The sequence below is a fragment of the Staurois parvus genome, unplaced genomic scaffold, assembly GCF_062004578.1.
Source record: "Staurois parvus isolate SC_StPar_1 unplaced genomic scaffold, SC_StPar_1.0 ptg001012l, whole genome shotgun sequence".
NCBI lineage: Eukaryota > Metazoa > Chordata > Amphibia > Anura > Ranidae > Staurois > Staurois parvus.
In genome coordinates this window covers 41,714-113,802 of record NW_028318808.1, presented here as the reverse complement: position 1 = coordinate 113,802, position 72,089 = coordinate 41,714, and the positions used below count along the sequence as shown (strand labels likewise).

General features: G+C 45.3%; 1 protein-coding gene across 2 annotated transcripts; it reads right to left on the bottom strand.

Moving 5' to 3' along the window:
• Nucleotides 1–16,598: 16,598 nt before the first annotated feature.
• LOC149441207 (RNA/RNP complex-1-interacting phosphatase-like) lies at nt 16,599–60,269 on the bottom strand. Of its 2 annotated transcripts, XM_089657617.1 has the most exons (10): nt 60,109–60,269; nt 58,127–58,202; nt 56,934–57,065; nt 48,292–48,415; nt 46,764–46,824; nt 40,284–40,330; nt 40,105–40,180; nt 26,989–27,090; nt 22,609–22,719; nt 16,599–20,064 (listed from the first exon to the last, which is right to left on the bottom strand). In XM_089657617.1, the coding sequence occupies exons 1-10, from the start codon at nt 60,213–60,215 to the stop codon at nt 19,830–19,832; spliced, it is 1,071 nt and encodes a 356-aa protein (XP_089513743.1). In that variant the 5' UTR covers nt 60,216–60,269; the 3' UTR covers nt 16,599–19,829. The 2 variants fall into 2 exon arrangements, with proteins under 2 accessions (XP_089513743.1, XP_089513744.1); XM_089657618.1 differs by lacking the exon at nt 40,105–40,180 and having other exon boundaries at nt 19,857–20,064.
• Between the last annotated feature and the right edge of the window lie 11,820 nt (nt 60,270–72,089).

The following is a 72,089-nucleotide window of genomic DNA, read 5'->3' as shown; positions in this document are numbered from 1 at the left end:
CCTCCATTTGTGTAGTTGGAATGTTTTCTTCCATACTTCACACTCGTGTTTTACTCGAATATCTCATATATAATTCATGTTATACAGCCATGTGGTCAATGAGCACACTGAATGCTTCTTTGTTGTACACTTATTCTTTTTTGTACAAAGAATGAAAAAAAAATATTGAAAAAGAAGAGACAAGACTGCCAAGTAAATAGATGTGCTGACACACTGAGATATAAGTCCAACGAGGTTCATGCCACCTCCTGGACCTACAGTATCTGTTACATCTGACAGTTTTATGGAGCTCCGTGGGTACAGCTATCCTTACACTTCCAGGGCTCTAACAGGAGAAACACTGTCTTCTCTGACAGCAGCAAGTCTGCCCGTCCCTCCCCTCCACTGTTCATTCACAGAGGGATTTGTATTTTGTGTATTTTGTGAACAGTTGACATAATACAAAGTGCTCTGTGATTGGGCAGGAGGAGGGGAGCAGTGGGCACAGTGGCTGCAAGCGACTCTGCAGCTGCAGTAGCTAAGACCAGAAGAACCAAAAGCAATAGCTATGTTCCCAGCGGTCAGTAAAAATACAAATTGTAAGTGATAGAGATACAGAGGGGAAAATAATCATTTGCAGATTTTGTACGTTTTCCCACTTACAAAGAAATGAAGGGTCTATAATTTTTAACATAGGTGTATTTTAAATAATAGAAACAGAATATGAACCGAAACTTCAGAAAAAACACGATACAAATGGTATAAATTGATTTGCAGTTCAGTAAGTAAAATAAGTGTTTGATCCCCTACCAACCAACAATGATTCTGGCTCCCACAGACTGGCTCTGTACTCATGTGTTACATATTTTAGTACTGTCAATGTAAGAAGGTGCTCCTAATGACAACTCATTATGTGTATAAAAGACACCTGTCCACAGAATCTTTTTCTTCCAATCAAATCTCACCACCATGGGCAAGACCAAAGGGTTAGGGTTACAGGGAGACAGGGAGCTGTCAGAGGACATCAGGAACAAGATTGTAGACCTGCACAAGGCTGGAATGGGCTACAAGACCATGAGCAAAAAGCTTGGTCAGAAGGTGACAACTGTTGGAGGGATAATTTGCAAATGGAAGAAATACAAAATTACCATCAATCGCCCTCAGTGTGGAGCTCCATGCAAAATATCTCCTCATGGGGTAAAGATGACCATTAGAAAAGTGAGGGATCAGCCCAGAACTACATGAGAAGAGCTTGTGAATGATCTCAAGGCAGTTGGGACCACAGTCACCAAAAAAACCATTGGTAACACAATACGCCACCATGGATTGAAATCCTGCAGCACCGCAAGGTCCCCCTCCTCAAGAAGGCACATGTACAGGCCTGTCTGAAGTTTGTCAATGAACATTTAAATTATTCAGAGAAGGATTGGGAGAAGGTGCTGGGGTCGGATGATCGGATGAGACCAAAATGGAGTTCTTTGGCATTAACTCAGCTTGCAGTGTTTGGAGGAAGAAAATTGCTGACTATGATCCTAAGAACATCATCCCTACAGTCAGGCACGGAGGTGGAAACATTATGCTTTGGGGCTGTTTCTCTGCTAAAGGTATAAGCCGACTTTGCCGCATTGAGGGGCCAATGGACGGAGCCATGTATTGTAAGATCTTGGATGAGAACCTTCTTCCTTCAGCCAGAACACTGAAGATGGGTCGTGGATGGGTCTTCCAGCATGACAATGACCCAAAACATACCGCCAAGGCAACAAAGGAGTGTCTCAAAAAGTTGCACATTGAGGTCATGGAGTGGCCTAGCCAGTCTCCAGACCTCAATCCTATAGATGATTTATGGAGGAGATGAAACTTCAAGTTGCCAAGCGACAGCCAAGAAACCTTAAGGATTTAGATAAGATCTGTAAAGAAGAGAGGACCAAAATCCCTCTGTGCTTCCAACAAGGATTCCTCCACCAACTACTAAGTCATGCTTTGCTTGGAAATTAAATACTTATTTTACTCACTGAACTGCAACTCCATTTATAATATTTGTATTGTGTTTTTTCTGGATTTATGGTTGATATTCTATCTCTATCATTTAAAATACACCTATGATAAAAATTATAGACCCTTAATTTCTGTGCAAGTGGGAAAACGTACACAATCTGCTGGGGGTCAAATCATTATTTTCCCCACTTTAAGTCCACAAGGTGGCATACACCTTGTATTTTGTGTGTTTGTGCTGTCCTGGTGCTCCAGGGCCTGTGATCTGCAGTCAGGAATTTAGACACAATTTATGAGACAGTGTCTGTTCTCAGATCTGTGCACTGCTCCATGTGATTGTATCCGTGCAGCCGCTGCATCTGCATCCACTTGTATGGGTTGCCTGCGCACAGCTCTGAGGTGGACGCAGATGCAGCAAAAGGCAGCTCAGCACAGGGGATGGGTCTTAGCACCCGTCTGAATGAGCCATAAAGATTGCCAGTCTGTGAGATACCTGATCTGGTGGCAGATATCCTCCCCTCATGGTGTACAATCAGGTATGATTGAGGAAGTCATAAGATAGAAAACTGGAAGGGAAAGGTGCATTAGAATGGTGCAGAGTCATCATCAGTATAGAGGGAAATCGCTGTTCGGGAATCAAGAACCGAGAAAAACATTGAAATACATTTGCATGTTAACAAGGCGAAGCGTTAAAATATATTAGCGTATAAATAAGGCCACTCGCCTAAATGTGTATTTACTGGAAGCTTTTCATCATGACTTGCTATTCTATTCTCACCATTCAGGACCCCTTCCCTGGCTCCTCTGGTATCACAAATCTTTGGCATTGGTCCTGCTCTTCCTCTGTGGTGGCAGCGAGTCCTCCATCTGCCGGCCACCTTCCTGCATCTGGGAGGATTCCATTGTACGGATACAGCCTCAGCTTAGAGCTCTGGGGTCTTGTCCAAATGGGTAAGGCCACAGGAGGTCCAACCCAAGAAACAGACAATGAAAAGTGAAATATCACCCAGAACAACCAGATTCCAACTGCCATTTCTAGACAGCATCAAGGGCACTCCATTCAAACACAGAGCACCAGACTAACTATGTAACTATGCATATCGCACAGGGCGTGGGGTTAAAGAGTCCATATCCCACAAAACGCAGGGCTAAGGAGGGTATATCACACAGGGCTGCAAAGGTTGCCTTCCCCCAACCCCTCGTCCCAAGGGAAGAGTACCAAAGTGGTGTACGTGAGGGAAATCTACAGCAGGGAAATGGACAATAAAACGTAGGCAGAGGTTCTACCATGAAAAGCATTTCTTCTTCTGTCTGTGAGATTTCCCTTCACTTCCTGTCCTGAAGACAACCATTTCACCAGACAAGAAGTGAAGGGATCTCTCCAATGGAGCCTCCATAGTAGTAAAACCTGACAGGGGTTCTAATCCATCCAAAACTAAAAAACAAGGTGTAGACGCACTTTAAGGGCTCCTTTACACTTGAAGCAAGGATGGCCACTCTGAAAAGTAATTTACAATCAGATCAATTTCCAGAGGCATTTCACAAGTCACCTTTGCCCTGCCTGTTTTTTTTTTTTTTAATTTAAATTTTTATTTATTTTCCATATATATTGCACATTTCATCATTGTTCTCATACAAACAAATTTGCATATCTTTAATAACATTTCTATCAATCTTTATTCCCAATTACCACCCCACACTATCTAATTTCCCCCCACCCAAAAAAACAAAACAAAAAAAAAAAAAACCTCCCTCCCCCAAAATAAACCCACCCACTCTGCATAATTCTATTATCCCTCTTCATACGCGAATATAGGGTACGAATCCTTCTATCTTTCTCACATAGTTACTTCATATATTTCACCATGAATTCTTCCCATGTTCTCCACCTCTTATAGAACAACCCCATCCTGTCTTCCTGGATATAGCACAGTCTCTCCATCTTATAAATTTGATTAGTTCTTTCCACCCAATCCTCTATCTTCGGCACCTCTGGTTTATGCCAAAACTTAGGTATCAACCCCTTCGCCGCATTTAGATAGCACCATATACCCGAATCCTTGTAGTTATTTATTGATAACTCTGTACTATGTAGGAGACATACTGCTGGGTTCAGTCCTATCTTTATCCCCGAGATATTCTCAATTAATTGAACGATCATCTCCCAGAAACCTTGAATTTTTGGGCACTCCCACCATATATGATATAAGGTGCCTATTTTTCCACATCCCCTCCAGCACTCTAGTGAATTTTCCCCACATATCTTATACTCAATGTTCGGTGTGATGTGCCATCTCGTTAAACACTTGTAATTTACCTCCACCTCTCTCATACTTATATTCTCGTGTATTAATCTGTATATTTTTCTTTGCTTATCCTCGTCAATCTCTATTCCCAAATCTCTTTCCCATTTACCTATATACATTGGTTTTGTGTAAGTGTCTAACTCAGTGAGGATTTTATAAATTTTTGCGGTGCCTCGCCTACCATCACCTCGTGTTTCTAACAACCTCTCAAAGCCGTTCCAATCCTGCCCTGCCTGTTTTAACCTCATAAATGCCACACTACTGCGGTTGCAGGCTGGTCGCAGAGTGGTGCCATTCATTTGAACTGGTCGCGTTTGGCGGTAAGTAGTGCCCACCAAATGCAACAAAGTATCATTCCTGCTGCAGCTATAAAGCATTGCGGTCATGGCATGTGTACACTTCTGGCCGCTGCCTTTGCAGTGTTTTTACTGCCCCCCAGCTGCAGGTGTAAACTAGTCCTAAGGTAACAATCGGTGGGGTTGCTGCGGGTTATCTCACCTTCATGAACCTTCTTCATATGTACAGTAGCTTGAGCGATTTCCCATGTGTAGGAAAACACACACCTGTCCTCCTTCATCTCCTGACAGGTAATCCACTCTGATCACTGTCTCGTCCAATCACAACATGGGGAGGAGAAATACAAAGTCCCAACACTCAGCTAAGAAGAAAATGGCTGACATCCTAAAAAATCCACCCCAGGGACATCAGACACCAATCAGGCTGCGTCTTCTTCAGTGAGGTCTCTGTGTAGATCTGGGACCCCTGCACTCAGAATCCTGAAACAGATTTCCAGAGACGCACAATGAAGACGCTGTTGGGGGAGGTCTCATTCGGTCGCAGTGTGACTTTACAGCAGCTGAGGGAGAAGAAAGGTGTAGACACCCCAAAGGTTTGTCTTGAAAGTGTAACCGTCAGATCCCATTCACACTGGCAGGATCAGTCCTGCGTCTACCAGAATGTTCTAAATGCATATACATGTGGGTAATGGGTTTTCAATGGTGCTTACCTGCATTTAGGGGTGGTCAGCTTGGCTGAGTTTAGAAAAAATCTAATTCTGTGCATCCTTGAGATGATTAGACGTTCTTAACGCAGATAAAAACATGAAAAATCTAGAGAGAGGGGTGTCGGTGTGAATGAGGTCCAAGAAACAATATCTCAATCCTGTGGAGAGATCTCAGAACAGCAGTTGGGAAGAGGAACCCTTCGAATCTGGAAGACCTGGAACAGTTGGCGAAAGAAGAACGCTCCAAAATTCCAGTAGATAGGTGGAAGAAACTCACTGATGGCTGCAGGAAACCATTGATTTCACTTATTTTTTCCAAGGACTGTGCTACCAAATATTATATTGCGGGTGCCAATAATTTTGTCCATTTTTGGGGTTTTGAGTGGAATGTGTCAGATTTGGCTTTTTGTTCCTCCACTTTGTGTCACCAATACAAACAAAAGAAATAAACATGAGAATGTCGATACATTTGTAATTGCAGCAATTATCTGGGTGAAGTGGTGCGTTATCTGACAGAAATGAAGGGGGACAAGTATCCTGGCCAGGACTGTATATGTCTTTATATATATATATATATTCTATAAACAGAACCTGCCACAAGGACATACCGGCATCAATGCTTGCTTCCTTTATCACCGGCTTGCAGTGTTGCCCTGTCATCCACCTCCTGACTCTATGCAATTTCTCTACCAGATGATCGATTGTCTACTGGATCTTATAAATATTAAAAAAAAAATAATATATTCTGCTACTTCTCCTAAGTATTGGGGATACCACGTGAGGCTTTTTCAATGTTTGGATTGATTATGTATAAAACAATGTCCTGTAATCCTCGCCTCTGTATGAGTGGTCAGGAAGTAAAGCCTAGTGTAGCGTCACCTATAGCAGTCCCCATTCCCATATGCCAAGCATCAGGCAGAAATGTTGTTGATAAACAGGCCACGGTTCAGGTTCAGGTGGCAGGCCCAGGTGACACTGTATTGGTGTGGTGGCAATCAGAACACTGTTGCTATCTACACTGGTGTTGGTGGGACTTGTGTGGCTAGCAATCAGGAACATTGTTGTTGGCTGTACTGGTTTGGTGGCATTGGTGTGGAGGCAATCGGGAACATTGTTATTGGCTGTACTGGTTTAGAGGCAATCGGGAACACGCATGCTTACACTGGTCTGGTGATGTCACGGACACTGTGGGTGGCTTACACTGGTCTGGTGACGGTCACGGACACTGTGGGTGGCTTACACTGGTCTGGTGACGGTCACAGGCACTGCGGGTGGCTTACACTGGTCTGGTGATGTCACGGACACTGTGGGTGGCTTACACTGGTCTGGTGATGTCACGGACACTGTGGGTGGCTTACACTGGTCTGGTGATGTCACGGACACTGTGGGTGGCTTACACTGGTCTGGTGATGTCACGGACACTGTGGGTGCCTTACACTGGTCTGGTGCTGTCACGGACACTGTGGGTGCCTTACACTGGTCTGGTGATGTCACGGACACTGTGGGTGGCTTACACTGGTCTGGTGACGGTCACAGGCACTGTGGGTGGCTTACACTGGTCTGGTGACGGTCACAGGCACTGTGGGTGGCTTACACTGGTCTGGTGATAGTCACGGACACTGTGGGTGGCTTACACTGGTCTGGTGATGTCACGGACACTGTGGGTGGCTTGCACTGGTCTGGTGATGGTCACGTACACTGTGGGTGGCTTACACTGGTCTGGTGATGTCACGGACACTGTGGGTGGCTTACACTGGTCTGGTGATGTCACGGACACTGTGGGTGGCTTACATTGGTCTGGTGATGTCACGGATACTGTGGGTGGCTTACACTGGTCTGGTGATGTCACGGACACTGCGGGTGGCTTACACTGGTCTGGTGATAGTCACGGGCACTGTGGATGGCTTACACTGGTCTGGTGATGGTCACGGACACTGTGGGTGGCTTGCACTTGTCTGGTGACGGGCACTGCGGGTGGCTTACACTGGTCTGGTGATGGTCACGGACACTGCGGGTGGCTTACACTGGTCTGGTGATGGTCACGGACACTGCGGGTGGCTTACACTGGTCTGGTGATGGTCACGGACACTGCGGGTGGCTTACACTGGTCTGGTGATGGTCACGGACACTGCGGGTGGCTTACACTGGTCTGGTGATGTCACGGGCACTGTGGATGGCTTACACTGGTCTGGTGATGGTCACGGACACTGTGGGTGGCTTGCACTTGTCTGGTGACGGGCACTGCGGGTGGCTTACACTGGTCTGGTGATGGTCACGGACACTGCGGGTGGCTTACACTGGTCTGGTGATGGTCACGGACACTGCGGGTGGCTTACACTGGTCTGGTGATGGTCACGGACACTGCGGGTGGCTTACACTGGTCTGGTGATGGTCACGGACACTGCGGGTGGCTTACACTGGTCTGGTGATGTCACGGACACTGCGGGTGGCTTACACTGGTCTGGTGACGGTCACGGACACTGTGGGCGGCTTGCACTGGTCTGGTGATGTCACGGACACTGCGGGCGGCTTGCACTGGTCTGGTGATGTCACGGACACTGCGGGCGGCTTACACTGGTCTGGTGATGGTCACATACACTGCGGGTGGCTTACACTGGTCTGGTGATGGCCACGGACACTGCGGGTGGCTTACACTGGTCTGGTGATGGTCACGGGCACTGTGGGTGGCTTACACTGGTCTGGTGATAGTCACGGACACTGTGGGTGGCTTGCACTGGTCTGGTGACGGTCACAGGCACTGCGGGTGGCTTACACTGGTCTGGTGACGGTCACGGACACTGCAGGTGCCTTACACTGGTCTGGTGACGGTCACGGACACTGCGGGTGGCTTACACTGGTCTGGTGACGGTCACGGACACTGCGGGTGGCTTACACTGGTCTGGTGACGGTCACAGGCACTGTGGGTGGCTTACACTGGTCTGGTGACGGTCACGGACACGGACACTGTGGGTGGCTTACACTGGTCTGGTGACGGTCACGGACACTGTGGGTGGCTTACACTGGTCTGGTGACGGTCACGGACACTGTGGGTGGCTTACACTGGTCTGGTGACGGTCACGGACACTGTGGGTGGCTTACACTGGTCTGGTGACGGTCACGGACACTGTGGGTGGCTTACACTGGTCTGGTGACGGTCACGGACACTGTGGGTGGCTTACACTGGTCTGGTGACGGTCACAGGCACTGTGGGTGGCTTACACTGGTCTGGTGATGGTCACGGACACTGTGGGTGGCTTACACTGGTCTGGTGATGTCACGGACACTGTGGGTGGCTTACACTGGTCTGGTGATGTCACGGACACTGTGGGTGGCTTACATTGGTCTGGTGATGGTCACGGACACTGTGGGTGGCTTACACTGGTCTGGTGATGGTCACAGGCACTGCGGGTGGCTTACACTGGTCTGGTGATGGTCACAGGCACTGCGGGTGGCTTACACTGGTCTGGTGATTGTCACGGATACTGCGGGTGGCTTACACTGGTCTGGTGATTGTCACGGATACTGCGGGTGGCTTACACTGGTCTGGTGATGTCACGGACACTGTGGGTGGCTTACACTGGTCTGGTGACGGTCACAGGTACTGCGGGTGGCTTACACTGGTCTGGTGATGGTCACGGACACTGCGGGTGGCTTACACTGGTCTGCTGATGGTCACGGACACTGTGGGTGGCTTGCACTGGTCTGGTGACAGTCACAGGCACTGCGGGTGGCTTACACTGGTCTGGTGACGGTCACGGATACTGCGGGTGGCTTACACTGGTCTGGTGACGGTCACGTACACTGCGGGTGGCTTACACTGGTCTGGTGACGGTCACATACACTGCGGGTGGCTTACACTGGTCTGGTGACGGTCACGGACACGGACACTGTGGGTGGCTTACACTGGTCTGGTGACGATCACGGACACTGCAGGTGGCTTACACTGGTCTGGTGACGATCACGTACACTGCAGGTGGCTTACACTGGTCTGGTGACGATCACGGACACTGCGGGTGGCTTACACTGGTCTGGTGATGTCACGGACACTGCGGGTGGCTTACACTGGTCTGGTGATGTCACAGGCACTGCGGGTGGCTTACACTGGTCTGGTGACGGTCACGGACACGGACACTGTGGGTGGCTTACACTGGTCTGGTGACGGTCACGGACACTGTGGGTGGCTTACACTGGTCTGGTGACGGTCACGGACACTGTGGGTGGCTTACACTGGTCTGGTGACGGTCACGGACACTGTGGGTGGCTTACACTGGTCTGGTGACGGTCACGGACACTGTGGGTGGCTTACACTGGTCTGGTGACGGTCACGGACACTGTGGGTGGCTTACACTGGTCTGGTGACGGTCACGGACACTGTGGGTGGCTTACACTGGTCTGGTGACGGTCACGGACACTGTGGGTGGCTTACACTGGTCTGGTGATGGTCACGGACACTGTGGGTGGCTTACACTGGTCTGGTGACGGTCACGGACACTGTGGGTGGCTTACACTGGTCTGGTGACGGTCACGGACACTGTGGGTGGCTTACACTGGTCTGGTGATGTCACGGACACTGTGGGTGGCTTACACTGGTCTGGTGATGTCACGGACACTGTGGGTGGCTTACACTGGTCTGGTGATGTCACGGACACTGTGGGTGGCTTACATTGGTCTGGTGATGGTCACGGACACTGTGGGTGGCTTACACTGGTCTGGTGATGGTCACGGACACTGCGGGTGGCTTACACTGGTCTGGTGATGGTCACAGGCACTGCGGGTGGCTTACACTGGTCTGGTGATTGTCACGGATACTGCGGGTGGCTTACACTGGTCTGGTGATGTCACGGACACTGTGGGTGGCTTACACTGGTCTGGTGACGGTCACAGGTACTGCGGGTGGCTTACACTGGTCTGGTGATGGTCACGGACACTGCGGGTGGCTTACACTGGTCTGCTGATGGTCACGGACACTGTGGGTGGCTTGCACTGGTCTGGTGACAGTCACAGGCACTGCGGGTGGCTTACACTGGTCTGGTGATGGTCACGGATACTGCGGGTGGCTTACACTGGTCTGGTGACGGTCACGTACACTGCGGGTGGCTTACACTGGTCTGGTGACGGTCACATACACTGCGGGTGGCTTACACTGGTCTGGTGACGGTCACGGACACGGACACTGTGGGTGGCTTACACTGGTCTGGTGACGATCACGGACACTGCAGGTGGCTTACACTGGTCTGGTGACGATCACGTACACTGCAGGTGGCTTACACTGGTCTGGTGACGATCACGGACACTGCGGGTGGCTTACACTGGTCTGGTGATGTCACGGACACTGCGGGTGGCTTACACTGGTCTGGTGATGTCACGGACACTGCGGGTGGCTTACACTGGTCTGGTGACGGTCACGTACACTGCAGGTGGCTTACACTGGTCTGGTGACGGTCACGTACACTGCGGGTGGCTTACACTGGTCTGGTGACGGTCACGTACACTGCGGGTGGCTTACACTGGTCTGGTGATGGTCACGGACACGTACACTGTGGGTGGCTTACATTGGTCTGGTGATGGTCACGGGCACTGCGGGTGGCTTACACTGGTCTGGTGACGATCACGGACACTGTGGGTGGCTTACACTGGTCTGGTGATGTCACGGACACTGCGGGTGGCTTACACTGGTCTGGTGACGGTCACAGGCACTGTGGGTGGCTTACATTGGTCTGGTGACGGTCACGGGCACTGCGGGTGGCTTACACTGGTCTGGTGACGGTCACGGACACTGCGGGTGGCTTACACTGGTCTGGTGACGATCACGGACACTGCGGGTGGCTTACACTGGTCTGGTGATGTCACGGGCACTGTGGGTGGCTTACACTGGTCTGGTGACGGTCACGGACACTGTGGGTGGCTTACACTGGTCTGGTGACGGTCACGGACACTGTGGGTGGCTTACACTGGTCTGGTGACGGTCACGGACACTGCGGGTGGCTTACACTGGTCTGGTGATGTCACGGGCACTGTGGGTGGCTTACACTGGTCTGGTGATGTCACGGACACTGCGGGTGGCTTACACTGGTCTGGTGATGTCACGGACACTGTGGGTGGCTTACACTGGTCTGGTGTGGCTGGCTACAAAAAAGAAACGGTAAAGCTGATCTCTGCTTGGAACGCTGTTTTCTCTCACAAATGATTAGCATGAAAGGAAGCAGAGTATAAAATGTATTATTTTGCAGCTTACCACTCATTAGATGTGGTGGTTGCACTAGTATTCTTTTCTATGCTTTTTTTTCACCTGGTAATCCAGCCAATAACACACCTCCTGTATTGGTGAAACACAACACTAGAGAATGATATAGGAGGCACAGCAGACAGCACCATTGTCAGTCTGGGGGGAGGGGAGAGTTAAATGTACTAGCAAATTTAGATACACTAACAAATTAAAGCCAAACTCCAGCTCACACTTTATAAGCAGTTTTGTTCCTTTTGGGATAAATGTTTTACATGAACAAATAAAAGCTGATCATTATAATCATTATGTACATTCCTCACCCCAGACACAACTAAACAACTCGTACACTCCCTCATCATCTCACGCCTGGACTACTGCAACTCCCTCCTCACCGGCCTCCCTCATCATCTCACGCCTGGACTACTGCAACTCCCTCCTCACCGGCCTCCCTCATCATCTCACGCCTGGACTACTGCAACTCCCTCCTCACCGGCCTCCCTCATCATCTCACGCCTGGACTACTGCAACTCCCTCCTCACCGGCCTCCCTCATCATCTCACGCCTGGACTACTGCAACTCCCTCCTCACCGGCCTCCCTCATCATCTCACGCCTGGACTACTGCAACTCCCTCCTCACCGGCCTCCCTCATCATCTCACGCCTGGACTACTGCAACTCCCTCCTCACCGGCCTCCCTCATCATCTCACGCCTGGACTACTGCAACTCCCTCCTCACCGGCCTCCCTCATCATCTCACGCCTGGACTACTGCAACTCCCTCCTCACCGGCCTCCCTCATCATCTCACGCCTGGACTACTGCAACTCCCTCCTCACCGGCCTCCCTCATCATCTCACGCCTGGACTACTGCAACTCCCTCCTCACCGGCCTCCCTCATCATCTCACGCCTGGACTACTGCAACTCCCTCCTCACCGGCCTCCCTCATCATCTCACGCCTGGACTACTGCAACTCCCTCCTCACCGGCCTCCCTCATCATCTCACTCCTGGACTACTGCAACTCCCTTCTCACCGGCCTCCCTCATCATCTCACGCCTGGACTACTGCAACTCCCTCCTCACCGGCCTCCCTCATCATCTCACGCCTGGACTACTGCAACTCCCTTCTCACCGGCCTCCCTCATCATCTCACGCCTGGACTACTGCAACTCCCTTCTCACCGGCCTCCCTCATCATCTCACGCCTGGACTACTGCAGCTCCCTCCTCACTGGCCTACCCAAACAAACGCTATCCCCACTGCAGTCTATCCTGAACTCAGCGGCTAGACTCATCCACCTCACCAACCGCTCCACATCTGCCACCCCCCTCTGCCAATCCCTTCACTGGCCCCCGATTGTTCAGCACATCAAATTCAAATTACTAATTCTGACCTACAAAGCTGCCCCTAACTACCTAACCGACCTGATACCCAAATACCACCCTACCCGTGCCCTTCACTCCTCACAGGACCTCCTACTCTCTAGCTCCCTGGTCTCCTCCTCCCACGCCCGACTGCATGACTTCCCCCATCCTCTGGAACTCCCTACCCCAATCCATCAGACTGTCACCTACCCTCCTCACTTTCAGGTGCACCCTGAAAACCCATCTCTTCAGGGAAGCCTACCCCACCCTCACCTAACAGCCAATCTCCTCCACTCCTCCTACCACTCCATCCCCCACAGCCACTTCCTCCTGTACCTCTACCCCTCCCTCTTAGATTGTAAACTCCAAGGATCAGGGCCCTCGAACCCCTCGTGTATTGTATTGTACTGTATTGTCTCATGTTCTGTCCCCCTTGCTATTGTACAGCGCTGAGCAAACCCTTTGGCGCTATATAAATACTGTATAATAATAATAATTATAAGCACCCCTGCCAGTGTTGGGCTCCGTACACACTAGCATTTTTTTTATGAGTTCAAAAAAAGGCTAGAAAAAAAAATTTGGATGAAAAACGCTGATTATAGCATTTTGTGCCAGCTTGTAGTAGCATTTAGGAGAGTTAGTGTTTTTACAGTACATGTAGAAAAAAAAAAAGCTAGAAAAAAGCATTTAGGAGCATTTAGCGGTATTTTTCTTGTCAGAAAAACTACAAAAATCATTTTTTGTTTTGCTGCTAAATGCTGAAGCTTGAAAAAGGTTACTAGCCTAAAATTGTGTGCATGGACACCTATGATAGCACCATTTGGGCTCGTTCACACTTGACTAATGTCTAACTCTTGCCAAACGCCCCTATATTGTTTTACAGACTTTTGGGAAGCCTTTTTAATGCTCCCCAAACGCCCTATGCGCATTTTTGAGGCGTTTTCCAAGCATTAAATCACACCACAAACGCCTATAATGAAGTTTAATGGTATTAACGCCCCAGCCAGGCGTTTGAGGAGCCACACCATAGACTTGAATGGGAGGCTTCAACTCCTCCTGACTCAACATGAGGCGTCAATTTTGCCACGACGCTAACACTTCCGTGTGAACAGCACTATGTGCTGCCATGTGTAGAATTTTCATAGGCGTTTGAGGAGCGTTAAAAACGCTTCCCAAATGTCTAACGCCTGCTAACAATGCTAGTGTGAACTTACCCTTCAGCTTCTAGGAGCTTAAAAAAACAAGTGTGCATGGAGCCTTAAATGGTTTGTCTCATTCATGTAAACTGATACATTCTACTAGAGAGCATAGAAAACAACAGACTTGCTGGCTGGTTCACAGATGAAAAAAGAAGAAAGCAAACCTAAGAAAAGGAAACCAATGCAGCCAACACATCTAAAAATTGGTAAGCTGTAACATTAATAAATGTTTGTAAATATAAAAGATCCAGTGAGCAACCAAACACACGCAAAAAATGTTAAATAAAAACAAATACTCCAAATAAAGTCGCTTACACCCTGCACATCAATGTGTCTAAACTGAACAAAACAAATAAGTGCAGAGCCTCACAATTAACAAAAAAAGTAGTCAATAACATAAACACATAACAAAATCTGGTGTACAATAATGAATGTATAAAGTCCCATAAATAATACTTCCTCTGTAATCCTTTGCTCGGACTCCATGTAGCGACGTGACGTTAGCAACGTGACACATCCCCCTGAGGAAGCCAAGTGACCTGTGGCGTAACATGTAGGGGAGGGGCCAGCTGACATCACAACGCTACATGGAGTCAGAGCATAGGATTACAAAGGACGTTAATATTGCTGTTATGCAGTACATATCTGGTGTGATTTAGCACCAAAAGCATGTGAGTGGTAGTTTTTATACCTTTTAACAAAGTGTTTAAACAATAAAGCACCATTTCTGCTTATTCTGTTTTTTATGGATCGCTGGGTAGAGGAGAAGGTGGGCAAGATTTTAAGTCCGGTGTGGGAAGGGTTGCCAACAGGGGAACTTGCATCTTACTTTGTCTCATTTAGAGGACACAAGCATGGTGTGGCCAATACATTGTATAAAGTGAGGTCACAAAGCTCCAGGGTGAGAGCACACCTTGGGTGTTGGTGGAGGAACACTGCTATATGTCCTATGAAGATATACTATTGAAAGATAATTATTTTATATGGGACTTTATACATTGTGCACCAGATTTTATGTGTATATATTATTGACTACTTTCTTTTGTTAATTGTAAGGCTCTGCACTTCTTTGTTTTGATTAATAAATGTTTGCTTTTGGGTTTAATACTTCTTTAAAGTCTATGTATAGTCTAACCTTTATTTTTTGTTTAGAATAGAGCAGTAAAACCCTTTCTTGCTAGGTCCCATTGGGGAGATTTCCTTTCACTTCCTGTCCTAGAGACAACAGGAAGAGAGAAAAAAAATCTCAGTATTCCACATAGTTGTCTCCAGAACAGGTGTCCCCATTGGAAGATTTACACTCACCTCTTGTTTTGGTGACAATTGTAAAACTTTGAATTTCCTATCAGTTGATAACAAAGGTTATCAGGACAAATAGTCTTTTTGAGGTATAGGACCACCGAACCTTGCAATGATTTGTTGTAACATTGTGAGATTGATTTACTAAAACTGGAGAGGATAAAATCTGGTGCAGCTCTGCATGGTAGCCAATCAGCTTCTCAGCTCACCTTTGCTTTGACAAAAATCCTGGAAGCCGATTGGTCTCTGTGCAGAGCTTCGCCAGATTTTGCACCCTCCAGTTTTAGTACTACAACCCCTGTATGTAGTGTGGGGTTCTGCAGGCTCTCCAACAACCATGGTGTCCTGCTGGAACGTCTGAAGAGACTACTTAAAAAATTGAGATGAGAGTGCTACTCTCGTTGTGTACAGTACATAAAAAATGTTATTCTAAAAGTCAACACATTTCAGGGGCTCAGCACTCTCCTTCATCAGGGTGGTGACATTGGGGGGGGGGGGGGGGGGGGGGACTCAGCCTTGGTTCTCATCCTGTAGACCCTTTGAGCTTCAGTCTTCAGTAGCGCTCGGTGACCCCCTTCAGCTGTCTCGTCTCTCTCCCAAATCATCTATGGCCAACTTTATAATATCCTTTGTACTGCAGAGAACTTTACCCGATCGGTGGGAAAGGGATGGCACAGACCCTGCTTTCAATAACAAACACATTCCCATCAGATTCAACACTTTGGACCCCCATTTCTGAAATTCTATAACCGCTTGGGTAATGCAATCTTCAGAAATGAGAGACAACACAAGCATTTATAGGCCTGCAGACATTCGGGTACAATGTTTCTGGTGAGTGCGGAATCTGATGGGTAGAGGTCTGTAACTGATGTGCAGTAGTTGGAATACTATTACTTTACATTGGTATTCCAGGAGTGCATGGATGTGCAGTGGCTGGACAACAAAATATACGAGGGTGGCGCTGATATTTGTGGACTGATGGTTGGCCCCACACAGACTGGTTATATTTTCATGGGGGGGGGGGGGGTGTAAGTGCTGATGTGCAAATGGTCTGTATGGCTCTGACTGTATTCCGTGACATTCTGACACTGGTTTATTCCATTAGATCTTTTTTTTATTGTATTTCCAACAAATGAAAAAAATTACAAACTTATAAAGAGAACTTACATTTGAATGCATCAGTTGGATCTTTTGTATGGGATTGTTGTTGAGTAGAACACAAAGGAACAACACTGCTGACCCTGTAAAATCCTTTATTTAACATGCTATCAACACATTCCTTCAGTGAAGCACCGCAAAATATTAGTTCCAAATATAGTAATATAAATTGGGAAACCTGTCACCATAATAAAGATTTGGTAGTAAGTGAATGGCTGTCAAAGCAATCAACAAACGGCGGTGCAAAACACCTGCATTATGCAGCAAAGCCTCACCTGCCCAGGTGTCTCTTCTCATTCCATTGTGGTTGGTGGGGAAGGACAACCACAACACTTATCATGGCTGCGAGTCAGAATGAGAATTTGGCCAATTAAGAGACACACCACAATAAGCGACATAAAAGGGAATGAGGCCCAGAGTGTGTCTTCTGTGTAATAAATATAAATGCAGGCACATGAGCAGCCACGGCAAAATTTCAGTAACTTCAGTTCCACAGGTATAAGATCCATCTATACACACCTATGACTCTTAATGGATTTGCATATTGCACTTAAAAAAAATGTACATTTACTTAAAATACATACAAAAAAAGTATAGCAGTACCTGAGCAATCGTCTCTCGTATTTAGGATTATTTTCATATCAATAAGTTAAAAAGTTAAAGCAGAACTTCATGAAAAGTTTTATTTTGGTCATTTCTGATGCATACAAATGTTACCTCTCCTGAGGTGTATACCACGGATGGATCAATGCAAATTCCTTCACCTGCTTTTGTTCAGTTCAGGTAATGAAGCTCCCACTGTACCTCCAGCCTGCTGCATCTCTCATACAAAGAAGTACTAGTATTGTTCATCAACCCTCCTCTCCTCTTGGCCATTCACTGCGCACCTTGTAGTCTGTGAACCATTCATAGTATACAATCCTTGAAATTCATGAAGACTGAAGCAGACAAATTTTGTGAAAATGTTTCATTCGTTCTAAATGTGGTGCAGAATGTACCAAATCCATGCCAATAACTTGTACTTGAATTCAGCACATGCTATGCCACTTTTAGAAAACAAGCAATACTCTCCCAAAATGTGTGTGTGTGCCAGTGTCTCTCTGCACACCAAAAACGAGTTGGTCTTAATGAGCTCCAAGATACGAACTGCCAGTATTTTATTTGTATTTGGTGCATTTTACAACAAACTGAATTTAGTGCATTGCTGTTAGAACCAAAAGTGTCACAAATGCTTCATGAATTCGGCGCAATACACTAACAAGAGAGATGGATACCAGAAAAGTGGTTCAGCAGCTTAGCAGACATTGCAGTGATCCAGCTGCAGCAAATACCTCTGGAGAGGTAACGAAGAAAATCAGAAACAAAAAAGCTTTTTCTGGAGTTCTGCTTTAATGGAGATAAAAAGAAATAGAAAAAACATGAAAAAGATAAATTGAATGACAGTACAATTGTCAGGTATAACAAAGTGAAAAATAGATTTGGTAGCCCCATCCTCATTAATTCTCTGAATTCAATGGGATTCCAGGACTGGAGTTGCATTGCAGCAGACAAGAGGCCAAGCTTCGGGTTCTGATATCAATGGGCATGGAGTGGTCTCTAACAGCTGACTGGTAATGTTTTGAAGCCTGCTAATGGGCAAGTCCCATTAGAAGAAGATTTCCACTCTTTGCAGAATAGAACTCCTCCTCGTAGTCCTACCCAACCCCCACAGTACAAGCACTGATTGCACAGCTTAGAAGGGAGAACCTCTGCAACATTTCCTTTGCTGAAAGTCCTGTTTAGGGAGATTTCCTCTCACATATATAGTGATCAATGGGACAGGACATGAGGGGAAGTCTCCCCAAGGGAAGCAGACAGCAAGAAAGGTCTGACAGGTTCTATCCCTTCCCCACTCCGTCCAGAATAAAAATGGTGGAGTTTTCCTTCTAGCTGTATTCAGTGTGTCAGTTGGAGATCCTGCCCGTCTCATTGAGGTAGTGAGCGGTTTGATCTTGGCTCAGACAGTAACTGCCGTCGTGTGTAGCCATCAGGGAACATCCCTCTCTATTATCCAAGGGTTTTACATTGGAGGAAGTTGAATGACTTTGCCAATTACAGTCATTTCCTTGTTTGATCTGCAGCAGAAATCTTGTCACTGTTGGCAAGTTAAACAGGACATAAAAATGACAAAAAAACCCCATGTGTGAGGCTGCGGTCTGCTTTTGTACGGCTCCCCCCACATCTCAGAATGATACTACAGAACTCAAATAGAAGGCACAGGTACTAAGTAATGAAAGCGCATTAACGTGGCAGAAAATGATGTGTCAGATGATCTCAGAATCTTTGGCTGGTCTAGATATCTGGAATGAAGAAAGGCCTTATTGACCCCTCATCCACAATCTATGAACTGAAGTAATATTCTGATAAAATATCTTGGATAAATGACATCACCAAGACACAGTATGTCACCAAACCCTCAACTGATAGACCAGCTGTTCAGTGACACCAACTATAAAGGGAGGTTCAGCTTTGGCACAACACTAACAGTTTGTAGAGCTTTGACAGATATAGTAATACTATGCAAGTATAAAAGAACACTCTTCCTGTAATGGCGGCATGCAATGTCAGAGCAAACAACAATGTCTGCTCCAGACAGCTTGTGTATCCAGCCCACCCTGGTCACAGTTCAGCATGGGGTAGCTTGCAGCCTTGTCTACTGGAAAGCCCTGCAAAGCAATGGACTGCAGAGCTGCACCAGGTCATTGAATAAGGCAGTAAAGATAATCATAGTGCAGGAACCTATAACAATCAAATCATTTTTGATGAATTGATTTACTGAATTTGACTTGCTGCTCTGGGTTATTACATTTTGCCCAGCAGATAAAGCCTATAAGGAAAACTGGTTCAGAAAAGGCCAAACAAATAACACCAGTAACAGAAAACATGGAAACACCGAGGGCCACTTATATCTTTGACTCATCTCAATGGGCTGCATCTGCTCATTTATCTCCTCTACACATGAACTGGTATGATGATGTCTCTGTATATAGCAAAGTTGGAGGTCCCTGTTTGTAAACGATCACTCCGCAGCTAATGAATAATTGGTTCTATAATCCTTCCAGAGAATGATCATGTGGTAATATATCTAGTAGGGGCAACAACAGAACAATTGCCTGATTACCGCTTTACTACCCTTAAAGCATCTGACCAACATTTTCTGTCCTTTCCAATAGTTAAATCAATTTAAAAATACAATATATAATAAAATCAATATAGTAAAAGAGGAAAACAGCGTGAGCACCAAGCAATTTCCTAATGAAGTACTAGTTGTTATTGCCACTGTCTTCCTCGGCGGCCTTGCCGCGGCCATCTGCTGTAAGGCCCATTACATCCATGCCCCTGAGGACGCACACCGTGACTATCAGTACCATTCACACTACAGTCACCATATTTTTGTGGTATGTGTGGAGCTGGATCCCACCCAGGAGCACCATTCATGGGTCTATCATCCGGCTGCTGGGCAAAGTATCTCTTGGGATAGTGTCGGTGTCTTCCTGGTCGTCCTCTAGAACACCACAGAAATGCAAAAAGTTAATGACAGATGATATTGAGAATCTATGGAAGACACTTACTGGGGCAAGCTATACAAACAGAGCTGCTGGCCCAGCTACCAAATTCATCTCTTATGATGATGTATCAATTATTCAACTTTCCATACACAATCTAACCAAAAAGATTATTTGCAACAGACAAAACTTCTCCCGAACAGAAATCCTTGAATGTGGGAGGAGCCAGTGATAACATTTCTGGATCTAGGTTTTTAGAATTTTCACCTCTATACAATCAAAACATTTAACTAAAAGATTCTCTCTATATTGACACACACACACATATATATATATTGGGGAGGGAGCACTCCACAAGGTACATAAATTCAAATTTGCTCATGCCTCCACCCTATTATTACAAATTTATACTAGTCATATAAAAACGATCACTGAGATGTGTTAACATAACTGGCAAAAACCCCATTGCTGACTGCAGACAGATATCATTACAAATCCGAATCCTATATATTAATTCATATAACAAAGAGGGAATGACACACATAAATACATGTAATTACAATTCTGACAATCATGTCCCAAAACTGCGTGTATATATGTGTGTGTTATATATTTTTTAATGTTTCAAATAATTGAGTACCTAAAACACCAGTTCAACTATTCATGAAAGAAATTTCAAAGAGAAAGGACCACAAGAAATGGCTGTAGGGCAAATGGAACAGCAAATTCAATGGCCCATTCGGTCTCCTCTTCGCTCTGTGTGGATTTAATGAAGATACGTAGGTTTTTTTATTCTGAGTCATATGGCTGAAAAGCCAAATACTCTTGAGAGCAATCTTATGGATGTATATATACTGAACACAAGTATGGCCAGGCATGACTAGGGTCGCTGGTTCAAATCCCAACCACGGCACCACCTGCCTGGAGTTTGCATGTTCTCCCTGTGCCTGCGTGGGTTTCCTCCGGGTACTCCGGTTTCCTCCCACACTCCAAAGACATGCTGGTAGGTTAATTGGCTCCTGTCTAAATTGGCCCTAGTATGTGTATGTATGAATGTGAGTTAGGGACCTTAGATTGTATGCTCCTCGGGGGCAGGGCCTGATGTGAATGTACAATATATATGTAAATTGATGGCACTATATAAGTACCTGAAATAAATAAATAAATATGATCATTGCATGTATAACAGTCCCTTATACATCAGGGTCAGAGGTTTAAGTCTGGTGAGGAAGGGGACCATGTCATTATTCTTTCATCTTTAAGGCCTTTACTGGCTAGCCACGCAGTGAAGGACTTCAATGCATGCAATGGAGCATGTCCTGCATAATATCATGGTCTTCTTGAAAGATGCAGACTTTGTCCTGTACCACTGCTTGAAGAAAGTGTCTTCTGAAAATTGGCAGTAGGTTTGGGAGTTGATTTTAAGTCCATCTACAACCTAAAAAGGTCCAACCAGCTCATGTTTAATAATATCAGCCCATACCAGCACCCCACCTTGCTGGCCTGAGTGGAAGTGGAGCTCTGTGCTTGTTACTGGTCTAGCCACAGGCCCATCCATCTGTTCCACCAAAAGTCACTCCCCATCTCATCCGTTCATAAAATCTTTGAAAAATCTGTCTTCAGATATTTCTTGGCCCAGTCTTGACATTTCAACTTCTGTGTTTTGTTCAGTGGTGGTTGGGTTTCAGCCTCCCTCACCTTGGCCATATCTCTGAGCACCTCGTACTTCTGGCCTCTCCAGGTAGGTTGCAGTTCTGGAATATGACAGACCTGGAGGATAATGACTTCCTGGGAGCTTCACGTTTGATTCTTCTTAAATCTTTGGCAGTTCATTTGCATTTCTTTTTTCTCAACACATTTCTTGCGGCCCTGCTCGATGCAGAGTAACCCCCTGCCCAGGGAGCAGCCGCTCATCTCCAGCTGAAGACGATCACCAAACAGGCAGCTCCGACGAGCCCTCCTCCTGCCTGTTGAACCCCCCACAGTGGTGGACCACCAGGGCCGGTTGCAAAACTACACTTACTGCACATATTTAAAAAAAAAAAGTATATATATATATATATATACACACGCACACTTTCCTCCTAAAGTGTTAGACTCACTCTAAGGGGTGAAGTTGTGAGGACTGAAGGTATTTAAAGAGTAGAGCTAAAGGCAAAGTTTTTTTTTTTTTTTTAATTTTGGATGGAGTAATGGAGTGTAATGGTAATGTCCCATTGGAGAAATTTTCTTCAGTTCCTGCCCCATAGCCAAAACAAGGAGTGAAAGGAAATACCTCCAAAGTGAAGGAAGCCCTGGTTGTCATAAGAACCAGTGTCCCCACTGCAAGGTTTCACCTCTATTCTTGCTCTGGTGACAGCCCAAAATTTGGGATTTTCTTTCACTTTCAATGATAGCGGTCACCAGGACAAACAGAGAGGGGGAATCTTCTGAAAAGGGACACAGACAGCAATAAAAACCTGACAGGGGGTCTCATCCCTCCATCCAACACTAAAACAAAAACCGGCTTTGCCTTTACTTCAAGTATTAGAAGAACACAATACCTAAAATGTTGCTGTTGATTTTCTTCTGTGTGTGGGGTGTGATGTCCTGGGATATGAGGATGTGGAAAGCCTGGAGGAGGAAGCCTGGGGCCATGACTGGCAAAGGGAAACCTGTAGATATGACAAAGAAATAATCCACATTGAGATATGAAATGGGAGCTCACAGGTGTAAAATGCCACTAATACTGGACAATAAAATAGATGTAAACCCGATCACTAAAACCATACATAAAGGTTTACCAGGTTTGTGACATTCCAAGCGGTTTTAGTAAATCTGCAGCGATTACGACCAGAGAACCGCCATGAGAAGTCCATGTTCAGGTGTTCTGGGTTACAAAGCTCTGCTCCTCTCTCATCTGAGATTGCAATAGAGATCACAAGTGGCCTTTTCATTGCACTGTCGCCATCATCAGGAAATCTGCCCTAAGAATGACTTGGAGTGTTGGTTGGCTCTCTCAGGGTGCATCTATCCCATTGGATCCCTGTATACTGGAGCAAGATTTCCCTACATTGTGGTGCAGAGGACCATCATATCAGATGGAGTATAGAGGACAACCACCTACAGCTATGTGATGGTTTCACATGGACTTGAAAGTCTGAGTTGATCCTTCTCCCCTCAGTTTAGTAGATTTTCTTAAAGGATAAGGCAACCTTTTTTTTTTTTTAGAAAAAATAATAATTGCACATCTTTTTGCAGGTAAGAAAATGTGCATTTATTTATTTATTTACCTGGAGCCTGTAAAATAATGCACTCTTGATCAGCAGATCGTGGGTGCCATGCAGGACTCCTGCAGACTTGTCAGTGTATTCTGCTTGTACATCATATGAGCAGACAGATATACACACAGACAGGAAGAGGCAATCAACTACCAGAGAGCTCAACAGCGCCCTCACAGTTCATGGAGAACTACAAGCTGACAGCTGCAGATTCTGTCTGTACTTCTAGTTTTCCATTCACAGAAATCTGTAAATTAGTGACATGACCAGGTGGGCGGAGCCCTGCATGGCAGTGGTTTTTAAAAAATAGTAAAAGTGAGTGGGGGGAAGAAGATCTTGCTGTCTCTAAAGGCAGCGGCTGCAGAAGTGGGAACATGTTACAAGCTCCACTCTAAAAATGGGTTTAGCATGTAACATGTTCCCAAAGGTGAACTTATTCTTTTAAGCCAATAGATGCTCTTGACGATAAATAAACCACATATTAAAGAAAAGAACTCCCAAAAGAAAAACCTAACATGTTTCACCTAAAAGGCTTCGTCGCGTGTGCCCTACACAGGCTACATATGCAAAACGGTGGCCACCATATTTGGGACCTGTATTTAAAGCTGGCCATTTTGGCCATGCATGCGTCTTTTGCATGACATCATCACGCACGTATAATTACATTACTGTGATATGCATTCAACAATCAAAACCTTTATTTCCAATCTTTCTGCAAAAACATCCCGACACATTCCAACCAGCAGGGGGAGAAAGTCCTATTGCCCAAAATGAGGAAAAATCTCCCTCTTGGAGAATTGTTTGGTATTACCACATGAAGAGAGACACTCAAGTGGTTACGGTTTCATTCATGCCATTCTCCACCATTCTGCTTTACTTCCATATTTTTAGTTATATATTTCTTTACAATATATGAAGCCTATGATATAAACACAATTTTCAGATGCAATTCCAAGGAACGTCCAACAAAAATAAATCATTAGTATTCACAGACAGTTTTAACATTCATGAACAAAAGGCAAAACCGTAACGCCCCCATTAAGGCCATGGTGGGATTTGGACCTCATCTGAAGATCCACCTTGACTCTAATCTCTGCACTTTTTTTATTGAGATCTCCTTTTCTTTGACCCAACTTTATGTCCGGTCAGAACTTCATAAAGTCAGGTTTTCCTCAGATGTACCTAGCTACAGGCTTTTCTCTTTTTTTTCCCCTGAGAAATGGCATGCAGACATAATTGAAATGCATGTAAAGAGAAGTGCCTGCAAAAAGGTTTCATGAGACCAGCAGCACTGAGATGGAACAAAAGGTTTAAAAAGGTTGAAAAATGTCCAGTTAGACTTACTGGTAACTGCTTCTAGGAATCATCCATGATGGCATACCTGAGCGATGATAGGCTCCTCCCTGCCATGAAGCAATCATTAAGCAGCCTTTAAAACCCCCCACCCTCCCCTGCAATAAAAGTAATCTTCTGCACCCGGGAACACACCACACCGGGGTTTTCCACCCATGCAGGGCAGGAAGTAGGCCTGTCTTGGAAGGGATCCAGGAGTTGGCAGAACAGGAAGTATTGGTACCAGTATCAATCAACAGACCATGAATGTCCAAGGCAAATTTTTGAATATGAATAGAAACATTACCTTGCCCAAAGGAAAGATTTGTTCCTAAAAAAGATTGTGAACTGCCGCACTCGTAGAGTAGTTTATCTTTTCACTTGTCAATGTGGAGCTTTTCATGTGGGTAAAGCCATAAGGGAATTTTGGCGCTGTGTACGTGCCCACATATATGCCAATGAGATAGATGACTTATATTCTCCATTGGCAGACATGCTGCCATTGATCAGCAATATTGTCCAGTCTCAGTTACAGTGGGGATCAAAAGTTTGGGCACCCCAGCTAAAAATTTCTTTATACACATTTTTAGCTGGGGTGCCCAAACTTTCCATCCCCACTGTATGTTCCTTGCTTTGTAAAATATTCCACAAAAGTCCAGGGGTGGATACGGGGACAGGAGGGTCTACAGAGAGAGATGAGATGGATTCACTCTTTGGGGGCTACTGTTTCCCCAGTTTGAATGAATCCCCTCATTCAAATCACCTTTACCTGTTTAATTTGTTTTTATTATATTTGGTATTTAGCTATATATTTTTTAAGAACGACCTTTTTATGTTTTCTGGCAATCTATGTGAGTGATATATTTGTGATAATGGGTACAATAGCCTATGTATTGTGTTTGTGGTCTACTGTCCTGCTTTTTTTTCTGTTTTAGGTACCGTCATATTCCCCCTGATGAAGCTTAGATACTCTGAGATGGAGTGTTGTGTGAGCCTTCGGTAGAGCGAAATTTGTCCTGCGATTCTGCATTGGTTCCTTTTTGCCTAGACCTGCATAGCAACATGAGACTAATTCGACATTCTATGAGACAAGGAGATGTATAACTGGGACTTTAAGACTGGGTTCACACTGATGCTGTGCGGGAAATGCTGCAAGTCCTGTGTTTTCCGCACTGCAATCGAAATGGCATTCATGCAACTCTGCTGCAGGTGTCGATGTTAAATTAATGACACACTGAAACAGATTGCAAAACGCAATGCGATTGCCAGAAATGGCCCGGGTGAGAACACCAATGTGATGCGATTCACCTGCAGGTAAAAAAAAAAAGAGGGTCCTGCCCCTTTCTGGTGCAGATGTGATGTATTTTGATCCATACAAAAAGTATGGCTCAAATCGCACCGCAGATATTGCATGTAATTCGCACAGGAATGCGGTGCAATTACTGTGCAAATCACATGTGGTGTCCTGCACCGCATTAGTATGAACTCGGTATAAATATGCTTCAAAACGGTGACCAAACAGTCATACGTTAAAAGCCACCTTTAGAACATTTTACACCCGTATTTAGGGTGTAACATGTTCCATGCCCCCCCCCCCCCCTCCTCCCCAGGACAGCAGGCAGGGGCTCTTGTCCCCCATAGCCACGGTCACATTTAAAATAGTCTGTCAGCACAGCTGCATCATTCACATTGCAAATGAATAAACTACAAGTACGCTGATCAGCACGCCTGTAGTCCATTCATTCTTCCTCCAGCTTTATGCAGCCTGTATGAGGTATAGGCAGAAAGCTGAGGGTAGAGTGTGCAGGAGCCTGACATTGCACCCACCATCCACCGATCAACTGATTACTAGTGCAATGTTTTGCAGGCTCCTGTAATAAATACTCATTTATTTTTATGCAAAAATATGTACATTTACGATTTTTCCTTAACGATGAACTTAGTCTTTAAGCTAAGGGTGATTTTTTCTGTGAAGGAAGGTACACACCTATAACCCATGATGTACGCATCATTTGCCTGTGTCCTGAACTGTACAATTAAGATGTAATATTTTCATTTTACAAATAAAAATGTGTTAAGAAATGCAACAGTGCACACTGTCTATAGATAAGAGATTATAAGGATTCATTAAAGCAGAACTCCGGTTATATTTTTAAGGTATTTTTGGAATTTGATGTAGTGGTTTAAATTATTTTCTAATTTAATGACTAAAGTACACCGGCACAACACACACCTGAGTTTCAGTGGTTCTGCAATAACGTTTAGAAAAGTCAATGAGCTCAGCTGAAATATTTCTACAGAAGGATGTAGTAATAAAATCGCAGCACTCACCCAGGTGGTCTTTCGCCCATCTGTTGGAAGCCGTATTGAGGTCCAGGTATATACTGCCCTGGTAGCTGGGAAAATGAAGGTGCAGATACTCTAGGTTCCCAACTTGGATTGGCACATGGTGGGCATTAAGGTGGAAAAAAAGATGTAGAAAAAAATCAGCTGTTAGAAAAATTTTTTACAATATAGAAACATCCCAAAAATAGAGAATCAATCATGCAAAAACCCAAAGGCAAAGTGATTCTAAAAATGACTGCAAATACTGCAAATCCAGTGTTTGAAGAAAAGCTTTATATCACACCAAATTTATCTGTGCAGAAAAGAAGAAATTCTAACATTATAAAGACTTAAGATACAAGATAGTGTGCAAGTATAGTATGTATTACTTTGAAAACCCAAAAATGTGTAACACAGACATGGTGAATCAACATTCCTTCCACTGAAGTGAAAATGTCTTAATCTGAATGTAAATGGATAGAAAACTGGCTAAAAGATCGTATTCAGAGAGTAGAGGTTAATGATTCATACTCTGAATGGTCTAGGGGTGTCGGAGTACCCCAAGGTTCAGTGTTAGTGGGGAACCCCAAGGTTCAGTGTTAGTGGGGAACCCCAAGGTTCAGTGTTAGTGGAGTACCCCAAGGTTCAGTGTTAGTGGGGTACCCCAAGGTTCAGTGTTAGTGGGGTACCCCAAAGGTTCAGTGTTAGTGGGGTACCCCAAGGTTCAGTGTTAGTAGTGGGGGACCCCAAGGTTCAGTGTTAGTAGTGGGGGACCCCAAGCTTCAGTGTTAGTGGGGAACCCCAAGGTTCAGTGTTAGTGGGGTACCCCAAAGGTTCAGTGTTAGTGGGGTACCCCAAGGTTCAGTGTTAGTAGTGGGGGACCCCAAGGTTCAGTGTTAGTAGTGGGGGACCCCAAGGTTCAGTGTTAGTAGTGGGGGACCCCAAGCTTCAGTGTTAGTGGGGAACCCCAAGGTTCAGTGTTAGTGGGGTACCCCAAAGGTTCAGTGTTAGTGGGGTACCCCAAGGTTCAGTGTTAGTAGTGGGGGACCCCAAGGTTCAGTGTTAGTAGTGGGGGACCCCAAGCTTCAGTGTAGGCACCCTTACTTTTTAAATTTATTTATAAATGATATGGGGTCAGGGATTTCAGTCTTTGCAGATGACACCAAGCTGTGCCGTGGAATAACGTCCTTACAGGATGTCTCCAACTTACAATTGGGCAACTATGTGGCAAATGAGGTTTAATGTTGATAAATGTAAGGTTCTGCGCTGGGGGGGGGGGGGTCAATGGTGGAGAAGGATCTGGGGGGGGTCAATGGTGGAGAAGGATCGGGGGGGGGGGACAATGATGGAGAAGGATGTAGGGGGGGGGGTCAATGGTGGGGAAAGATCTGGGGGTTGTGGTAGATCACAAGCTTAATAATGGCAGCAATGCCAAGCTGCGGTTTCTAAAGCGAGCAAAATCCTCTCTTGTATTAAAAGAGGTATAGACTCCAGAGAGAGAGAGAGAGAGAGAGAGAGAGATGATATATTACCCCCCCCCCTCCCGGTACAAATCATTAGTAAGACCTCATCTGGAATATGCAGTTCAATTTTGGGCACCAATTCATAAAAAAAACATTGGGGAACTGGAGAAAGTACAGGGAACGGCAACTAAACTGATATGAGGCATGGAGGAGATCAGCTATGAGGAAAGATTAGAGGAACTGAATGTATTCTCTACTGAGAAGAGGAGATTAAGGGGGGATATGATCTCCATGTATAATACATAAGGGGGGATATGATCTCCATGTATAATACATAAGGGGGGATATGATCTCCATGTATAATACATAAGGGGGGATATGATCTCCATGTATAATACATAAGGGGGGATATGATCTCCATGTATAATACATAAGGGGAGATATGATCTCCATGTATAATACATAAGGGGGGATATGATCTCCATGTATAATACATAAGGGGGGGGATATGATCTCCATGTATAATACATAAGGGGGATATGATCTCCATGTATAATACATAAGGGGGGATATGATCTCCATGTATAATACATAAGGGGGGGATATGATCTCCATGTATAATACATAAGGGGGGATATGATCTCCATGTATGATACATAAGGGGGGATATGATCTCCATGTATAATACATAAGGGGAGATATGATCTCCATGTATAATACATAAGGGGGGATATGATCTCCATGTATAATACATAAGGGGGGGATATGATCTCCATGTATAATACATAAGGGGGGAGTGCAGCAACTTAAAAGGTGAAACTAATATATGAGACTCATTACATGCAAAGCAAGATAGTTCCAGCCGTGATTTGTCATCATTGTGATGATTATGGCTTACAGCTCATGAAAACCCCAAATCCACAATCTCAGAAAATGAGAATATTGTGAAAAGGTGGAATATTCTCGGCTCAAAGTGTCCCACTCTAATCAGCTCATTCAGCCATAACACCTGCAAAGGGTTCCTGAGCCTTTAAATGGTCTCTCAGTCTGGTTCAGTAGGAATCACAATCATGGGAAAGACTGCTGACCTGACACCATCACTGACACCCTCCATAAGGAGGGAAAGCCTCAAAAGGTCATTGCAGAAGAAGTTGGATGTTCCCAAAGTGCTGTATCAAAGCACATTGATAGAAAGTTATGTGGAAGGGAAAAGTGTGGAAGAAAAAGGTGCACAAGCAGCAGGGATGACCGCAGCCTGGAGAGGATTGTCAGAAAAAGGCCATTTAAAAGTGTTGGGGACTTTCACAAGGAGTGGACTGAGGCTGGAGTCAGTGCATCAAGAGCCACCACACACAGACGGATCCTGGACATGGGCTTCAGATGTCGTATTGCTCTTGTCAAGCCGCTCCTGAACAACAAACAACGTCAGAAGCGTCTCACCTGGGCTAAAGAAAAACAGACCTGGTCTGCTGCTCAGTGGTCCAAAGTCCTCTTTTCTGATGAGAGCAACTTTTGCATCTCATTTGGAAATCAAGGACCCCGAGTATGGAGGAAGAATGGAGAGGCCCGAGGATCCCGAGTATGGAGGAAGAATGGAGAGGCCCGAGGACCCCGAGTATGGAGGAAGAATGGAGAGGCACAAGGACCCTGAGTATGGAGGAAGAATGGAGAGGCCCAAGGACCCCGAGTATGGAGGAAGAATGGAGAGGCCCAAGGACCCCGAGTATGGAGGAAGAATGGAGAGGCACACACTGCAAGATGCTTGAAGTCCAGTGTGAAGTTTCCACAGTCTGTGTTGATTTGGGGAGCCATGTCATCTGCTGGTGTTGGCCCACTGTGCTTCATTAAGTCCAGAGTCAACGCAGCCGTCTACCAGGAGGTTTTGAAGCACTTCATGCTTCCTTTCGCAGACGAGCTTTATGGGGATGATGACTTCATTTTCCAGCAGGACTTGACTGAGAAAAGCACCAAAACCTGGTTCAATGACCGTGGGATTACTGTGCTTGATTGGCCAGCAAACTTGCCTGACCTGAACCCCATAGAGAATCTATGGGGCATTGCCAAGAGAAAGATGAGAGACATGAGACCGAACAATGCAGAAGAGCTGAAGGCCGCTATTGAAGCATCCTGGTCTTCCATAACACCTCAGCAGTGCCACAGGCTGATAGCTTCCATGCCACGCCGCATTGAGGCAGTAATTGCTGCAAAAGGGGCCCAAACCAAGTACTGAGTACATATGCAGCTTCTACTTCTCAGAGGTGCGATATTGTTCTATGTACAATCCGTGTTTTATCGATTGCATGGAATATTCTCATTTTCTGAGATTGTGGATTTGGGGTTTTCATGAGCTGTAAGCCATAATCATCACAATGATGACAAATCACAACTGGAACTATCTTGCTTTGCATGGAAGGAGTCTCATATATTAGTTTCACCTTTTAAGTTGCTGCAGTGAAATAAATTAACTTTTGCACCATATTCTCATTTTTCGAGTTTCACCTGTAGAATACATAAGGGGGATTATATAAGGAGATCATATCCCCCCCTTATGTATTATACATGGAGATCATATCCCCCCCTTATGTATTATACATGGAGATCATATCCCCCCTTATGTATTATACATGGAGATCATATCCCCCTTATGTATTATACATGGTGATCATATCCCCCCTTATGTATTATACATGGTGATCATATCCCCCCCTTATGTATTATACATGGAGATCATATCCCCCCCTTATGTATTATACATGGAGATCATATCCCCCCCCTTATGTATTATACATGGAGATCATATCCCCCCCCTTATGTATTATACATGGAGATCATATCCCCCTTATGTATTATACATGGAGATCATATCCCCCTTATGTATTATACATGGTGATCATATCCCCCCCTTATGTATTATACATGGAGATCATATCCCCCTTATGTATTATACATGGTGATCATATCCCCCCCCTTATGTATTATACATGGAGATCATATCCCCCCCCTTATGTATTATACATGGAGATCATATCCCCCTTATGTATTATACATGGTGATCATATCCCCCCTTATGTATTATACATGGAGATCATATCCCCCCTTATGTATTATACATGGAGATCATATCCCCCCTTATGTATTATACATGGAGATCATATCCCCCCTTATGTATTATACATGGAGATCATATCCCCCCTTATGTATTATACATGGAGATCATATCCCCCCCTTATGTATTATACATGGAGATCATATCCCCCCCCTTATGTATTATACATGGAGATCATATCCCCCTTATGTATTATACATGGAGATCATATCCCCCCTTATGTATTATACATGGAGATCATATCCCCCCTTATGTATTATACATGGAGACCATATCCCCCCCTTATGTATTATACATGGTGATCATATCCCCCCCTTATGTATTATACATGGAGATCATATCCCCCCTTATGTATTATACATGGAGATCATATCCCCCCCTTATGTATTATACATGGAGATCATATCCCCCCCTTATGTATTATACATGGAGATCATATCCCCCCCCCCTTATGTATTATACATGGAGATCGTATCCCCCCCTTATGTATTATACATGGAGATCGTATCCCCCCCTTATGTATTATACATGGAGATCATATCCCCCCCTTATGTATTATACATGGTGATCATATCCCCCCCTTATGTATTATACATGGTGATCATATCCCCCCTTATGTATTATACATGGTGATCATATCCCCCCTTATGTATTATACATGGAGATCATATCCCCCCTTATGTATTATACATGGAGATCATATCCCCCCCTTATGTATTATACATGGAGATCATATCCCCCTTATGTATTATACATGGAGATCATATCCCCCTTATGTATTATACATGGAGATCATATCCCCCCTTATGTATTATACATGGAGATCATATCCCCCCCTTATGTATTATACATGGAGATCATATCCCCCTTATGTATTATACATGGAGATCATATCCCCCTTATGTATTATACATGGAGATCATATCCCCCTTATGTATTATACATGGAGATCATATCCCCCCTTAATCTCCTCTTCTCAGTAGAGAATACATTCAGTTCCTCTAATCTCTCCTCATAGCTGATCTCCTCCATGCCTCGTATCAGTTTGGTTGCCCTTCTCTGTACTTTCTCCAGTTCCCCAATGTTCTTTTTGTGAATTGGTGCCCAAAACTGAACTGCATATTCCAGATGATCCAGGCAATATCCGATTGCCTCTCGGGGGGTCAGGAAGGAATTTTTTTCCCTGCAGGAGCAAATTGGATCGTGCTTTCCTGGTTTTTTTGCCTTCCTCTGGATCAACTGCGGGTGTAGGATTATAACTTTTCTTTTTTTTATGGTTGAACTGGATGGACTTTTGTCTTTTTTCAGCCAGACTATGTAATTTTCTAAGGATATATGTGCAATGGAACAGAATGAGTGCAATAAGAATTCCTAAAATGGAACTTTCACTTAAATTGATGAATTTACAGAGTACAACAGTAAGGCTGCACAAATATACCTTCAAAATTAGACACCTTCCAAGTTAGTATTGTAAAGATGCCCTTTGACCTTAAAAATCTGATCATGCCCAGGCTTGTAATTCTAAAACCGTTACAAACCAAATCTGTCTCTGATTTAGGGGCTAGCTCACACCAGGAATCAGGCAGGAACGCGCTCTAGGAAGTGTTCCAATTAAACAGGCTCAGACAGACTGAGATCTAGAAGAAGTATGGATTTCGTGTTTTTTCTCAAATTATACTTACCTAGGTGGATGCAGCATCAGTCCCCTGCCAGCTCCAAGTGTGAGAAGTCAGCGCTCACATGACTGCTGATCGTTGAGTTCTCACAGCCATTCTGAGCAGAGAGCGGTAACTGTCAGTCACCACTCTCTGCTCTAAACCCCCCATCGCTGGAGCACTGGGCTGTGGAGGGGAAGAGGCGGATCGCTGAGAGCCTGAGCCAGGTCCCGCTCCAGACCCTGGGGTGGATCCAGACTTTAAAGCCGGGATCTCTTCCCAGCCTGGACCGGCCCGCTGTCAGCTACAAATGGGTGCAGAACGAACTGCACTCCTGTGCTCCACAGGAGAAGACAAAAGAGCTTTGGCTGTACTTCTTTAAAGGCTAAGTTCACCTTTTGGGAAAAAAATATTAAATGTATATATTTCTTCAGGAAAACAAAATGTGCATTTATTGTTTTCTCCCACAGGAGCCTGGAAAGCATTGCCTGTGATCAGCAGAACTAAACTACCTAATGGCAATGGCTATAGATCCTATATATGCCGTATGACTAAGAATAAAAGGATTTGCTGAAAGCGCTATTACACCCAAAACTGTTATATTGCAGTCATTAGATGTGGTAGCTGCATTAGTTCTTTTTTTAGGCATTTTTCCCTTCTGTTTTCAACAGGTGATCTGGCCAGTAGCACACTTCCTGTATTAGAACGCCCCCAGGCTGGATGAAGGAGCAAAGGGGGCACCTTTGGACAGCAGCATTGTCAGTCTCGGGGGAGGGGAGTGTTAGATGGACTAGCAGATATAGGGTTAGATTTAGTTTAATATGTTAAGAAAACTGTATACAGGGATGCCAAACATACTGAAAGCCAGATTCATGGCTTACACACACTTCTTTGTTGACTTTAGCTTGATAGTATATGGAAGGCCCTTTCCTAGTATATCTTTGTATATATTGTATTTTAGACACAGCTCTGTTACATACAGTATACATCTTTCAGGTACAGAAGATATTTTGTTTCTTGGACAGAATAGTTTCTTCACAGCGTCTTCCAGCTGTATTTCTGAATAGAATTTATAGGAAACCACTTCAAAATCCTAAACATCTTGACTTACTAAGACTACGTTGGCCTATAGCGTGTCCCCTCCATGCAGTGCAGCTCCATGTGTCTGCTCTATGTCATATAATCCGTGCCCAGAGCCAAAGCCAGTGAATAATTGTGGAATATAGGATGGAACGAACTCAAATATTACCCCGGAAACCACCGCTGCTCCTGATGACACAGAGGTGGTCTAAAGTCAGCCACCGACTTAACATGCTGGGGTCTGGCCTTAGACAGAACAGACCTGTCTGATCCTGGATGGCTTTTATTGTAATGAGAAAAAAACATAATGAGAGCAGAATTCCATACAAAATCACACTGGGAAAGTACAGCTCAGTTATCATTTGCCTCCAATGACCTTCAAAGATGGTTAAAGCTGCACTTTGTGTTCTAAAATCTGCATTAGGAACAGAACTTAATGGAATGACACGTGTCCCATGTGCTTGTAGCTGCTGTTCTCCTTGAAATCTTGATTGCAATGCTCCCCCCCCCCCCAGGTATACAAGCCCACCCTCTCCAACCCTCTGCTTCATTCATGGTAGTCATACCATCACTTTCCGCAATGAAAAGCTCTCTATGAATGGAGGAGGCAGACCTTTCATTCCTTTGCCTCCATTTCATTGCAGGAAGTGGTAGTGTGGCTTCTGTGAATGGAGCCGGGGATTGGAGAGGGCGGGAGAAGGTGGCACTTTTGACAAGTGTCTGTGACAGGTGGAGCTGTTCATATCCACCCCCACAGAACTGGAAGATCACAGCTGCAGGGCATTTAGTGGGGTCCAGGACAGAGGATTGCAAGAAGCAGAGTAGCCACTTACACAGGTGACACTCACCATTCATGTAAATAAATCACAAAATATCAGCTTTGACATAAAATACAGGTTTACAAGTGTAAAGGAGCTAGCAGTCAGAATCCAAACAATCTTTTCAAACAACTGGAAAGTGTGGGAAAAAAATGTATACATACATAGTCATGGCCAAAAATCTTGTCCCCCTGCATGTCTGTCAGATAATGCACTTCACCCAGAAAATTGTTGCAATTACAAATGTTTTGGCATTCTCATGTTTATTTCTTTGGTTTGTATTGGTGACACAAAAAAGTGGAGAAACAAAAAGCCAAATCTGACACATTCCACGCAAAACCCCCAAAAATGGATGAACAAAACTATTGGCACCATCTCAAAATGGTAAGAAATAATTGCTTTCCAAGTTTGTGATGTTCCTGTAATTTGTAATTAAACTCCCCCATAGCCATGACCAGGTGCCGACAACATACAAATCACACTGGCAAAAAGTTAAAATGGACCTGTTGGGTGTCTCTGTGTGCTGCATGGAGGAGAGAAAGAGCAGCAAAGAATTGTCTGAGGATTGGAGGACACAAATTATGGAAAAGCATGGACATCTCAAGGTGACAAGTCCATCTCCAGAGATCTTCATGTTCCGGTGTCCACTCAGGCACAGGGTACAAGGTACCACTAAGTCAGCTCGCACTATACGTCACCATCTGAATTTAAAGGGATGCTATGGTAGGAGACCAGGAGGACCCCACTGCTGACACAGAAACATAAAAAGCCAGTTTGCAGTTTGCCAAACCCTACTTGAGGAAGCCAAAATCCTTCTGGGAGAATGTGCTGCGGACAGACGAAACAAAATGACAGCTTTTTGGTAAAGCCATCATTCTACTGTTTTCAGAAAAAGCAATTTTTTTTTAAAAGAAAAGAATCCAGTCCCTACAATCGCACATGGTGGGGGGGGTCACTGATATTTTGGGGTTACTTTGCCGTTTCAGGCACTGGATGTCTTGACCGTGTGCACAGCATTATGAAATCTGAAGACTACCAAACAATTCTGGAGTGTCATGTAGAGCCCGGTGTCAGAAAGTTGGGTCTCCGTTAGAGGTCATGGGTCTTACACCAGGACAACGACCTAAATGGTTTCAAAGCTCCCAAAAAAATGGTCTCAAAGCGCCGGAGAGGACTGAACTGGCCAGCAAGGAGTCCGGATCTCAATCACAATAGAGCGCCTGTGAAGGGTTCTCAAAACAGCAGTTGGGAAAAGGAACCCTTCCAATCTGAGAGACCCGGAGCAGTTGGAGGAAGAAGAGCGCTCCAAAATTCCAGTAGAGAGGTGCAAGAAACTCATTGATGGTGACAGGAAGACATTGATTTCAGGGATTGTTTCCAAGGGGGGGGGGGGGCTACCAAATATTCCATCGAGGGTGCCAATAGTTTTGTCCAGTCCATTTTTGGAGTTTGCATGGAATGGGTCAAATTTGTTTTTTGTTTCTCCACTTTTTTTGTGTCATACCAATACAATCAAAAGAAATAAACACGAGAATGCTGAAACATTAGTAATTGCAGCAATTTTCTGGGTGAAGTGGTGCGTTATCCGACAGAAATGCCGGGGGAACAATATTTTTGGCCACACACATACAGTATATACTGTATAAATATATCAGTACATACACACAAGCACCTATATTCCTGTGGTGACTCTTAAAAATGGGCTTCTTTTAGCAGTGGTGAATTATACAATGCCAACAACCTAAAAAGCCATATGCCTTGAGAGCTTCTTCCCATACACCTCAGCTCTTCTTGTACTTCACCATTGCGCTGTTAACCTGCTGGAGCCCTAAGTTACAATCCCTGTGTAAGGTCTGTGCTTGTTTTTGGGTAAGTTCAAAGAGGGCTAATGACCTTCTCACTTCCTGACATGGCAGTGCTCAAGCCTGACGGCAGAGTCAGGGGCTCCTACATATCCTGAAATACTATCTACGTCCAAAGGCTCTGGGAGTTGAATGAAACATATCATAATGATTAACCTTTACCAACAGCTGCTCCACATATTTGACTGGATATCACAGGTCCCTAGAAAAAGGGCAAGACATGGGAAGGAGTCTTTTGTATTGGTACCCAAAAGGTTAATTAAAGCAGTCGTAAAGGCATATGCCCCCATAGTAAGCGACTAGCTATGCGATCACTCGGCAGGGGAGGTAGGAGCCAGGAGCGCTGGCAGGGGACCTGAGAAGAGGATGGGGGCTGCTTCATGTAAAACCATTTGAGAACAGATATGACTTTTTTTTTTTTTTTAAATAAAAAACAAGTAAGAACCTTTAATATTACTCTAATGAACCAGTTAAGTGAAACCCCTTTAGCTTTTTCCCCAGGTTCTGAGAGAAAAAGAAACGTTCCAAGCTTCATCTAACTAGAGGGTGATAAACTCCACAACATCTCCAAGATGTTCCGTCCTAACCTCGGAAACCACTAAGCAACTTATTCACTCCCTTGCTTTATCTCGCCTTGACTATTGTAACTCCCTCCTCATTGGCCAACCTCATCGCAGGCTATCCCCTCTTCAGTCTATCATGAATGCTGCTGCCAGACTCATCCACCTCACTAACCGCTCTGTATCTGCCACCTCTCTCTGCCAAACCCTCCACTGGCTTCCAATTGCCCAACGGATAAAATTCAAAACACTAACAATAACGTATAAAGTCATTTATAACTCTGCCCAAAATTACATGACCGATCTTGTCTCTAAATATCACCCAAACTGTACTCTCCGCTCCTCACAAGACCTCCTACTCTCTAGCCGCCTTGTCTCCTCCTCCCATGCTCGTCTCCAGGGCTTCCCCCATCCTCTGGAACTCTCTACCCCAATTTATCAGACTATTGCCTACTCTGCTCACTTTTAGGCGATCTCTGAAAACCCCTCTCTTCAGAGAAGCCTATCCTGCCCTCAGCTAATACTGGAATCTTCTACTCTTCCAACCAGTCCATCCCCCACAGTTACTACCTTTTGTACCACTAGGCTCCAAGGAGCAGGGCCCTCAAAGCCCTCTTGTATTGAACTGTATCATTGCTGTATTGTCTCCCGTTATTTTGTAAAGCGCTGAGCAAACTTGGCGCAATATAAACCCTGTATAATAATAATAATAATAGCTGCCTGCTACTACTCCCGTTTTTGCTTGCAGAGAAAGCTCAGAAACCTTGATAAAAGGGTCTCATACGACTCCATGTGGAGATCCACCATTATAGTGACAGTTTTGTCTTGGGGTGCCGACACATCTGAGAATCCATTGCCTGTGTCCTTTTGTCCCATGCTGACAAGATATTAATTTGAAGAACCCAGAACCCTCATGCAGAAGCATACGAAGGGCTGATATAAAGCCCAAAGTGACGCCACCTGTATTTGCAACAGGCATTTTTCCAAGATCAGGCCCAAATATTGCAGTCATTGATTTGGAACCAAGGCTGATTTTTGGAAGCTCAGGATCCACCCAAAGCTTCCCAACAGAAGCACCGTCAGATGCACACTGTACTCCAGAAGCAAAACGGAATGCTCTCGAAGCGTGTGAGTCAACACCTTCATGTGAATATCCTTGGGCATTGGAGAAGCCAAACAGCAGAGCTACAAATGGAAAATGCCTGATATGTGCAGAATATGCATCCTTTATATCCATTGATGCCACAAAGACCCCTGTTGAAGGAAGGTGATCACTTACTGGACAGATTTCATTGGGAAATTTTGCAAATGTAGGAAGGCCAGACAAGTAAAGGGAATCAGAGCCACACAGAATGGACTGACTAGAACTCCAGGGCAATTATTGCCAGTGAGCTATGGCTAGTTTCCTTCCGACCTCAGAGGAAGTTGGGAACCTTCTCCCCCACTTTCCCCACCCCTCTGGTGTCACTGAGACATGGCCTATTGACAACAAGTGGACTCTGGCTATATTATTATTGCACAGTCAGCTGAGAGGGGCAAATGTTATCAACACCCAACAAAACTACCAAATGTAGAATGTTACCAGGAGAACAAAAATCAAGGATATTACTGCCTTTGCTGTCAGTGATCCACCCAAAAAGTGCTGTACACTGAGCAGAAGGGACACAGGAAGGCAAATCCCCCCCCCCAGGATACAGCCTCTAGAGGTACCCCCAACAGAGGCACTCACTGTTTCACACCACAAAACCCACAGGGATCCAAAACTTCACCCATCTTGGCAGGCTTGCCACAAAGGCCTTCAGAGACATGACTGTCCAGCTGGGGATCACCACCCTGGACCTGTATAGCACTCTGCCAGACCGCTAGGCAACATAACATTGCAAAGGGTCCTGTTTGCGTCACGGCCAATGCCAAACTCAACATTACAGGCCATCCCCGCATGCAGGGTAAGGGCTCCATTCCTCTTGGCTTTAGGCTGCAGGTAACAGATCTAGAAAAAGCCTGTCTCCTGTTTCCTACAGGAAAGGAGAAAAGCAGATGTGTAAAGATTGCACGTGACCATTACCCAAGAAAATAGACTGTACCTATCTGGGAATAGATTAAAGTTTGTTGTTCCAGAGTCCAATTACCTGAAGGTGGCACAATAACCCTATCATAATGAATATGAAGATGCCATGTGTCCGGTGATGTACAATAGAGAAATACATGGCCACACATCAGGTGTGAATAATCTCTGGTAAGATCTTTTCTAAAGCAAGAAACATCAAAAGTAAGAAATGCAATAAAAAGAAATACAGGTAGGTAGGCAGTGCTCTCCCCATGAACACAGCGCCAATACATCACTGACCTGGATCAAGTAGTTTGGACTTAATAACATGGGTACTAGTGGGGGTAAGGAGTCTGCAAGAAGTAGTATGAGGATACTGTTCCCCCGACCAAAAAAAACAAAAAAAAAATCAGATATATTTCAACTGATACAATATCCCAAAAAATTCCAGAAATTTTTAACACACTGCTGACTCAAGAAGCACACATCTTCAATTTGACAATACAAAATTAGTCCCAAGTGGCAACTTACTTCCTAGGTTTTCCCTGTAAAAGGTCATCAAGATAGTTCTGCCGTTCTATGCAATGCCCACGGCTTTTGTTGAATACTGCAAAGTATTATTGTTAATAAGTGAATTCACAAAATGCAGCTTTCAGAAACACAATATAAATAAACTATGTTAAAGAATAGAATACACTAAAGGTACTCACTTTCTATAGCTTCAGATGGCACCATACCAAGAACATCAATCATATACCTATAAATAGAGAGGCAAACAAAGACATGTGGGCACAAATTCCACCGAATTTAGAGCGTAAAGCCATCATATTAAAAAAATAAAGTGTATATATACACACACACACACACACACACACACACACACACACACATACATATATATATATATATATATACACACACACACACACATACACACACACACACACACACACACACACATACATATATATATATATATATATATACACACACACACACACACACATACACACACACACACATACATACACATATATATATATAACACCACATATCTCCAGGAAAAAATACATTCATTATTAATTTGCAAGTCAGGCTGAAAAGCATTGCAGCTGCTCAATGGATGGTGGGTGCAATGCCAGGCTTCTGCAGACTCTTTCTCCAGCTCCATGCTGAATTAAAGACTTTACCTCAGTTTATGATCTGGAGGACACTGGACTACGAGTGCAGTAATCGCCACCCCTGTGTTCCATTAAGAATTACAAGTCATTCTGCTGCGGTCACAGACAGGACTTGTAATTCATTTATTCAATGATCTCCCCTGCAGTTGGGTCAATTTCAAATCTGACAGCTGCTGTGGAGAAGAACTCCCACTGTCAGGAGGAGGACCATTTTGGGGGTGAAGGATTCTCTTGGCACGTTACACCCTAAATATAGGTCCTAAAAGTGGAGTTAGCCTTTAACAAAGTCATATGCTGACGAGAGGCGTATGGGGTGACTTATAGAAGATTTCAGCTGTTTTTGTAGAACTTGCTAAAAAATAACAGCCAACTTATACTTTGCTGCTGTGGACACTCTGCCATTTCATTTTATATACTGTTGGTTGGACAGCCACTCAACAGGCAGAGAGCAGCCCTGACCCTCCTCTTCTCGGGTCCCCCGCCGGTGCTCCTAGCTCCTTCACTTCTTGATGTGCCACCATAGTGAAGCTGCTTCCTATTGTGGCACACCTGTGGGCTCGCTCCTGAGCTGCTGCCTATGTCTGTAGACACAGACAGATTGTCATGGGTTTTTACTGACAGCAGTAGTAGCCAATGGCTCCCATTGCTCTTAGCCAAGCCTGTGAGAAAGGGAAGAATAGAGAGCTGCAGCAGATGGCACAGCGCTGGATTGAGTGAGGACCGAGGTGAGTATTAAGAGGGTTTGTAGTTTTCAGTGAACTGGTGTTGTGGAACACTGTGGTAGTTCAGTGAATCTTACTGGCAGTATATCTGCTTGCCTGTACATCCCGTATGGGCAATCAGATATACTGACAGGTATAAACAATGTGCATTTATTATGTTTGTGCGAAAGGTGAATTTATCCTTGAACTATTCTGCCATTTCCTCGTATTCCTAAGACCCCGATAAACTAGCCAGCCTATGTACTGCTTCAGCTGCTCCCCTAGTTACCCTAAATGTACAATACTATTGTGATACATATGGAAGAACGCTTATTAAATAAAAACCTTGAATGCTCTGAATAACCAGAACAGTTCTTTACAAAAATGATGGGTGTATGTTTTTGTCTGTTCCCAATTGCTGTAGTAGTTTATTTGGAACCACTGATTGATATCAGGACAGGAATTGTCGATCTGTAAAATTTCCAAGACATATTCTGTGGAAATTAAGGTAAGGTGATTCATACATAGCAAGATTCCCTGTTGTCATGTATGCTTTCTCTAGTTTCCCACCTCACTCCAGGTCCAATACTATCTCATTGCTGGGATCTAGAGTGTTTCAGGAACACATCTAAGTATCACAGCCAGACCAGCTCCAAGATCAGCTCAACTATTCTGGTCTCTATACTTTACTACATTTTTCCTGCTACACAGTGCTTTACATATTGTATGTTCACATCCGTTTCTGTCCTCAAGGAGCTTACAATGTACACTATATGGTCCCAATTATCGGGCCGCCGGCCTTTCCACACATGACCTTTAATGGCTTCCCAGTTTTAGTCCATAGAGTTCAATATTGAGTTGGCCCCGCCCTTTCCACACACAACCTTTAATGGCCCCCCAGTCTTAGTCCGTAGGGTTCAATATTGAGTTGGCCCCACCCTTTGCACCTATAACAGCTTCAACTCTTCTGGGAAGGCCGTCCACAAGGTTTAGGAGGGTGTCTATGGGAAGGTTGGACCATTCTTCCAGAAGCACATTTGTCAGGTCAGGCACTGATGTCGGGGGAGGAGGCCTGGCTCGCAGTCTCCGCTCTAATTCATCCCAAAGGTGTTCTATGGGGTTGAGGTCAGGACTCTGTGCAGGACAGTCAAGTTCCTCCACCCCAAACTGGCTCCTCCATGTCTTTATGGACCTTTCTTTGTGCACTGGTGCGCAGTCATGTTGGAACAGAAAGGGGCCATCCCCAAACTCTTCCCACAAAGTTGGGAGCATGAAATTGTCCAAAATGTCGCCTTAAGAGTTCACTTCACTGGAACTAGGGGGCCAAGCCCAACCCATGAAAAGCAACCCCACACCATAATCCCCCCTCCACCAAACTTTACACTTGGCACAATGCAGTCAGGCAAGTACCGTTCTCCTGGTCACCACCAAACCCAGACATGTCCATCGGATTGCCAGACAGAGAAGCGTGATTGATCACTCCAGAGAACACGCCTCCCCTGCTCTAGGGTCCAGACAGAGAAGCGTGATTGGTCACTCCAGAGAACACGCCTCCACTGTTCTAGAGTCCAGTGGCGGTGTGCTTTACATCACGGCATCCGACGCTTTGCATTGCACTTGGAAATGGAAGGCTTGGATGCAGCTGCTCGGCCATGGAAACCCATCCCATGAAGCTCTCTACGCACTGTTGTAAGGCTCATCTGAAGGCCACATGAAGTTTGGAGGTCTTTAGCTATTGACTCTGCAGACAGTTGGTGACTTCTGCACACTGTGCGCTTCAGCATGCCCTGACCCCGCCCTGTCATGTGACGTGGCCTACCACTTGGGGGCTGAGTGGCTGTTGTTCCCAGTTGCTTCCACTTTGTTATAATCCCACTAACAGTTGAGCGTGGAATATTTAGCAGCCAGGATGGACTAATTGCACAGGTGGAAAACGATCACAGTACCACGCTTGGGATTCACTGAGCTCCTGAGAGCGACCTATTTTTCACAAATGTTTGTAGAAACAGTCTGCATGCCTAGGGGCTTGATTTTAAACACCAGTGGCCATGGAGGGGATTGGAAAACCTGAATCACATGATTGGGAGGGCGGGGACAATACTTTTGGGCAATATAGTGTATGTTAGGTGCATACAAACTAGGGCCAATTTAGACACAAGTCAATTAACCTACCAGCATGTGTTTGGGGTGTGGGGGGAAACCGGATTATCCAGAGGAAACCAATGCATGCACAGGGAGAACATGCAAACTGAATGCCCAGTCAGTGGGACGGAGGAACTCAGTGCTGCAAGGTATAAGTACTAACCACTAAGCCATTGTGCTTTACCTTCTAACCTCTCATCCTGCCTGGCACTCTCTCTGCCCCATCCCCCTTGAAATATTTCAAGGCATCAATACATCTGGGATTGCTTCCAGTCTCAGCCAACACTGAACCTACGACTTGCTGGTCGTCTACTGTGCTCACAGCATCTTCTGAAAGGCTAGAAGACACCACTGAACTAACAGTATTTTCAACAGGAAACCAAATCAAGAACACGAGGACAGGACCTTCAACTAACTGGAGGAAAGGTCAAAACTAATCTTAGAAACGGATGTTCGTCCATCGTGTTCGAAGAGGACCTTGACATCTAACAGATAGTGAGCTGTCCACGGTGTGTCCGTAGGTGGCTGGTAAGGCCTATATGGGCACGAAATGTTCTGCCACGCGTCAGGCAGACATATGTGGGCACCACTGTTGCAGCATTTGCAGCTCTGGCTTTGTGGAGTGCTCGCTTCTCTTGTGCTGTGGTTGTTCTCTCCTTAAATGTTTGGCAGCCTTGGTGGATCAAGGTGTGCCATGTTGATCAATTTTGTGCCAGGGTTTCCTAGGAGGTGATGTCAATATCCAGGGACTTGGAGGCTTTCAATGTGTCTTTGTATTGCTTCCTTTGTTTCCCCCCCCCACCCATGCAATTGCTTTCCTTCAGACAGATCACCATAGAGGAGCTGTTTAGGGATGCGGTGGTCTGGCATCCTTGCAACATGGCCTGCCCAGAATGTCTTGGCTTTCATCAGCAGGGTGTGAACTGATGGCAGGTCTGCACTGGAGAGGACTTCTGTGTCTGGTACCTTGTCCTGCCAACAGACCCTCAGAAGTCTGCGGAGGCAGGTCATGTGGAAGTGGTTCAATTGCCTAGCATGACTCCTGTATAAAGTCCAAGTCTCACTGGCATACATCAGGGTAGTTAGCACTACTGCTCGGTAGACTTTGAGCTTTGTGGTAAGGCTTATTCCATGGTGGTCCCACACATTGGTCAGTAGTCTGCCAAATGCAGAGCTTGCCTTGGCGATTCTGCAGGTGACCTCGATGTCAACTGTCACTGCGCGGGATAGGGTACTGCCAAGTTATGTAAATTGGTCCCCAGCTTGCAGCTTTTGGCCCTTAACTGTGATAGTAGGCTCTTGGTGTTGGGATTTCGGAGCTGGCTGATATATATGTAGAAAGTACTATTTTACTGAAAGAGTAGATGATGCTTGGAATAAACTTTCAGCAGAGGTAGTGAGCCAGTCAACAGTAAATAGCTTCAAACATTCTTGGTACAAGCAGCATAGATCTATACTCAGACAAAAAGTGAACAAAAACAACAAAAAAAACAAACAAAAAAAACCACACCCCGCAAAAAAACCCCCAAAACAAAAACAAAAATTGGGCAGACTTGATGGACCACTCAGTATTTTTCTGCTGTCACTTTTCTGTTTCTACAGTCCCATCCATGAGCCCTGGGTAAAGCCTCATAGGTAAATCAACTGTGGAGCCTTGAAATCTGGATTGCAGGTAAGCTGACTGCACATTGGACCTTATACAGTTGCAGCATTTATTGGACAGTATTCGCTTTGCTACAACTGAATGTACCTGAATGTACCTGTTACCTGAAGTGTATCCTAAAGGGAAGCACACTGCTATCATTTAATGTCCTTTGTATGAAATATTATTTGCTAAGGTTTCCCCACATGGTAAAATGTATGTGTTGGGGTTATATTACCGTATTTTTCGCTCCATAAGACGCACTTTTTTCCCCCCAAAAAAGGGGGGGAAATGTCAGTGCGTCTTATGGAGCGAATATAGAGTGGCCGGTCCGGTATTTCCACCGCCGCCGTGCAGAATACCGGGCCGGCCGCTCAGCTCTGCAGTGGGACCTTATAGAGAGGACTGCTGACCTTTGGGGAGGTGGGGAGCGGGTAACTGAATTGGACAGGTACCCGCTCTTACTACTTTGTTCTTTGATCTTACCTGTTCCTCTATCCAGCGGCGCGCTGTCTTCGCGGCTTCTGTAGTGTGGGCATGACAGCCGGGTGCCAAGTGCGCATGCGCAAGAAGCGGTGCTTTTTGTAAATGGTAAGGCGGTACCTGGGACACATGACCGATCCCAGAAGCCGCCGGACCAATCACAAAGCGCAAGTGCTTCTCGCTCATGCGCACTGGGCACCCGGCTGTCATGCCGAGCGCCATTACAGAAGCCGGGAAGACAGCGCGCGGCTGGATCGAGGAACAGGTAAGATCAAACAAAAACTCTGCGGAAGTAAGAGCGGGTACCTGTCAAATTCAGGTACTCGCTCCCCACCTCCCCACAGGTCAGCAGTCATCTGTGCTGTCCGCAGTCTCTGGTCATCCCTGTGCTGTCCGCAGTCTCTGGTCATCCCTGTGCTGTCCGCAGTCTCTGGTCATCCCTGTGCTGTCCGCAGTCTCTGGTCATCTCCTGTACTATGTCTGCAGTCTCTGGTCATCCCTGTGCTGTCCGCAGTCTCTGGTCATCCCTGTGCTGTCCGCAGTCTCTGGTCATCTCCTGTACTATGTCTGCAGTCTCTGGTCATCTCCTGTGCTGTCCGCAGTCTCTGGTCATCCCTGTGCTGTCCGCAGTCTCTGGTCATCCCTGTGCTGTCCGCAGTCTCTGGTCATCCCTGTGCTGTCCGCAGTCTCTGGTCATCCCTGTGCTGTCCGCAGTCTCTGGTCATCTCCTGTACTATGTCTGCAGTCTCTGGTCATCCCTGTGCTGTCCGCAGTCTCTGGTCATCCCTGTGCTGTCCGCAGTCTCTGGTCATCCCTGTGCTGTCCGCAGTCTCTGGTCATCCCTGTGCTGTCCGCAGTCTCTGGTCATCCCTGTGCTGTCCGCAGTCTCTGGTCATCTCCTGTACTATGTCTGCAGTCCATTAGTTCAGAATTTTTTTTTTCCTGTTTTCTGCCTCTAAAACCTAGGTGCGTCTTATGGTCAGGTGCGTCTTATGGAGCGAAAAATACGGTATGCCCCATAATAGTAAAAAGCCAACTTACCTGCAAACCAAATATCCTGTCCTGTTCAACCCATGTGTACAGTGAACGCCAATGAGTTTATCTGCAGGGAAAGAACTGGAAATATATTACTGAAATAATTTTACTGTGCATTTCATACTGCTGCCCACTTCATACAGGAAGCATACAACTAACTGTTCTATAAAGTATAATAACTGGTACTGTTACTGAATCCAGAACACAAAATCCAGACTGCAATACAGTACCAGGAGATGGCTACCAGCTGTCAGTCTTGGTGCACAGAGTGGATTGGAGTGTACACCGGGACTGACGGCAGTGAAATGCTTGGTCTTATATTAGTGTCCGCTTATTGAACGTTGTGCACAATCTGCGAACACTACATCATCATGTGAGGGTTTTACTTTGCTTTTTATTAAATAGGCTGATTGTGAGAATACAGCAGCCTGTGCACCTGGGCACAGATACAGTATATGGTCCAAGTTCCTGGCTAAGACATTGTCCCAGTCCTCCTGTACCTATATCATGCTTGCCTTTGTAAGGGCAGACTATGCAGAATCTAAAGTAAAGGGGATCGGGTGGACAAGAGGAGGAGCCAGCAGAGTTTATCTCCAGACAAATCTGACTGTACAAAGGCAGTTTGCTTTCTGGGGAATCATGAAATGGATGCAGAAAATTCCTCTGAAGACAGATAAGTGGCCTACTGTGTCCAATACTGTACATAGGCGGCTTTGGATGCAGGGACAGGTGCTATGACGTGTTCCTGCTCCAGTGTTGGGGAGGACCGAGCAACTCCGGGATGGAGTGTCACATGAAGTCCTGGCAAAGTGACCTCTAGGCTTGGCTTTGGCCGCAGCTTTCGTAGGATTGTGGCTGGAGGTTGTTTGAGGGGATATTGTGCTGCCAACATCACAAGGTTTCAGACCTCTTAGCATATGCTTTGGAATAAACGTTCGCAATACACACAAAACAGAAGATGATATGTATGAGAGATAAAGTGTGACAATCATTGGAACACAAAACTGACCTCACAATGGATTTTCATTTAGGGGTCCAAGTACATGTTAGTCAGGTTTAGAGCAAAAGGGTATAATTAAATAACATGTAAACCCAACATTTCCTATTCCTGATCTGTGCCTGCTGTACCATGTACTTTTATGAAAGCCTATCCTGTTCTCTTTGCATTACTCCCTTTGTGTGAAATACCTAGTGTTACCACCAGTCCCTCTGTTTTCCTACTATAAACTGACTACACTAGGCATGAAATCACAGCATGGTGCGGGGAACTCAGCCTGCTCTCCTCCAATGATCAGACTTGTGCTGACACCCCCATTACCTCCCCCCCCATCCTTTGAGAACAGAGGTCTTGTGATCACTAATAAAAGGGAAAAAATGTATTTATAATTTTTTTCATATCTATATACAAATGTTTTACCCTTCATTTCTATTTTAAACTTAATGAGTTGTTTTAAAATGTGAGAGTTGATAGTCCCTCTAGTAGTCACATTCATGTCTGGGAACCAAACGGCCTGGAATAAGGAGAAGACCTTACCATTGTCAGGGTTCTCACTCAGAAACTGCTTCACAATGCTTTTAAACTCATGGATAACATCATCAGAAGGCACTTTCTTTCCAGCTGTGAAGATTTTTGCATACTGTACCATGGCTGGAAACTCCTGTAAAGAACAATCAACATCCACCATAAGAAACTATCTATCTATCTATCTAGATAGATAGATATATAGAGTCAGGTCCATAAATATTGGGACATCGACACAATTGTAACATTTTTGGCTCTATACACCACAATGGATTTGAAATGAAACAAACAAGATGTGCTATAACTGCAGACTGTCAGCTTTAATTTGAGGGTATTTACATCCAAATCAGGTGACATTAATATGATGTCTGTGATATGTGATCAGTGCGAATAAAAAGCACTGACACTGTACTAATGGCACTGGGCAGGAAGGAGTTAATATCTGGCGATCAAAGGGTTAACTGTGTGCTGTTTTACTGTGTAAGCACTCTGCTTTGTATTGCTCTGCTGGAGCTTATAGGGGAGAGATCTGTATTGTTTACATACGGACTTCTCCCCGTCAGTGTTCCTCAGTGATTGTCGGGTGCCTTTGGGCAATCTCCGGCTGGGACCCAGTGATCGACAGCTGTAGCCACCAATGGCGGCACAAGTAGGGCGCACGTGCGCCCCCTACACGGAAATACAAAATCATGTATATACAGTCAGGTCCATAAATATTGGGACAAGGATACAATTGTAACATTTTTGGCTCCATACACCACAATGGATTTGAAATGAAACGAACAAGATGTGCTTTAACTGCAGACTGTCAGCTTTAATTTGAGGGTATTTACATTCAAATCAGGTGAACGGTGTAGGAATGATAACAGTTTGCATAGGTGCCTCCCACTTGTTAAGGGACCAAAAGTAATGGGACAATTGGCTTCTCAGCTGTTCCATGGCCAGGTGTGTGTTATTCCCTCATTATCCCAATTACAATGAGCAGATAAAAGGTCCAGAGTTCATTTCAAGTGTGCTATTTGCATTTGGAATCTGTTGCTGTCAACTCTCAAGATGAGATCCAAAGAGCTGTCACTATCAGTGAAGCCATCATTAGGGTGAAAAAACAAAACAAACCCATCAGAGAGATAGCAAAAACATTAGGCGTGGCCAAAACAACTGTTTGGAACATTCTTAAAAAGAAGGAACGCACCGGTGAGCTCAGCAACACCAAAAGACCCGGAAGACCACGGAAAACAACTGTGGTGGATGAGCGAAGAATTCTTTCCCTGGTGAAGAAAACACCCTTCACAACAGTTGGCCAGATCAAGAACACTCTCCAGGAGGTAGGTGTATGTGTGTCAAAGTCACCAATCAGGAGAAGACTTCACCAGAGTGAATACAGAGGGTTCACCACAAGATGGAAACCATTGGTGAGCCTCAAACACAGGAAGGCCAGATTAGAGTTTGCCAAACGACATGTAAAAAAGCCTTCACAGTTCTGGAACAACATCCTATGGACAGATGAGACCGACATCAACTTGTACCAGAGTGATGGGAAGAGAAGAGTATGGAGAAGGAACTGCTCATGATCCTAAGCATACCATACTCATCAGTGATATATATATATATATATATATATATATATACGTATATATAAAATGAAAAATTAGTGTACGACACGTGGTATTAAACCCAAGAACAAAAATGTCAAACATTGCAGCATACCAATCTATATGACGTGATGGCTGCATTGGTTTTCTTTTTTTAGGCTTGTTTCCTATATTATCACCTGGTGATCCTGCCAGTAAGTCTATTTTTAAAATTCCTTTAGCAGAACATGCTGTACAGCTAAAGTGTCAGAGGGATTAGACAAAACATTTTCCACTGACAGGAGTGCTCACAATGACCAGATTTTATTGATGTAAACCCTTTATCCCAAAAAGGAACAAAACCGTTGCTGTAACAATTATAAAGTGTGAGCTGGAGTTCAGCTTTAATTTGTTAGCCAAGTCCATCTAAATCTACTAGTAAATCTAACACTCCTCTCCCACCAGACAACGCTGCTGTCCAAAGGTGACCCCTGTGCTCCATCCAGAGTGGGGGCACTCTTAATACAGGTGGTGTGTTACTGGCTAGATCACCAATTGAAAACAGAGGTCATTGTAAGCACCCCTGTCAATGGTAAATGGTTTGTCTAATCCCTGTAAATGACACTTTGTCTGGACAGCGTGTTCTGCCACCATGGCTAACGATTGGTAAGCTGCAACATACTTTATGTTTTGGGTTTTGTACGGCTTTAAACCTAACCCCCAAATTGAGAACATCTTTCAGGTTCCTGTCCTGGTGACACCAGTTATCCCATTTTCTTGTTTTTGTAGAGCACAGACGATGAGGGGTTATTGCCTCAAAAGGGAACACAGACTGCAATAAATACCCTGACAGTGTGTGAAGTGTTCCTCTTTCCTCTGGCTAGATTTTGGGATTATTTACCTTGACAGACTGGGGCTCATAGTGCACCCGGCTATTCTCTCCAACCTCCCTGAGGATTGCAGTGATCTACCAGCTTCCTGTCCCCGTGTCCCGCTTTCTCGATGACTTCGCCGCCTGGCTACCCTACTTTCTCTCCTCTGAGCTACCCGCTATCATCCACGGAGACTTGAACATCCCTATTACCGTCAATAACCCGGCTACATCCCAACTCCTCCACTTAACCTCTTCTTTTGAACTAGCGCAGTGTATTCAGTCCTCCACTCATTCCAACGGAAATACCTTAGACCTTATCTTCTCCCACCACTGTACTCCCTATAACCTCTCCAACACCCCATTTCCCCTCTCTGATCACAATCTCATCACCTTCACAGTCTCCTCGTCCTCAAACACCTATCCCTCCAAACATCAAACCATCATCAGCAGAAACCTCCACAACTTGAACCCGGCCCCTTTCCACTCTGCTGCTGACCAACTTTACGAAAGACTCGCTAGCAACCCCAACTACACGAAGCATTAGACCCCGACCGCAACAACCCTGGCAGACTGACCAACCAAAAATCTGAAACAACGCATTCGGTCGCCTTGAGCATCTATGGCGCAGAACCAGATCCCAACAAGCGTTCACCCGATATAAATCTGCCTCCCTAACCTATACTTCCTCCCTCCACGCTGCCAAGCAAGCCTACTTTGTTACCTTCTCCTCCAGTCCTCGCCGGCTCTTCTCCACTTTTAACTCTCTACTCTCTCCGCCCCCACCTCCGCCCAGTACCTCACTCACCGCCCTCGAGATTGCTAACCATTTCAAAAACAAGATCGACGCAATTCGTAGGGACATCACCACTGCTCAGACTTCCACCCCACCTAGCCTCCCTCACACTAAAACCCCCTCAACACTCCAATCCTTCGACCTCGCCACTGTCCAGACTTCCACCCCACCTAGCATCCCTCACACTAAAACCCCCTCAACACTCCACTCCTTCGACCTCGCTACCACTGAAGAGGTCACTAAGGTCTTCTCTGAAGCCCGCCTCACCACCTGCCCCCTTGACCCTGTCCCCTCACAACTCCTACGATCTCCCTCTTCCTCCATCCTACGCTCCCTCACACGCATCTTTAATCTTTCCCTCTCTACTGGTGCCTTCCCCTCCCCTCTAAAACACGCACACATCACCCCCATACTTAAAAAACCCTCCCTGGATCCCACGGACCTGAACAACCTTAGACCCATCTCCCTGCTGCCATTTACATCCAAACTCCTAGAGCGCTTAGTCTATAATCGCCTGAGTTCCCACCTCACCAACAACAACCTCCCCGATCCCCTACAGTCCGGCTTCCACCCCCTACACTCCACCGAAACCGCCCTACTCAAACTCACCAACGACCTGCTAACCACCAAAGCTAATGGACACTATTCAGTGCTCCTACTCCTTGACCTCTCTGCAGCTTTCGATGCGGTTGTCCACCCCCTCCTCCTCTAAAAACTACACTCCCTCGGCCTCAGAGACTCCGCTCTCTCCTGGCTCCTTCAGTGTTACCTATAACGCTGCCACCTCCCCCTCTCTGTTGGGGTCCCTCAAGATTCTGTCCTCGGGCCCCTTCTCTTCTCCATCTACACCTCCTCCCTCTGCCAATTGATACACTCTCACGGCTTCAACTACCATCTCTGTCCTGACGACACGCAAATCTATTTCTCTACCCCTCGCTTCACCCCTTCAGTCTCCGCCCGTATCACAAGCCTACTGAGCGACATATCGGATTGGATGTCACTTCCTCAAACTAAATCTTTTCAGAACCAAGCTCCTAGTTTCTCCCCCCCCCCAACTTCTCCATCAAGACCAACAACGCCACCATCAGTCCCTCCCCTCAAGCCAGAGTACTAGGTGTCATCCTAGACTTCAATCTGTCTTTCCAGCCCCAGGTCCTATCGCTGACAAACTCATGCAGACTTCACCTCCGCAACATCTCTAAAATACATCCGTTTCTAACCCTGGAAACCACTAAGCAACTCATTCACTCCCTCATATCACGGCACGACTACTGCAACTCCCTCCTCATCGGCTTACCCCACCGCAGGCTATCCCCGCTTCAGTCTATCTTGAATGCTGCAGCCAGACTCATCCACCTTACTAACCGCTCTGTCTCCGCCACCCCCCTCTGCCAATCCCTCCACTGGCTTCCGATTGCCCAACGGATAAAATTCAAAATGCCAAAACTGACGTATAAAGCTGTTCATAATACTGCCCCAAACTACATCACCGATCTGATATCCATATACCACCCAAAACTCACTCTCTGCTCCTCACAAGACCTCCTCTCTAGTTCCCTGGTCTCCTCCTCCCATGCCCGACTCCAGGACTTCCCCCATTCTCTGGAACTCCCTACCCCAATCCATCAGACTATCACCTACTCTCCTAATTTTTAGGCGCACTGTGATAACCTCTCTCTTCAGGGAAGCCTACCCCAATCTCAGCTAATTACTGATCTCCACTCTTCCTACCACTCCATCCCCCACAGCTATTTCCTCCTGTGCCACTAGCCCCTCCCTCCTAGATTGTACGCTCCAAGGAGCAGGGCCCTCGAACCCCTCGTGTATTGATTCGTATTGTTACTGTGTATTGTCTTCCATTGTAATGTACAGCGCTGAGCAAACTGTTGGCGCTATATAAATCCTGTATAATAATAATAATAGTGGAACATTTATTTGGGGACCAAAGAGATGAGCAGTTGCTGGAAGTGTTGGTTTCACAATGGACTTCACAGTAAGATTTCTCAGGAGTGAAGCGCGGGCGGTGAGAGAGGCAAGTCTCCTCTATCTTCTTTTGCAGGTTTACCTTACTAGGGTTTATTTTTTACCTTAATGGATCATTTTAATGAAGTTCTGCACTTTTATATTGTGCGGGGGGGGGGGGGGGGCCCACATTCTGCTGCCTCCCACCATGATAGTATGCTGGGGCCCCAGGGACCACATTGTGCTGCACTCATATTCTGTGTTTTAGGCCCCTGGGGACCACATTCTGCTGCTCTACTCTATTGTGTTTTGGGGCCAAACACTGTGCTGCTCTTCTATGCATTGTCTTGGGGTCACAATGGCTGCTATCAGTATATGGGGTGACCCTAGGGTTACCACCTGTCCAGGATTCATCAAGACAGTGCAGGTTTTGAATCGTGTGTCCGGGTTTCAGTCTGTCTGAAACCCAGACACGTTATTCAGACCGGTCACCGTGGATATAAACCAAATACTCCAATGTTTAATATAATGTTGCTTTTCAATATTGTAACAGAACCGGAACCCAGACCGCACTGAGTTTTTCTGTTATACCACAGCTTCCCTGTCCGAACACCATCCACGGACCACACCCTTGAAATCCCTCAGGAAAAAGACAGCACCCAGCTCTTCTTAAAACAGGAAGCCAACTCTTTATTTTAACACAAAACACAGGATATATACAGAGGGCGGGGAAACACAACCAGGAACAGGAAATACATCATCACCCCTCCCCATCCCACCAAGACACAGAACAATGGGATGAAGCACATGGCAAAGGACATTGACCAACCCCCACACCAATACACAAACAGTACATCCCATAATAGCTGGCTGGCCAGCAAGGCACAGCACAATGGGGGGTAGCACATGGCAAACAAACAATGAACAGCCATGTGGCCTAGACAAAGGACAGCACACAAATGCACAATACTGGGACATTCACACCCTGTACTCCTAAACAGGCACAGGGTGGATTAAACATAATGATCTGGGGAGATGATACAGAGGTCCCCCCACCCCCAAAAGTCACTCCCGTCACAAATATAAATCCATGCACCCTAATAAATCTTCATATAGTCCACCATTACTTAGTGCTCCATCAATTCTTTGTGTTCATCACACCAATATGTCCTCTTCTATTCATAGTAGTAAATAAACTAAACATAGTGCATTATCCTTAGATGCAAATGTTATTGGTGCGTGTGTATCACAATCAGTATCACCGTGATCACCTATATATCCAGTGATAAGATTCAGCCTCTTGCCCAAATTCATGAACAATTGCTTTATGTTCCACACTCCTCTAAACACTGTGAATATGTGCCGCACCACACTGCAAATAGTGGTCATACAGTGCAATCAATCAAGTGTGCCACTTGTCAATCTATACACCTTACCAAATCAACAGGTGGTGCAGGCTAAGTAATCAATAAAGTCCTCCAGGATTCTGCTGCCACTACAAGGCCAGCTATCCTTTTTGTATTGTGAACCCGTGCCACGCCAAACTTGAATAAGTGGTCAATTTCCTCTGTGGTCTGAATAATAAATCACCTGCCAACCCATTTACCTTACTAGATAGACAGGTAATGCAGGCTTGACTCAGACCAAATACAAGCTCCAGGCTCTTGTTACCAGTGCTCCAAATCCACGATGAGAATGCCCACAAAGAAAGTACAATATCATTGTGCAAAACCTTCTTAAAAGTGTTGTGAATCTTTGATAAAGTCGTGATGATGAAACGCGTCAGGAAGTGAATTTAGACATTCCCACAAGTACCGCAGCGGCCATCTTGGATGAGGTCCAGACTGCCATAAGGAGATAGTGAGCTATTAGGCTGTTTTTAAAGCTGCATATACTAGGCAATTGATGTCAGCACTTTTAATAAAGATTCACAACAGTTGAAGTGCTATGAATAGAAGACAATGTATTGGTGTGATGAACACAAAGAATTGATGGAGCACTAAGTACTGGTGGATTATATGAAGATTTATTAGGGTGCATGGATTTATATTGAAAAAGCAACATTATATTGAACATTGGGGTATTTGGTTAATATCCATGGTGACAGACACGGTTTATATCCATGGTGACAGACACGGTTTATATCCATGGTGACAGACACGGTTTATATCCATGGTGACAGACACGGTTTATATCCATGGTGACAGACACGGTTTATATCCATGGTGACAGACACGGTTTATATCCATGGTGACAGACATGGTTTATATCCATGGTGACAGACACAGTTTATATCCATGGTGACAGACACGGTTTATATCCATGGTGACAGACACGGTTTATATCCATGGTGACAGACACGGTTTATATCCATGGTGACCGGAAACTGTTTATATTTATTGTCTACTTCCAGCGTGGAAGGATATACTGTACGGCCAAAGGGACTATAATTTTTGTAGGTGGTTGTGGTTTATTCTATGTACATTATTCAGACCGGACTGTGGGCATAGCTTCAGGGGGCTTGTGCGGCCTCATTGTCACACCTGGACAAGAGGGGCAGCATATATTACAATTGTTCACCTGTATTTTCCTGGGATGGAGGAGATAGGGCCAGAGGAGGAGAATGTGAGATGGAGGAGGAGAATACGGGATGGAGGAGGAGAACATGGTATGTGGATGATGGAACTGGAGGAGGACGTGGGTTGAATGAGATGAGATGGATAGGCCAGTGGATGGCTTTGGTAGGATGGTCAATGGGTGGGTCCTGGGGAATGTTGCTGGTCAGGCCCAGGTGGGTCCAGGCTTAAAGCTGTGTAAGGGGCCCCAATATTTCTTATGGGTGCTCTGCTCTCATCTTACTGTCACCACTCCTTACCCATTTAGTTTACTCCCCCCTCCCTTTCCCCTGCGCACAGTAAAATCTCCAATCCAAACATTCCTGTCATTATCTTACTCTCCTATCACCTCTCACTACCATCTATTCTACTCCTGGTTTAGTCACATTCGTCCATCTTTTGTACCTCACTGTACAGCTTAAAGGTACCCTTCTACCACCAAGCTACTTTCCAACCTCCCCCCCTTCCCCCAGCAGTCAGATCAGCTTCCAGCTCTGTCTACCTATCCCATCCCTCAACCACACATCCCAACCATCCAACCCCAAACAGTCTCATTTCCCCACAGCTCCTTTTCCACTTACCTTTAGAAGGCAATAGGTGTCAGTAACTGGTGTCAGTGATTACTTTTAAAAAAGTGTTGTTACTCGTACTCAGTGTTAAACAAAAACGGCATCGGTGTATCCCTACAGTTCACATTTAAAATGAATTGTACTGCAAGGAATCCATAGACATACCATGACGAAGAAAGGTGACGAGGCCAGAGATGGCCAGGAAAGCAGCATTTTTAGGTGGTCAGTCCAGGCTTCTCTTACTACACAAGGTTCTCTGGATGTACCTACCATTGGCGTATAGTACCGCTTGGTACACGTCAGATCCACAACAAGTCCCAGCTCCTCATTCTGCTTCTTAATTTCAATGATAAGGTTGGTAGGTGAGAACCTCTGCCCAGTTGCCAGCTTGCGGTCAAATATCTGGAAAGGAACAGGAATAATCAGTCTCTTCCAAAACAAAACAAAAAAAAAAATCACACATTAACCAATTGTCGGGACAATTCTGACATTTATCTCATACAAAAATATCTGCTTTGTTAAAAAATTACTTAGAACCCCCAAAAATTCTATTTTTTTTTTTTTAAGTAGAGGCTCTAGAGAATAAAATTGAGGGCGTTAAAATTGTTTGTCGCACGATATTTGCGCAGTGGTCTTTCAAATGCAAATTTAAAAAAAAACACTTTAATGAATTTTAGTGAACACAAACAATACCCAATTTTTGGTAATATATAAGATTTTACGTCAAGTAGATACCTAACATGTCACACTTTAAAATTGTGCACTCCCGTGGATTGGTGAGTCTGCGGTACATTCCTAGGTGGTGCTTTAATAGCCTTCCCAGGTCACCAGTTTGTCGTTACACAGAAGGTCAGAATTATTGCTCTCGCTCTGACATTCGCAGCAATACCTCACGTGTGGTGCTATTGCTGTTTACATACTGTATGCGTGTGGGACCTACATGCGTGTTAGCATTTGCATGTGAGCATGGGGGGGGCTTTAACATTTTTTTCTTCATTTTATGTAAAATGTTACACACTGTACCTTTATGTTTTTTTTGCTTTCACAAGGGGAAAACAATATTCTTCTGTGAGAGCAAGTCCTGTGAGAGGTCCTCTTTATGGACATCTCTCCTCTGGCCTCCAAACGGCAGATCAAACCAAGATCAGATTGATCAGATGCTGTACCAGCCGGCAATGAAACAAACCAAAGCTGAAAGTGATGAGATCTCTTCCACCTTCTGACATCACAGAAAAGGGGCGGGAACTTCCATTCCTTCCACTCTTCACAGCAGTTGCATCGTTACAGATCTCTATGTTGGGATGGGAGAGCTAGGCAAAGGCGGCAGTGACAGGAGGGTGGGACCCCCTTCCGCCGCGTGTAAAAGCGATTGAGCGCATCGGAATCACCAGAAAAAAACTGAATCCTGGCTGTAGCTGCAACCATGATCCTGGTATAACCACTTATATATACGGCCTACCTACTTTTTGCAACGGAACCTTAAAAGCAATGAACCGCGTTCCAGGAATCCGCTTGCCCACGGCGCTGTACTCCGTCCACCTACAAGGGAAGGACAGTTACTTGGTGAGATCGCTGAGCTCAGGGAAATGTACAATCCTCCCACTGACAGGCAGCAGCAATGACATTACGAATACATTACACTGAAATAATCTCTGAAGCTGAAGTTTAATCTGCTTATATTTCACCTGCCCTGGTTCCCCCTCCCCCATCATCAAAGGACACGTAAAAAAAAAACCTTTCCATTTTCATTACATACGTCACTATGACATCACTGGGTCTCTGTGCTTCTGTATGGAATGCAGGCAGATCATGGCTGGTGGGAGGGTCCAACAGGGTGCTGTACAGAGCTTCCTGAAAACATTGCAGCACCAAGCCCTAGTACTCCTCTGGATGGGTGTCAGTCTGGAGGTGTGGGTGGTCCTAGGCAGGCTGTATTTGCATGCAGACCACCCTAGATAACACTGACATGTGATGCTGCAACTCCATGAATGAAAGGACTAAAATCCAATAAGTAAAGGGGCGGGGCCAGTGACAGTCAGACTGGGGAGTGGAAGGCTAGATGATGTAGGACTGGAAGGGAGGAGCAGGTACGCCAGTGCAAGACCGGAGGGGAGGAGCCGGTACGCCAGTGCAAGACCGGAGGGGAGGAGCCGGTACGCCAGTGCAAGACCGGAGGGGAGGAGCCGGTACGCCAGTGCAAGACCGGAGGGGAGGAGCCGGTACGCCAGTGCAAGACCGGAGGGGAGGAGCCGGTACGCCAGTGCAAGACCGGAGGGGAGGAGCCGGTACGCCAGTGCAAGACCGGAGGGGAGGAGCCGGTACGCCAGTGCAAGACCGGAGGGGAGGAGCCGGTACGCCAGTGCAAGACCGGAGGGGAGGAGCCGGTACGCCAGTGCAAGACCGGAGGGGAGGAGCCGGTACGCCAGTGCAAGACCGGAGGGGAGGAGCCGGTACGCCAGTGCAAGACCGGAGGGGAGGAGCCGGTACGCCAGTGCAAGACCGGAGGGGAGGAGCCGGTACGCCAGTGCATTCACCGTATCCGCTCTCCCCGGACCCCGCATTCACCGTATCCCCCCTCCCCGGACCCCGCATTCACTGTATCCGCTCTCCCCGGACTCCGCATTCAATATATCCGCTCTCCCCGGACCCCGCATTCACTGTATCCGCTCTCCCAGGACCCCGCGTTCACTATATCCGCTCTCCCCGGACCCCGCATTCACTATATCCGCTCTCCCCGGACCCCGCATTCACTGTATCCACTCTCCCCGGACCCCGCATTCACTGTATCCGCTCTCCCCGGACCCCGCATTCACTGTATCCGCTCTCCCCGGACCCCGCATTCACTGTATCCGCTCTCCCCGGACCCCGCATTCACTATATCCGCTCTCCCCGGACCCCGCATTCACTATATCCGCTCTCCCCGGACCCCGCGTTCACTATATCCGCTCTCCCCGGACCCCGCGTTCACTATATCCGCTCTCCCCGGACCCCGCGTTCACTATATCCGCTCTCCCCGGACCCCGCGTTCACTATATCCGCTCTCCCCGGACCCCGCGTTCACTATATCCGCTCTCCCCGGACCCCGCATTCACTATATCCGCTCTCCCCGGACCCCGCATTCACTATATCCGCTCTCCCCGGACCCCGCATTCCCTATATCCGCTCTCCCAGGACCCCGCATTCCCTATATCCGCTCTCCCCGGACCCCGCATTCACTGTATCCGCTCTCCCCGGACCCCGCATTCCGTATATCCGCTCTCCCCGGACCCCGCATTCACTGTATCCGCTCTCCCCGGACCTCCTTCATAACTCCATCAACCCCTCCCCCATCATCATCATCCCCCTTCGGTGTGGCGTCATGTAAACTCTCACATTACAAGTCCTGAGGATAAAGCCCATCCCCTCCCCCCCGTGTGGCCCCTCTCAGACAAGGGGCCCCTCTCACCGGTCCGGCAGATGGTTCTTCATGGCGGAGGAGGTCAGGTGGAGGAGGCGGGAGAAGGAAGAGTTGCGTAGAAAACGAACACCGAAGCCGGCCAGGACACTGATCATCACACGACTGCCATCACTGAGCGTGACACGTCACCGCCGCCCCGGCGCACATGGATGGCGCGTCTGGACGAGCGCTGCGGGTGCCATATTGGTCTTGGGCAAGTGAGGGAAAACTAAGTATTATGAATCCCACCTTCTGAGCTGAGACACTAGTGGAGGAATTTATATTCTGATAGAGGGGAATGTCTGATATCTCATTGGAGTCCTCATTACAGTCACTGTATGTAGAGCCTTCTGCTGTGTTATCAGCAACCCTAACCACCTCAAATAACCACAAATCCTCCTCATCACTGCTGTCTATAGAGAACAGAGGTCCTTCCATTCATTTGGCTTTATTCCAACAGTGAGAAGAGGACGGGAAATGTGACTCCTAGATGTGGTCTATAAAGAAGATGCCACCATCGGATCGGACGATACTCCTAGATGTGGTCTATAAAGAAGATGCCACCACAGGATCGGATGATACTCCTAGATGTGGTCTGTAAAGAAGATGCCACCATCGGATCGGATGATACTCCTAGATGTGGTCTATAAAGAAGATGCCACCACAGGATCGGATGATACTCCTAGATGTGGTCTGTAAAGAAGATGCCACCATCGGATCGGATGATACTCCTAGATGTGGTCTATAAAGAAGATGCCACCACAGGATCGGATGATACTCCTAGATGTGGTCTGTAAAGAAGATGCCACCACAGGATCGGATGATACTCCTAGATGTGGTCTATAAAGAAGATGCCACCACAGGATCGGATGATACTCGTAGATGTGGTCTATAAAGAAGATGCCACCATCGGATCGGACGATACTCCTAGATGTGGTCTATAAAGAAGATGCCACCACAGGATCGGATGATACTCCTAGATGTGGTCTGTAAAGAAGATGCCACCATCGGATCGGATGATACTCCTAGATGTGGTCTATAAAGAAGATGCCACCACAGGATCGGATGATACTCCTAGATGTGGTCTGTAAAGAAGATGCCACCACAGGATCGGATGATACTCCTAGATGTGGTCTATAAAGAAGATGCCACCACAGGATCGGATGATACTCGTAGATGTGGTCTATAAAGAAGATGCCACCATCGGATCGGACGATACTCCTAGATGTGGTCTGTAAAGAAGATGCCACCACAGGATTGGACGATACTCCTAGATGTGGTCTATAAAGAAGATGCCACCACAGGATCGGATGATACTCGTAGATGTGGTCTATAAAGAAGATGCCACCATCGGATCGGATGATACTCCTAGATGTGGTCTATAAAGAAGATGCCACCATCGGATCGGACGATACTCCTAGATGTGGTCTGTAAAGAAGATGCCACCATCGGATCGGATGATACTCCTAGATGTGGTCTATAAAGAAGATGCCACCACAGGATCGGATGATACTCTTAGATGTGGTCTATAAAGAAGATGCCACCATCGGATCGGACGATACTCCTAGATGTGGTCTATAAAGAAGATGCCACCATCGGATCAGACGATACTCCTAGATGTGGTCTGTAAAGAAGATGCCACCATCGGATCGGACGATACTCCTAGATGTGGTCTGTAAAGAAGATGCCACCATCGGATCGGACGATACTCCTAGATGTGGTCTATAAAGAAGATGCCACCACAGGATCGGATGATACTCCTAGATGTGATCTATAAAGAAGATGCCACCACAGGATCGGATGATACTCCTAGATGTGGTCTATAAAGAAGATGCCACCACAGAATCGGATGATACTCCTAGATGTGGTCTATAAAGAAGATGCCACCATCGGATCGGATGATACTCCTAGATGTGGTCTATAAAGAAGATGCCACCATCGGATCGGACGATACTCCTAGATGTGGTCTATAAAGAAGATGCCACCATCGGATCGGATGATACTCCTAGATGTGGTCTATAAAGAAGATGCCACCACAGGATTGGGCAATACTCCTAGATGTGTTCTATAAAGAAGATGCCACCACAGGATCGGATGATACTCCTAGATGTGGTCTATAAAGAAGATGCCACCATCGGATCGGATGATACTCCTAGATGTGGTCTATAAAGAAGATGCCACCACAGGATCGGATGATACTCCTAGATGTGGTCTATAAAGAAGATGCCACCACAGGATCGGATGATACTCCTAAATGTGGTCTATAAAGAAGATGCCACCATCGGATTGGACGATACTCCTAGATGTGGTCTATAAAGAAGATGCCACCATCAGATCGGATGATACTCCTAGATGTGGTCTATAAAGAAGATGCCACTACAGGATCGGATGATACTCCTAGATGTGGTCTATAAAGAAGATGCCACCATCGGATTGGATGATACTCCTAGATGTGGTCTATAAAGAAGATGCCACCATCGGATCGGACGATACTCCTAGATGTGGTCTATAAAGAAGATGCCACCATCGGATCGGATGATACTCTTAGATGTGGTCTATAAAGAAGATGCCACCACAGGATCGGATGATACTCCTAGATGTGGTCTATAAAGAAGATGCCACCACAGGATCGGATGATACTCCTAGATGTGGTCTATAACGAAGATTCCACCACAGGATCGGATGATACTCCTAGATGTGGTCTATAAAGAAGATGCCACCATCGGATCGGACGATACTCCTAGATGTGGTCTGTAAAGAAGATGCCACCATCGGATCGGATGATACTCCTAGATGTGGTCTATAAAGAAGATGCCACCACAGGATCGGATGATACTCTTAGATGTGGTCTATAAAGAAGATGCCACCACAGGATCGGATGATACTCCTAGATGTGGTCTATAGAGAAGATGCCACCATCGGATCGGACGATACTCCTAGATGTGGTCTATAAAGAAGATGCCACCATCGGATCGGATGATACTGTTGTGGTGGTTTATGTAAGGATATATATTATTTATAAAGGGCGTGTCCCTTTCCCTTAGATGAAATATTACAGTGCCTCCAGCCGTTAAAATACGGCAAATATTTAGTAAACCAATAATTTGGACACTTTGATAATTTGATCACCACTTATTATTATACCTTGAATTCTTTTAGCCAATATGATTTCGTACCATACACACAAAATTTGCCTTATAATAGATAAATATAAAAATTTATTTATGTACAAAAATTATATATATATTAACACAAAACACAAAAGACTGGTGATAAATGAACATTGGTACACACAATCAAAAATATATCCTACCAATGTAAGACACACTAATAATGTCTCTAACTAATTACATCAACCACAAATTTAAATGATACGATTTTTATTAAATTTATTAATAATTAATAATTTCGAATATCTCAAAGGTTATATTCTTACATGCCGTGGCCATAGGCTTGCAAGAAGTAAGCCCTTGATATATGATACTCTGGTTATTAATATTCAATAAATTATGAAATATGGAAAAATTTATAATATGGCAATAAACAATTTTTTTAACAGTAACACAGTATCTGACTACATATATCTAACTATCCGATATTGTTGTAATACACCACGGTAATTTTTATGATTCTACACAACAGAGAAAGTAATTAATACAAATCAAATAAACATCTCACCACACCCGGACGTCAGACTAGGCAACTCTCCCGTGGATTTAGCTGGCAGTGGAACGCCTTTAGACTGATATATAGGCAAGTGATAGATTCAATAGGGGAGAATGTAGGAAGTTATAAGTTTAGAGGTTTAAAGTTTTAGGAAGTTTGAAAAGATGGAAGAGTAGTTATTTCAGCAGAGATCTTCTTCAGATGTCAGGTCTTTCCATGAGGTCTTATGAGGGTTCTTCTTTTTCATGAGGTTGTTTTTTTTTTTATGTTACAGCACATGGGCTTTTTATATCCACTAGTCCATTGTTCTAAGATACCTTCCCACCAGGCTTCCCGATTGGCTAGTTGAGAAATGTGTGTACATAAGCTATTTCTCACCTGCCCGCCAGGTGGCGGTCATGTATCACAGAACAATGTGAGTATTTGAGATGACTCATACCTTGGGTGGAATCTTCAGGTAATTTCAGGAATAAAATATACGGCTCTATCCAGATATAGCAGTGATCATACCTATGATATTCTAAATAGGGACCATGGAATATAGGTGTATATTCGGTTATTCCTCCTTGAAGTATCATCCTGTTTGTTTCTTGATAAGACATGTAACTAATGCTAGTTTATAATACATCTTACTTCCCATCATCTCAATACTCAAGTTAGTGATATATAGTTCCCATTGCTGAGTATTTAGTGGTGTTTAAAGTCTATGACATCTTATTCATAATCTGTTTTTGTAGTACATTTTTGTAATGATATACAGTGAACTTTTAAACTTAAATGTCCTGAATTTCACCCCTTGGTTTCAGCATCAACATTTCCTCTGTTGTAGGGAAAAAATCTCTGTTTGCCTAGCCCTTGTATCGGACTCATAGTAAACAATTGTTAATGCTTTCACCCTTGGTGAACAATAGTAGATAGTAATAGTTTCAGAGGTCTGTTGGTTCATCACACTCTACAAGGTTTGGGTAAGCTCTCAGACAATCAGTTTGGTTCCTCTATTGTCATGTCCAGACCTTGTATATGTTTACCTGCTTATTGAAGTCTGAATAATGGTGTTTGATCACCTGAGAACTTTAAAATAGTATTGTCTCTAGGAGGAAAGAAAAACAATCCCTTTACCCATTACATTTCTCTAGCTAGATGGTTCAACCAAGACAAAATTAACTCTTAGCATCCGGCTATTGCTGAGCTGTTTGCCATATAATATTATGTCTTGATAAAAGTCATATTCTTGAGACATGATTCAAAAGCCCACAACAAAATCCCCCTTTGTTTGGGGTACAGGCACGTGTATAGGGGTGTCTGTGTCGCAAAACATGAGTGGGGCTTTTGGCTAGAGTGATTGTTCGTCTTCTCCGGTGAAGTGAATGAAATAAAAAAAAATAAAATTTTTTTTTTTTTTTTTTTTTTTATAATAAAATGGCAGCGGTGATGCTGGTTGGTCCTCAACTTGACTCGGCGTCTTTAGATGGACACTTCCGATGACGATCCTGGTCTTGTGATGAGGCCGGCCTGGCCTGACACATCCACCTTGGGGTCCATGGGTCCTCCGCACGACAGGTCTCTTAGACGGTCTCCTAGGCGGGTCTTTTCCTCTGGACTAGCCCTTGGTGGCCTGGGACATCAGGTTATCGTCTCCGGATCGATCTCTGGCATCTGGTCTTTCCCACAGGACATTATAGCTTCCTTCTAGGGTCCGGTCATTGACACCTCCGATCGCCGGTCTGGTCATAGTCTGGGCCTTCCTTTCTAAATTATTAAAATGAACAGTTTGAGTAATGGATATACATAAAATTATATTACTGGATCCTGTAAGGCAAAAGATGAATTATATGTTTAAAGGAAATTTAATAATGATCTCAATATCTCCAGATAGGAATTGGTGGGTTCAGTCTTCCAACAACTGCAATTGAGACTTCGGATGGCAAGCACGTAATTGGTTGATGTGCACCCATCTATCACTGATTTCACCATACCGGGTAACCTGCAATTTATATGCGACCGGAGAGATTTTATCAATGATAGAGAACGGACCTTTCCAAGATGGAAGGAATTTCCGTTCCTTGATCTGGTCTCTTGCAAAGTTGTATAGATAGACTTTGTCACCAATCTCATATTCCTTCTTGGAGGTTTTGAGATCATAGTATGTCTTAGCACTAGTTGCAGCTCTTTCCAAATTTCGCTGGGCAAAGGCAAAAGCATATTGCAGATGTTTACGTAAATCCTCTATGTACTGGTGTGTGGTGGTAGCATTGATCAAATTTTGATCTGTAGTGCGATACAATAAGTGCTGGGGCAGTACCATCCGTCTACCTGTCATCAGTTCAAAAGATGACATTTTTGTAACTGTATTCGGAGTAGCCCTCAACGCCATCAGGACCAGCGGAAGTTTAACATCCCAGTCCTTGCCTGTTTCCTTAACAAATTTCTTAAGGACGTTAACGATGGTCTGATTGTATCGTTCTACACCACCACTAGAGGCTGGCCGATAGGCGATATGCAATTTCCTTTTAACCCCCAAAATTTTCCACAGTTTGGCCATCACTTCGCTAGTGAAGTGCGATCCTCTATCAGACTCTATCCTCTGAGGTAAACCAAAACGTGAAAATACATGATTTATTAGCAATGCAGCACATGTTTCGGAGCTATTATTTGGTGCTGGTATACATTCGACATACTTGGTGAATAAACATGTAACTGTTAACATATACCGATTTCCTCGTGAAGATTTTGTTACTGGCCCAATAAAATCCATCTGAAGGTCTGACCAAGGCATACATATCCCCCTCTTCTGGAGAGGTGCTCTGTGAGTTGGCTTGGTAGGTTGAAATTGGGGACATATTAGGCAACCTTGGCAGTACTCCTTCACATCACGTAACATATGAGGCCAGTAGGCATAATCCCGCAGGATCTCATACGTGATCTTCTCTCCACGATGACCGGAAGTGGGAGCATCATGGGCATGCTGTAGCATCAAACCTCTAAATTTAAGTGGGACGACCCATTGTTGTACGCCACCCTTTGAGGTTCGTATCAACAATCCCTGGTATAAAGAAAATTGGGATTTGGATTTCATTAAGATACGTAAATCCTCCTTCCCACTATATACTTCCTTATTTATGGGATTTTGGTTGGGATCTTCTATATGACTATAAAACAAGCCAATTATTGGGTCTTCTTTTTGGGCAGTAATTAAATCCTCACTAGGAGAATCGTGACTCCATTGTAATGCATTTGGATCACCAGTTGTTCTGGCCTGTTGCCTGGTGACAGCTTCAACCTGTACGGTACCTAAAAATTGATCAATGTCTAACAGTTCACCGGTGATTGCCCCTTCCTTGGCTAGAGAATCGGCCAGATCGTTCCCTTCTTTCTCGGCACCTAGAACCTTGGAGTGGCCCTTGGTCTTCTTGAAGTGCAGGGTGAGATCATTGGACCTTACCAGTTCATCGATGTGACAGAAGAGCTTACCATGTTTCACGGGTTTGTGATTACTCTTGTTCATGTTGTTTCGCTTCCACCTAGGGAAATACTCCACAAAACTATTCCTGACATAATTGGAATCGGTTATGATGGCACACTCTTTGATGTTGAACTCTATAGCCATCTCAACTGCTCTAAGAATTGCAGTAAGTTCAGCAACCTGACTGCTTTTTGGTCCAAGTTTGTATCCCACAGAAATTGGGGTGACACCTTGGGTCCAAACGATTCCAATACCTGCCACTAGTTGGAGCTGTTCCCCATCCTTGTGATGAAAAGCACAACCATCCACATATACACACGGCAGCTGTTTACAGTATTCTTCATCGTAAACCTTGTAGGGAGAGAACAGTTGTTCTTCCAGAAAGTCAGTGTCCGGACCCTCCATAGCAGGCGTAGTTGCGGAACAATCATGGAGCTCGGCTAGGCCCTGGGCTACTGGACTTTCCTTGTTCTGTTTGTACCGAATTTCAAGAGGCCACCCTTGCAAAGACAAAGTCCAAGCAGTGATGCGGCTATTAGACACATTTCCTCCCTTGATACGTTCACTCTTTAAATACTGTAAAGGCTGGTGTGCCGTTTCAACAATGATTCTCTCTCCCTGAATGTAACTGCGAAAATTCTGTAATGCCCACACGGTGGACAATAGAGCTTTTTCACAGTCACTGAACTTTACTTCAACCGGGGACAAGGTTTTACTGGCATAGGCAATCACCTTACTGACATCATCACGTTTCTGGTAAAGAACAGAACTCATACTTACCTGCGTAAACCCTGTCTCTAGATAGAAATTTTTACCCCCTTCGGGATATCCGAGACACGGAGCTTGTGTGAGACGTTCCTTTAATTCCTTCATGGCGTCCTCCTGTTTCTTACCCCACGACCATTCGACATCCTTCTTCAGTAGGTGAAGCAGTGGCTTGCTTATCTCGGCGTAATTATCAATAAACTTACGCGAGTAGTTTACCATACCTAGGAAGGATCTCAATTCTTTAAGGTTAGTAGGGACTTTACAGTTCAGAACCGCCTCAACTTTCTTCTTTTGTGGGTTCAAACCTTCAGCAGTAACTTCATGGCCTAGGAAGTTTACCTTCGTGCGACACCACTGGGCTTTTTGTAATGACAGTTTTACTCCTGCTGCTTTTAATTGGCCCAGGACATGCCGAAGTTCTGTAATGTGTTTGGCCATATCAGTACTTTTGATCAGGATATCGTCCACATATGCCAACGTCCCCCTTTCGAAGGCGTCTGGCATGGCCTTGTGCATGAACACAGCAAATTCATGTCCGGAATTTATGAATCCGAAAGGCATTCGTACCCAACAATATTGTCGATTCCCAAAACTGAAGGCCAGTTTGTATTGGTCTTCCTCACTCACCTTTATGGTCCAATACCCCTGTGCACAATCCAAAGCTGTGAAAACCTGGGATCCTTGGAGCTGGGCGAGACACTGGTCTATGTATGGGACCGGCCATCCTGACATGTACACACGTTTGTTCAGCTGACGGAGATCAGCGCATAAACGCCATTGTCCATTGGGTTTTAAAATACCCAGGATCGGGTGGTTGTAGGAGCTGTGGATGGGCCTAATTATACCCCTTTCATGTAACTTCCTGATAATCTCAGCTAGAGATTCATAGGAAGCTAATGGTAACCTATACTGTCTTACGAATACTGGTGGGGCATCTGGATCTGTTTGGATCCTAGCGATGTGTAGGTCAGTAGTCCCACAATCGTAAGAATCCTTGGCAAAGATCTCTTGGAATTCAAGGAGAAGCTCTCGGAGCAATTGTCGGTCGAGATCACTGGCACACGCGTCGGCGAGGGCCACCATCTCTTCCACTAACTCCTTGAATCCAGGAAAGCTTTCCGGCTGACCTATCTCATATGCCTCTTCAAGTTTTGTGGTGAGGTCATTGGGTATGTGATGTGTGTGTGTGTTCTCCTGCCATCCAGGTTCTTTGGGGTACTCTTGTTCTTTGATTGGGTGATCAAAGACAATTGATGTCTCTTCGATTCGACAGGTGCCATCTTTAGAATCGAATGGATAAATGGACTCTATGGTGAAAATACCCTCTGGTAATGAATGGAATGTTTGTTCAATTAATTGTTCCTCCGACAAATATTCATCGGGGATGAGTCCAATCACCTGGTTAGTGACCCCAAAGGTGTAATATTCAGTCTCTACCGCTAGACCAATAAGGGTCTCTTTGGGTAAGACGATGTCCTGATTGGACAGATTATGTACGTAAATGTACATCGGGGATTGATGTGTGTTGACTAGGGGCGTGTGTGTAATGTTCAGTCCCTCCCCCTGCATTTTATGGGAGAGGCATACTAATGCATCTGACCCCTTCAGTCTATGTCCCTTTTTAACTTGGATGGGGAGTATGAAATTATTTATGCCCTTAGGAATTGTAATCTTTTGGGCTACCTGGACTTCAACAGCATAAGGCATCTGTTGCTGGGATTTTAAAGCTAAGTCCAGATTTTGGTATTTTTCGGGGTCCCCCTTTAGTCGACTCCATAAACAGTCATTAATTAGGTCGACTTGCATTGCAAAGCGATGTAATACATCGTTGCCAAAATAAATTTTCGTTTGGGGATTATCCAAGACTAGGAACACATGGGTGGCTGTTTTGTTTCCTACAGTGACGTTTAAGAGACACCTAGCCATTGAATTGTGATCATCAGAGTCATCAAGGGAGTCTGAAATCCAATGACGCTGAGGTGTGGAGAAACGGATCATTTCCATTTCGGTCAGGTGTTTTATCAACCCATGGCTTACAAAGCTGTGTTCCTGTCTCAAATCTAGTTTGGCATATTTTGACCTATTAAGACCATTTATCCGGATGGGGATAAACAAGTCGCTGTTAACCCTTTCAATACCTGTCAAGAATTGGGTATGATCTCCCCCTTTTCTTGGTTTATCCTCCTGATGAAAAGATATCGTAAGGATGTCATCTTGGAGGGAAATATCTTTGATTTTATCTTGGGGAATTCTAAAAATGTGTTCCTCATCTCTTCTGATAGGGTTACAGTCATCAGGTTTGATAACCGTTACATCAGGAAGTTGGCTGTTCCTGAAATGGATTTCTAATGATCCAGGCCTTTCTTCCACCAGGTGGCAGTGTTGTCGGGAATGGGGAGTTTTAAGTTTCCCATATTTAATTGGGGTATTTACCTGTGACCACAGGACTTGGTTCACACAGTCAACTATGGTGTTCAGCCTTTTTAGGAAGTCCATCCCAATTATCATGTGGTGCTGTGATATGCTAGCAATGATGATGGGGTGTCTCAGTTCCTTATTACCCAGTTTCAGTTTAAGCCAGGCGGTACCCATGACTTGTAAAGGGTCTCCACCTACACCAATCAATGAGCTGTCAAAACTTTTAAGTCTTGGCTTGGTGGGCATGACATTCGCCACTTTGTCAAAATGCTCCTGTGACATGATGGTTGCTTGGGATCCAGTGTCTATTAAGCCGACAATCGAAAGATCACTGGCATCCTGCACCTGCACCGTGGCATAATATCTCCCATCAGATTCAGTCAGCTCACACATGAAATTAGTGTGGTTGAAGATCTGTGGGCCCTTCAATAACATATGACTAGCTCTTATCTCACCGCATGTGGTGGACACATCACCCTTATCCTCCCTGGTGGGATTCTTGGACTGTCTCAAGACAGAAGCACAACTAGAAGTTGGTGCTCCGTCTGGCTTGTCAATCCCGACGACTTCCGATGCCGCAACTATATTAGGGGCAATAGATGGACACTGAAAAACAGGAGAATCATTAATAACCAACAAATGGTCCCCCTTTGCCTGAGAACTAACTTCTCCATTAGTAGGCGTGTCAGGGACGGGGCACACATCTCCTGTCATTTGACTCAGTGTCCTCCCCTGTTGGTTTAAGGCTTGGTTGCCTGTTAATTCTGTGACCCTTGGTTGGTCACAGGAGCTGCTCCTAAAAAAGGATTGGATGGAAATTGAGTGACAAGCCTGTCCATTTGTTCAGCCATTTTGCTGACCTGTGCCTCTATTTGTCCAATACGCTCAGAGGAGTCATTCTGTTGATTCTCCCTTTTCCTATATTTGCGCTTGTATTTTGGACGAGACTGGTAATGAGACTCAGAGTCAGAACTACTGCTCTGGTCCCGACGCCATTGTTCTCTCTGAGGTTTTGGGGTCTCCCTGTTATTAAAGGGAGCCTGGGGTACTGTATCCCCCCTTTGAGCCTGAGGGTGTTCTTGGCGTGGAGGAAATCTTTGGAAATCGGAGTTTTTATTAAAATTGGGATTCTTATTGTAATTATGGTTCCTGTTGAAATTGGGGTTCCCATAAAAATTCCCATGTTGGTTTTGGCGAGGATAATAGAACCTCTGAGGATACCATTGCCTCCTTTGATTTTCATCACTGTACTGGCCCTTACCATACTTTTTATTCTTCTCACTTCCACTACCGTAGTTCCCTGGCTTTTGCCTATCCTTTCTCACCCACTGGTTTTGGGGTGCAAAGTTATGGACCTCCTTCACTTGCTGGGTTTGAGGTGCAAATCTAGGGGAACCATTGGTTTTACCCCCACGGACTACTTCCGCATATGATTTCTTCTCTGCCTGCACATTTGGATTTGGAGGGGAAACGGTAGTGGCTGCTACTATCTTGGGGCTATTTTTAGGTTCTCTTTTTATCCCGCCCTCACTGGACTGTTGGATCGAGAATAAATAGTCACTCTCTCTCACCAACCAATCAAGAGAGCATCCCTTTCTGTAATCCTTTGCAAGTCCCAATTTTATGTAAGCAGGTAATGCTTCATAGAATAGTGTCTTGAATTCTGGCTGGTTAG

Coding starts and splice junctions, on each gene's coding strand:
- LOC149441207 (XM_089657617.1), bottom strand. CDS start 60,215: ATGATCAGTGTCCTGGCCGGCTTCGGTGTTCGTTTTCTACGCAACTCT. Junction 46,825..48,291: donor GAGTGAGAACCCTGACAATG/GTAAGGTCTTCT, acceptor CTTTCCCTGCAG/ATAAACTCATTGGCGTTCAC. Junction 20,065..22,608: donor AATCAACAGCAACATTTTAG/GTATTGTGTTCT, acceptor GTGGTGTTCTAG/AGGACGACCAGGAAGACACC.